At 35.9% G+C, this 72089-nt stretch overlaps 4 protein-coding genes across 5 annotated transcripts in view; 2 read left to right on the forward strand and 2 right to left on the reverse strand.

Annotated features, from left to right (window-relative positions):
• The first annotated feature begins 5757 nt into the window (after positions 1 to 5757).
• On the forward strand, positions 5758 to 14836 carry LOC113230891. The gene is made up of 8 exons (XM_026464999.1): positions 5758 to 6013; positions 6588 to 6860; positions 9462 to 9803; positions 9889 to 10226; positions 10446 to 11949; positions 12166 to 13121; positions 13497 to 13608; positions 14312 to 14836. The coding sequence occupies exons 1-8, from the start codon at positions 5876 to 5878 to the stop codon at positions 14834 to 14836; spliced, it is 4188 nt and encodes a 1395-aa protein (XP_026320784.1). The 5' UTR covers positions 5758 to 5875.
• A 2437-nt stretch (positions 14837 to 17273) lies between these two features.
• LOC113230675 (cAMP-dependent protein kinase type II regulatory subunit) lies at positions 17274 to 41270 on the forward strand. The gene is made up of 7 exons (XM_026464707.1): positions 17274 to 17723; positions 20734 to 20927; positions 27776 to 27913; positions 30843 to 31055; positions 35035 to 35206; positions 36508 to 36597; positions 36949 to 41270. The coding sequence occupies exons 1-7, from the start codon at positions 17510 to 17512 to the stop codon at positions 37077 to 37079; spliced, it is 1152 nt and encodes a 383-aa protein (XP_026320492.1). The 5' UTR covers positions 17274 to 17509; the 3' UTR covers positions 37080 to 41270.
• A 1223-nt stretch (positions 41271 to 42493) lies between these two features.
• LOC113231056 (cyclin-Q) lies at positions 42494 to 45674 on the reverse strand. The gene is made up of 2 exons (XM_026465218.1): positions 44968 to 45674; positions 42494 to 42662 (listed from the first exon to the last, which is right to left on the reverse strand). Exons 1-2 carry the CDS (start codon positions 45631 to 45633, stop codon positions 42573 to 42575), a joined length of 756 nt encoding a protein of 251 aa, XP_026321003.1. The 5' UTR covers positions 45634 to 45674; the 3' UTR covers positions 42494 to 42572.
• A 12983-nt stretch (positions 45675 to 58657) lies between these two features.
• LOC113230957 (guanine nucleotide-binding protein G(o) subunit alpha) overlaps positions 58658 to 72089 on the reverse strand; it is a 68605-nt gene continuing 55173 nt past the window's right edge. For both annotated transcript variants that reach the window (XM_026465069.1, XM_026465068.1), the window contains exons 5-8: positions 62387 to 62515; positions 61659 to 61788; positions 60644 to 60797; positions 58658 to 59459 (exon numbers count right to left, since the gene is read on the reverse strand). In XM_026465069.1, coding sequence (XP_026320854.1) covers positions 59272 to 59459; positions 60644 to 60797; positions 61659 to 61788; positions 62387 to 62515 — 601 coding nt within the window. In that variant the 3' untranslated portion in view covers positions 58658 to 59271. The remainder of the gene's footprint in view (positions 59460 to 60643; positions 60798 to 61658; positions 61789 to 62386; positions 62516 to 72089) is intronic.

The raw sequence follows: 72089 nt of genomic DNA on the forward strand, positions 1-72089 counted from the left end.
TATTTATACGGCCTTGGAATTACCTGTTTAACATGCATGTATTATTATGTAAACCGTCAGATTTGTGGTGAAGAAAATATTTGCATTTCACGCTTTCCAGTGTGAATGAGAAAGAAGCACATATTGCTTTTCTGAACGACACTTAATTATCATACGTAGTGAATAGATACATCTAAAGATATAATTATTTATTGAGTGCTTCTTGTTACAATGTAAACCGCAGGGATATGTTACAACTTGCGGGTTTTTAATAATAAGTACAAATGCTAGTTCACGTATTGACTGACACAAATTTCCTGCAATATCGAGAGTTATATAGAAAGTATCGTATGTAGATTTATTATAGACAGCTTAATTTTGTTTGAGACTCGAAGCCTTAGTGTTAGAAATTGAAGACTTTTATTAAAATAAAGAAATAACTGTAATTACAGAGGGATATAATGATCCACAAACTTTATTAATAATGTTAAGATATAGCGTTCACGTTACTCTCAAACTATCCATCACGTACCTTTAACTATAGCATGTAAATATATTGGGTTGAGTTCTATACGAGTTAGTTTCTATGCGTGTGCAATATTTTTCTACTTAGAATCGGATTTTAAATATTCTAAACTCTTGACTATATAACAGAGACAATTCTTGCTACAATGGTTGGAAATTAATATTCATAAACAATGCCAAAGAAGAGCACTTAGCGTCGTATTCCAGAACTCTACTCAATGCTCAAGTCAGGACTTAAGTATGATTTCAAGCACTGGAAAAAGGACCCTTATGGCAAGGACTTGAGTATGATTTCAAGCACTGGAAATAGGACCCTTATGGCAAGGAATTGAGTATGATTTCTAGTGCTTTAAATCATACTCAAGTCCTGACTTGAGTATTGAGTAGATTTCTGGAATACGACCCCTAGAGATTTAATTAAAAATTGTACAATGTCATCGCCACCGCCAATCCTATGGCAGAAAACCAATCGATTTATAAATCAATAATGGACAGACACTGTCTCTGTTATAGGTTTTCTATTGCCTGACGCATCCCATCCCACCCATCTTGCACAATGTACAGAAGGAAATCACCGAGTATGGGAAGTGCCTAACTTATTTAAATTGCAGTACTATAGAATTTAACGGCATGCTGACTACCGTAAATTGGACCTGGCCGTAGTTTCTTTAGCGTGCCTTTAGAACGGAGTACCCATTAAGCTCTCTGGAAGTGAAATAGGAATAGTCATTGTAAATACCAGTAGTGACGAGTACCTAATGTTTTCACTTCTCAGAATTCGTTGTCAAGGACAATACTAGAAATTCTGTAGGAACTATTTTAATAATAATCACAAACCTGTTTAATATTGTTACGCATTTTATAGTCCCTTAAGCTTTAAATTACGAACATTTAGGAAAAGTGGCTATTCCATTTCCCTTCCATTCTGTCCCTCTGATGATAGTTTTGGGGAATCTATCTACCAATTAATATCATAAGTTACCTCTCATCTTTGTCATAGTTTAATAAGAAAAGTATGGTAACTCCATAAAAAACGTAACAGCGTAGCGTGTATGTGTGCGCGCGTGTCGCGCGCCGTGTACGGACACTCGCAATGGCATAATCTCGCGATGCACTTGCGTTGCATAACACTGGTTGTTCCAAAGGCGCCTTTCATTATTATTCGAAACAAGCCGGGCGGCTGTTACTTTTTACGAAGTTACCATACTTCTCTTATTTTACTTCGTCTTCGTACTCGACTTTGAATACTATCTCGGTTAAAACTGCATTATTTTTGCTTTATATAGACACTCCATAGGATTAAGTAGGAGTTTTATAAATAAAAGAAATACAAACCGCAGTGATAGTACTGTTACACCTTATACGCTGCCAGTATCTATAGAATGCAATTTTTTTATAACTAGATACAAATAGATTGAACATTGATTTGCAAAATATGAAATAGGTATGCCAAAGGGCACGGTTTTATATTTTACACAGCATTGTTTCAAAAGTTATGATCATTTTCTCATTAAAATATTATTAATATTATGCTAAATATTTTAGCAAAGGATAAAATGTATTCCTTTTCTTTAGTAAATAAAATTATTGAAACTTGATTACGTGTTTTTTTTAAAGCCAATCTACTTATGTAGTTGAAGTTTAATAGGTGACCTATTTCTTTTAAACATTCGGTAGGGAATGTTTTGTGATGTAGGTACAGCATATAATAACAAAATAATAATATTAATAATAATAATGCACACACTTACATCCCCGCACTAGGGACAACATGTATGTCGGGGGCCATGGGCACACATATACATAGATAACCACAAAATACACTCAAATTCACACATTCCCGTTATTACAAAAAGATCTACGGAGACTAACCTTGAATTTTCCCAGATGGTGGGTGAAGCCATGGAAAGGGGTTATCAAAAAGACGTCATTTACACCGATTACTCCAAGGCTTTTGATAAAGTATCACACACACTCTCATTCGCAAGCTTGGGGAGGTCGGCATAAATGGCGAACTGCTAAGGTAGTTAGAGCCATATTTAAGAAACCGATCCCAAGCAGTAACTATAAACAGATATTGTTCCACTTTCATTCCTATTAGTTCTGGAGTTCCACAAGTCTCGCATCTCGGACCTCTTTTGTTCAACAGTTTGCATAACGATATTGATAAAAGTATTAGGAATTCTAATTTTCTTTTATGTGGGGTTGTGAAAAAATCTGCAAACTTATTAAAAGTATATAATGATTGTGAAAATTACAACTTGACCTCAATAACTATTGTAAATTTAGTTCTCTACACCTTAATATTAGCAAATGTCACGTAATTATTTTCTCAAGTAAAGGAAACAATTTAAATAATACTATTTTATTATTATATAAAGCTACTGTTAGCAAAAACTATTGTTTAATCTATTATTTACTTTAAAAAGCTTATCACGACTTACAATAATTACGATTTCGTTAGAATGGGGAATTTGGAAAAAAAATTACACTGGGGGTGACGGCGAAAGCCATCAGACGGGTTCATGTTATTAATAATTGAAAATAAAAGGAATATGTTAATTAAGAGCCTGCAGTGATTATTCCTTGGTTCTTTCCTATAGCCTATAGCGAATCATTGCTTTCTGACTCACTACTAGAAATAGAACTCGTACTTCCCCATATGGTGAAAAAGAATAAAAACGGTATATTTATCTAAAAAAGATAAATATGCCGTTGTACGCGATTTGGTTCCAAAGCAAAGGGAAAAATACGAGATAACTTGAATGTGGAAAATATAAAAGTCTGATCAACGGCCTACTAAAATTATAATACATGAAGGAAACGTTTGTGCTCTTTTATGAGGTACACCCTGGACAATTGCCGGAAGTAAAAAATGTTCGAATTTCAAAAAAACAAGACGGCCGACGGCCGACATATATATGTCAAAGCCTTCGGTCATGGAAACTATAAGAGACAGGTAGGAGCTGCTGGAAGGAATGTCACAGAGAGTAATAGTGGTCAACCACAGATATATATCTAGATAGACACCGCAAGTGTGTGAAATTCACTTACTTGCCGCTGCTACACTTCAGAACGCGCTCGACCGTTATCGTAGATCAGGGGTTCCCAAACTTATTTTGTCTACTACCCACTTTGAGAATAAAAATAATTTTTAGCGCCCCCATTTTTTCGCCTACTTAAAAAACCACTATAACTTCAAATTAAATTAATTATCGTGAGCTATATTAGCGGAGATTAAATATTCATTTTAAACCAGACTTTTTCTATAACCCGCAATAGTTAACTTGAGACCTGAGCGCTGTAGATAGTACACAACGGGGCTCAGGTCTCAAGTTAACTCTTACGGGCTACACGTGCCAATGAGAATGATTATTGAAACGCAACTTTTAGTAATAGTATTCAGACAGAGTATCTATTATTCGAAATAAAACAAACATAATCGATTCTATATAAAAATATTCTCTAATATAAAAACTAATGTGAAGTATGAATCTGATGCTGTTTAATAAGTTTGTTGATTTCAGGTTCCAATTTACTCAAGAACAGCCGCAAGTCACCACGTTCGTTCGGTAACATGCAAACGATTTCTCTTTCTAATAAGCAGCGTCGTCACAGCACTAAAACCACGTTCACACAAATATGACGATGGGAATGCTATCAAGAATCGTTGAACGATTGACCACAATCCAGGGTACAATTGCGGGATCGGTTTTTGTAGCCTTATATTCTTGGTAGTCATTTTTGAACTTGATTTTTATTCCTCGTTCGTTGTCAATTCTATAAGTTCTTCTTCCAGCTTAGGTGATATTGCTGTGTTGATATTCTGGTATGACAGTCTGGTATTTCCAAGTTCAAAATGTCCTGGTATCGTTCGGTGACGTCAATGTGGAGGTTTTCCAAATGTTGGCAGTAGGCAAACAAGTCGTCGTTACTGCAGGATACTGATAAATTCGGAACATTGTGAAACTCACGTCTGCCCATATTCTTTTTGTGTAGAAGCAGTTTGGCTGCGAAAGCAGCAACGACATTTTTTGTTTTAATTAAATTTAGTTCATCGCCTTAAAGTTGGAGATTCATGTCGTTGAACAATTTATACAGGTCTGTCATGTAAGCTATACATTCATTGATGTTGAAAGAATGTATAATGTAATGTAGAATATTTCCAGTGCTTGAAATCACTGGAAATACGACCTCTACTCAATGCTCAAGTCAGGATTGCACTGGAAATACGACCCTAATGGCAGAGACTTGAGTATGATTTCGAGTGCTTTAAACCATACTCAAATCCTGACTTGAGCATTGAGTAGAGTTCTAGAATACGACCCTTCGACTGATATTAACCAGCGAGAAAAAACGTTCAGATGTCACAGAATGTGCCATGATAGTTAGATGTAGCCAAACTATTTTTCTTACAGACCAATCTAAAATAGGATTAACCTTACGATTCAGTAGGAGTTCAGAAACTGTTTTGCGTAAATTATGGGTACAATCTCGACAATTTGTTTAAAAATCGCATTGAAATGAATCGATACAAAACATCAAAAGATCGTGTACACTTGAATCGATCCTCATAAAAATCGAATCGTAATGTGCATCCCTAGTGAAAATTGTATGTCAAGCAAGTTAGCATCTAACAGTCTGTGCAAGCAAGTCAATTGAAAAATGGCGGGCTTTTCATATTACAAGTAGCTTTTACAAAGATTATTTTTATTTTAAGTATATTACGAAGAAAAAACAAATAAAGAAATAGTGATAAAGAAAATTAGAACTATATTGCATATTTTAAACCAAACACAAAAAACTTTATCTTAAAAATTCCAATAATTACGCATTCAAAGTTTTTGTTCAAAGTGATAGAAGATAATGTGATTTAAATGAAAGTGGAAACATAAATATTGACTCCCGTCGCTTAAGACTATTAAAAAACTCCAAATATGTGAACTAAGTTATTTAAGAGAAAGTGAAAGCATAATGTATTAGAACCGCAATGGAAAATATGATTGAGGAAGTCAATGGAGGATCCCGATAATTAAACGAAGACTTGGCTCATAGGACTTGTATCCAAGCCAAAACTCTTAATAAAAAAAAAGCAAGTCAACTAAAACTTTTGACTCTGACCATCGCCTGTTCCAAACGGAACGAAGGAAAAAAAATATCATTTTGCGACGTGCGGTGTGCGTTAAGCGATTGATCAAATTTTCTATTAGATATCAAATTTAAAATGGAAAATTGTGCCGCAAAAGCATTTTGTTTTAATTTTAAACAAGTACTGATAGATGAAATTGCTCTTAATGGGCTTGAAGGCGTAGGGACTGAACAATTATGGAGGTACCATGAGAAGCGTACGTCTTCGTCTCTTACGGAAAAAATGAAAGAACGATTTTGGTCTTTTCTTGTTAATTGTGAAGGTTTAACGTTTTATGAATTACCTGAGCCAATAGAACCTCTAGATATAGTAGATAGATTCACGATAATCAATGAAGAAAGTGGTCACTTGGATGATCCTGTAAGTTAATATTTTCTTTTCAGCCTACAACATTTAACGCTTAGTGACCGCTTAACATCTTTTAAGCAACTTATATCGACTTACAATCACGTATAATTAGGTTTGCTTACGTAAACACGTGTTATATTTATTTATTGAAAGATTCACCATCAACGTCACACAAAGCAATCTTAGAAAATAATACTTTCATCATACAAGGTGCTAAGACGCTACATGTGTATACAACACTAAAAATTTTGAGTTAACTAATGAAATACAAAAAAAAAATAATTAAAAATGTAAAATTACGTCAATAATTCATTATACCCATTGACTTACAATTATACCCTTATAAACTTATAAACGTAAATTTAAAAAAAATGAGTTGGGTATACAAATAAACTGCTTAATGTGAGATGTCACTGTCTCTGGTCACAATCAAGTCATGTACGAATGCATGAGTGTGCAAGGGGCCATACTTTCCTAGATTAGTTCAACTACTAAACAAAACAAATGTTTTGGTAATGGGTAACCTAGATATGGAACGAGGAACATTTTAATTGATAGTCTGTATAAATTGACATTTATATTCCAGATTGAATGTCCAGATGGCCCATATGAATACCATCCAATATCAAATGCTTATGGGTCTTGTAAACATTATGAAACCAGAAAAGAAATTTCTAAAAATGAATTGCAAGTACTGTACAAAGATATTACGTCTAGGTATGGTAACAAATTGGTTATAGTGGCATCCATAGAACTACGGTGGCAAGCTTTAGCTCCACACAAGCCAATTACTATAATGAAGGAACTGACTACCATACAGTATTGTATATTGGAGCTTATTGGAAAAGGCAGAGAGAATGTAAGTTTTTATTCTATTTTTCTATTTATTTGACCAAGTTTTTATTTAAGCCTGTAATAATAATAATTAATGTGTCAGACAAATTCACCAATCATATTATAATCTGCAACTAGGGAATTTCCTATACTACAAACTAGGAAGTTCGACGATCCGGCAATCAAACCCAGGGTCTGCTCATCTAGCATGCATGCACATTGCAAACTGTTTGGTCACCATGGTTGTTAAAACTGAGGTGATAGTATAAAGCCTTGTAATGTCAATGATTGCAGATTGTTCTATCTGTATAAGACACTCCAATGAGAAGTATTGCTTTTTAAGGGGCAGCAACAATTTTTAAACTCTGTAGCACTTTTATTAGAAAGCAAAGTATATTTCATTTTTTTATTTGTTTAAAACAGTACAAATTATTATTGAAGTCTTTATTGCAAAAGGAAAATACATGTTAAAAACGACATGTGCAAAGGTGAGCATATCTCTAGAAGCAATCTCAATATTTATGTTATATTTTGGTCTGTAAAAATGCACCATGTTAGTGGTTTTGATTGGGAGGCAATTCGCAATCGCTCCACCAGCACAGGCAGCAGAGGCTTGCTTTTGTGGGTGCTGTATTACCATAAAAGCTCTAGCTCAGGTCAGGCGATTTAGGCCTTGATTTAGAGATTAATGTGATTGATTGTGTGAATTAGGTTCCAATCCTCCTGAGATATCTGATTACAAATTCATTGTAGACTACAGATTTTGTCACGAAGCAGATGAGATGCCTGGCTGTGCAGTCCTAAATAAGACTGATCAAATAATATTTTTGTTTTGGAAGAAAAGGAAATAATTATTTTAATCATGATGTACTTTTTTAAAGTTTATAATTTATGTTTAAGTTTATTGAATGTCAAGATGTTTGACCACCATGATTATCAATTATGTTTGTGAAATTACTCCAATTATTAAACAGACGTGTCTAGTCAGCTGCTGGTAGCTGTAAAGGTTATGTGCCTGAGTGAAGAAATAGATTTCTCACATGGCGCTACGGCAAAAAAGTTGTTAAAAATCAAAAAGAAAAACTGCAACAAACACATAGAAAATTCGTAAGGTCCGCAAGTTCGTTCCGGGGGTTAGTTGGCATAGCGTCTGACACGGTTAGCTAGAAGACGTTTGTTGGAATTCAGCCCGATCAAAGGAATTGACCTTCTTTTGTATAACATTATAATGTATTGATAAAAGTACAAAATATTGTTTGGGTGGTTTATTACTACATTTTTGAAACTCTTACTACTGTCAAGTAGGCTGTTCAGGTGTGTTATGAGTAGATAAAAAAAATGTTGTAAAATCTGACAATTAATCTCCGTCTTTTAATTGAAGTAAATTGTAGGGAAAGTACATAATTATAGGAACAAACTAAATTAAAAATCCAACATTGTAGTTAGTGTACCTACACTAAGTTTCTTTTTTCAATATTGTTTTTTTAAACCTCAACCCAAAAAATCTGGGGTTATTTGTTTGGCTAATTTAATTGCGATGATTCTTAGTGCTGTTTAAAGATCAGCTCTTTGCGAGCGAAACTACGGATCTCAGTAATAAAATTAATATATATTTCACCTCCAGATGTCTCAATGAGTAATTGGCTTACTGATCAGGGATTTATAAATTGTTATTTTATTAGTCATTAATCTATAGGTTGTATTTAATTGAAGAATGGTTTTTTCGGTTTGCATGGGTGATGCATTAACATTATGTGAAATCTCTTTGTCACCAAAGTGAAGTGCAATAAACACTTGCATGCATACCAATATGCATGCAAGTGTTTATTGCACTTCACTTTGGTGATTCATTTTGGATTTGTATGTCATTGTAGCATAAACAATGTTTTGTAAATTTATTTGTTGTTTGTTTTGAAAATATTCAACTGTCAAATATTTACAATATGTTACTAAAGAAAGCAATGTTGTTTGATCTGGTAAAATGGCGAATAGAGCTTTGTTTATAGTCTCAATGTATTTTTTAATTTATAATATTTGTAATTTATATTATATCCGACATATAATTACTAATATTTCCCTGCTATGTAAGGCCGGGGCCGCACTAGTTCGGCGACAGCGACGCGGCGGCGACGCGAAATCAAGGTGGCCGCATTGCAAAAGCGAGAAGCCAGCGAAACGCCCCTATTGTGTTTACGTCGTGCTGTGGCTCCTTCGCAACTTTTCGCTCGAATATGTCGCGCTCTTTCGCACGAACGCCGCGAGGCAGTGCGGCCGCTCAGGTACATCACCGCATATTTCATCGCAAATCGCCGTGTCGCACCGCTGCTTGTCGTACGAAATTCAAGTGTCAAATTCAAGTACGAATTTTATTTAAAGCGGTCACCCTCATTACTTGTAGAACATTTGAAATTTCTTTACGACATGAACAAATAAATTTCGCTTGTCGTTTCTGCAGTGCAGCCACCGAAATATGTTTATATGAGTTTGTTCTCACGAAATCGCTGTCCCGTGTCGCAGTCGCCTTAGTAGTGCGGCTGCAGCCTAAGAGTAAGTATTGAACAAATGTACTGTGTATACTACAACCACCTATTCAAGGCAAATAACATTTACTATTATTCTTCTACAGGGTCAAATGACACTTGGCAATACAAACCTATCAAAAATATTAAAAGACTCAAAATTACTATTTTATAACAGAAATCATCTGTACAAAATGGATTTAATATGTGTACAACACACAACGCAGCTAGTTTCTAACAAAGCGATCAAAGTACTATTGTTACAATTGAAACGATTCTACCAACCAAAACTACTAACTGCACCAAAAAGGGGTGTGCTACATGATCTTATGGTACATTTGTCAGAACAACCTAATCACTGTGATCGGACTGATATGATTATCAAGAAAGGCATTGTGACTGGCAACCGATTGAAGAAATTACGAAAGACCAACAATATGTTTAAATTTGTAAGTTTTATTTTTTGCCATAACAAAGGCCGACTGGTATTAATTATCAATTATGAACACTAACCATCGTTCATTTTTTAAACAGATTGAGAAACCATACTTAGAAGAACATAAAAGTAAGAAACCGAGGAAACAACCTCCAACAAGAAAGTATGTAATGCTAGAAACATCAAGCGACGAATCCTCACCGTCGGAAGGGGAAATTGAAGAACCACGAAAATGCCAATACAAAGTTGGCGTAAATCTTTACAGACAAGCTTATGAAAGGTTTATCGACGCTGGGCTTAATGGTCTTACACAAATTGAACTGGCACAATTATTGGGTGTGGAGTTCTACACAACAAGGACCATCTGTAGGATTTTTAAAACAAAAAAAATTGTTAGAGAATTTTTGGAGGATAGAGGGAGACAAAGGACTGCTAAGTAAGAACAATTTTGATTTAGTAGACACAAGATAGATTATTAAATATGCAACAAGCTTATACCATGTATATAGTTAAAATTTGCTGAATCTTTAAACTTATTTTACATAAATGACCATCTGTAAAAGCAGACGGCTAAGAAGCACGAACAAAAATATGGTCGAAAAACAACAACAATAACTTTTAATTTAACTTAAAAAAAATCTGCAACTTTTTTCAGATACATAGCTGTGCATGCTACTCAAGATATGGATGTCAAATACGAAGCAGAAAAAAAGAAGTTCCTCAAATATTTACATGAATCCAAAAATTTAGAAAACACAATGGATGAATCTTTTGCACTCACCGAATCGGAAATTGAAACTGATAGCGAGGTCCCAAAGAAAAAAATCAAGCTCGAAGAAGCACATAAAAGTGCACATGAAATTGTTATAGACGCACACGACCCAGATCCGGAAACATTGGCGAAACATGTTGTCGAAGTCAAAGTTTTGAATGGGCTGGAAAATAGCAATGCAACTTCTCTTTTTGGTTCTAAGAGAACTCCGACATTGCGACAGTTAAGATTTGCAAATGCGTTACTGAAAGTCATTAGAGAAAAACACGTAGTACAGGGATATCAAAAAGCAAGTTTTCTTGCATCCAGGGAAGTAGGTGAACCACCCATGGATACAAAGGGTCTTAAACTGATCATACAAAAACTTATTAACGATGGCCAAATTAAAGTATATAAAATAAACTTCGGCAACATGAGTCCTCAAATACGTCTCCTTATTTGCGCTCCACATGTGAAACCTGCTGATTCAATAATTAGATCGAAATTCAGGGAAGTGAAGATGAGAGCAATCGTAAAAGAGACGCAAGTGCCTACTAAACCAGTCAGCGAAACAGCAAATAAGTTTTTATCGCTTTATGTCTATCCTCGGTACATGAAAATCCAAAAGGTTCATGAATGTCTTTACGATTTAGTGTATAGTGGTGATGAAGACACTAATCAATTCGGATTCTCAAAGGGTTTCTCCTCATTAATCCATATAATGCCAGAACTTACATTAGCTTTTGCAGTGGGCAACTTAACCCAAGGCACATTGAGCGAATTATCGAACATAAAAATCACTAAAGACATGATGGATATGAAACTGAAACAAGTACCGAAAGACTTGTTTGCTATATTTCTAGCATCGAAATCTTTCCGGCAATGTTTTCGATGTAATATGAAGATTCTGGCCATGCTAGGTCTTGTCCAATTGATTCGAAACCCTACTCAATCCGAGGATAACAAACTTTACAACAACATGTTCTACGTAAATCGCAACGCCAAGATCATTGACACGACAGGAACCTGGCCTAGAACAGCAGCTAATATAGAAGACTTAACAAAGTCGTATCGCTTTAATACATTTGAAGACGTTGAAAACTATTGGCATGATGTGTATAATATCAGCATCAAAACTAAGATAGTAGCAGAACAATCTGCCCGCAAAAGAAAGAGGCTACTGCCGCCATTAAGAACTAAAGAAGAGGTTTTCGAAAATGATACCAGACAAATATTTGGAGATGGTCAAGGGCCTTGTGGATTCGACGCTTCGTTTTACATGGAGCAGGCACGATCTTGGACTACTTTCTATTCTAACATCAGGAAAAAGCCTGTTCCAAGCCGCTTAAAAGCTCTTGTTATCCCCAAGAAAGAAAAGCGAAAGGTGACGAAAAGCGCAGTGCCAAAAGTAACAAAGAAGATTGTTCCGAAGCCGGTGGTCATTGCGCCGAAAATTAAAAAAAGGTTAAAGAACAATGCTTTCCCAAAGTGGACAAAAGAAGAAGATAAAGTACTAATGATATGCAAAGTGGCAGTAACAATTTTGAGTCCAATGTCACAGCCGGGTTGTCTACGACTAAGGAATTTAATAGCAAAGGAAATACTTATAACAAAGGACCCAAAAAAGATTGCGACTATTTGTCATAAGAGATTTGTTATGCTGGAATCAGACACTTCTCAATCACATCAAAAAGACTGCATAATAAACGAATTGAGACATCGAAGGCATCTCATACAGAAATACGATGGGCTTTTCAAAACTTTAAAACTCCGTTTTGCTCGAAACATGACCAAATTCCTTTCCGAAGCGCGTATACCAATGTTAGAGCTCGTGTATTTGATTTTGCAGCTCATTAAAAGTAAATCCTTTAATCAAAAACTACCATGCGTTGCCATGAACCTCGAAGAGTTTCATGCAAAGTTCGCGATATCTGCCACCTCAGCTGACAAACCATACAACTTGTATAGAACCCCTAGGGATGAACCCGTAATGTCTTCTCTAAAGGAAGGGATAATTATGACTGTCATGATGAGCTACAAACGCGAGCACTCCATCGATATGGCCCAAAAGATACTGACTATGTTCAACAAATTCTCTGAACAAACTCTACGCTTTGCCATCGAACAGTTGCGAAAAAGTGGGACAGTTTCTGCGAAGGAAAAGTTACTAAACAACCAAATAAATAGACATCACATGCAAGATATACTGCAAGAGTCTTTTAAAATTTCAGCAATGTACCAGAGAAAATGGATATGCCGTTTGAATGCGGAGTTTGTCGATAAACTCATGGATTCCGTCTACCTTCCGCTGCCTCAGAAAGGTATAAAGGGGTGCCCTGAGATGAATTGCTTGCTTTTCGAATTAAAAGCCTGCAATGTCCTGGATATAGTTTCTGAAAATATTCCCGCGGTAACAAGTGCCTCGGGGTCATTGTTACCAGAAGACCTGTCTGGAGAACATAGTATAAAATTGAACCTGAATTCGGGATCATGTAGATGGATCAACAAGACGAATGTAAAGATGTTATCTGAGCTCTATGAGGATATGGAAGTACAAGAACATTTGGCTGCACTGAGCAGGTAATAATAATAATAAGTTTAATCATAATAATAGATAGACTAAGCTAGTACAACGAGTCTTGTATTCTCCTTGACTCAGTGCCTGTAGTTCAGTATAATAAAGATAATACTCGAAAACACGAAAGATATAATATTATAGCATATTTAAGTCTCATGTTGACGGCACGTGGCTCAACAGTAATGTCACGAGAAAGACGTTACAGAGAAATCGCGAATTAATTTCCTCTAGAACCAAAAAAAAATGCGCACTTTTTTTTTGTTCGAATCCAGCTAATTCCCATTCAACTAAGTTCGTTGTTCTGTTTCTTATATTTTACTGATTTGAAAACAGGTAGGTTAAATGTAATAATTTGGTATTTTTTTTATAATTTACAGAAATTCAACAGTAGCACTGTGCGAAAATGAAGCAAACTATAATGAAGAAGATGCGATTGTGTCTTACTTGGAAACAAAAAAGGAAGTTGGGGCGACGTTTCCTGAATTACAGGTATCTTTATACTTGTATGTTTGTGGTACAGTAAGCATTTTTAGCTTGTAACCACTTTTTATTGTCTTAGTGCTTCAATTAACACGCTATTATTATTAAACGCACTTTCTTCAATACTAAGTTGTTGCAAACTCTACGTATAATATGATCTAAACTGTACGTATAAGTTGCAAGATATAACTGCCTCAAGAAATGATAAATTAGATCATAAGTGGATGAGGTTATTTGGAGGGAAGTTGCCTATATACATAACGTGATTATTATTTTTTTCCCTCAGAGCGGGACACCTGTAAATTTATTATTGTTTTATAAATAAAGCATAATGACATGTTTGTGATAATTACGAAATGTTAAACGACTAAAAAAATTTTTTTTTAATTTAAAATGTTTAATGATCAAAAATTTTAGGAGGAACTAATTTTGTGTAGTTTGATGTGCTGACTTTATATTTATCGCGTGTGTCCTGTTTTGTCAAAGCGGGACATTTGTAGTACTTTGGGGACAGCGGGACACGGAAGCCAAAAGCGGGACTGTCCCGCTCAAAACGGGATGTCTCGTCATCTCTTTATTACAAATTTGACCAGTATGGGAATGGCATAGGGCACAATTTCAACAAAGATTTTTGATATGGTCCAAACTTTTAATTTTACAACATACCTTCCTGTATTAATTAATTAATATTACATGTTTTTTTCAATCACAGGACCACACTAGTTACGACCCAGAAACCTTAACAAAAAAACTACAACAACTGGAAACAGCGCAAATTATAAAAAGAGTCGGCTACTTCGAAAACTTAACGGTGCTTATGAAATATGCCAAATATTGGACTCTAACCATTGACGACGGGCATGTTATACCAGTGCCGTATCTGACACTGAATAAAGAAGTTAGAAAAGATATACTTTTAAAATGGGCTGGTGTGATATTAAATAAAGTCTTTGAAAATCCCGGTTGTTCAATATGGTATATAGCAGATTGCGATTTAGTTAGCACGAGGACTACGCAAGAGATTTGCATGTTTCTAGAAAAATGTAAATGTTTAACTCTGCACGTAATGAAAGCTACAAAACCGAATTTGTTTTCAGAAGACGATGAATTACCTGAATTACTAGAATTCAATCTTTATGAATCAATGGAAAATATTGTAGTTTTTCCTGTAAGAGACTCGTTTACAAGATTTGCTACTTTAAAACAAAAAATAATAGATTTAGAGATGCCTTGTTAATTACAGAAATGCTGTTGTTAAAATAATGTAAGCTTCTTATATTGTTAAAAATCTATAATATGGATAATGGAATAAATGTTATTTAAAATAATGTTTCGTTTTTATTTTATTTATTTCGGTTCCTGCGCTCGCGTATCTTCGCGCTCTACAAAGACGTAGTTACAATCGTTATAATAGTTTTTTTGTCTGGGCATTTTAAGGTAATGTTTGTACTGTTGCAAAACGGAAAAACGTGAAGCGGAAAAAAAATGTAGATAAGTCTGATAAGGTAGGATAAGCTAGACCACTATTGGAAATGAAACCTAAATAAAGGACGCAAAATACATATATGTATAGAAGACAACATGGTATTTTACTACAAGATATGTATTATAATAATAATAACGCACACACTCAACATTACCCCGCACTAGGGAAACCCTGTGTCGCAGGTGCCATGGACACACACATAGACAACCACAAATTACACCCAAACTCAAGAGATAAATAAATGTAGGCCATACAAATATTTCTCCCGGCCCGGGAATCGACCTGGGACCTCTGCGTGGCAGTCCGGCATGGTAGCCGTTCGGCCACGGAGGCAGTTATATTCGAACCTTACTTAAGTCTTGTGTTTTAATTTCAGTATTCTCCGCACACTGCAGCATCGACGTTATGCTAACAGGGCTACACGGCTCAACGCCATATGCCTTATTCCACCGGCCTCGCAATTAAATGTTTGAAATTCTGACCGATTGGCGTCAAAACAATAATCACGTAGGTAGACTACATTGACTCTGCACTACATTTGTAATTATGATAATACATACATACTACATAGGCATGTTTATTTGAGGCGAGTGCTAATGCGATACGGCGCGGAAACGTGTAAGTATGTGTGGAGGTTTAACTCAAAATCATTTATATTTTACTTTGGTTCCAAGACAAGGTAATACACAAAATTAAATGATCTCGTTTGACATAACTTCACGAGCATGAGTTTATGCTGGCCCTGTTTAATATTACATGTAATTTTCTTCGAACATTGTTAAAATAAAAAACGGTGGCTAACCGCGCCGATTTACAGGCGAGCTCGCGTCACAAACAAGTCCGATCATACGCCGGTGGTGGCGCGTACTCGGGTGTGTGTCAAGAGCTATATTGTAAAAGAAAGGTAAGATATTGTAATACTGTGGCTATAGTCTGGTTTGAGCTGCCATTCGAAAATATCGTGTGAAGAGCGCATAGCTATTTCTACAGCCACTTTTGTATTATGGCCGCCATTCAGTTTACGGTCTACCGGAGAGGTCTACCTGTGCAGGTACACTAAACTGCACAAGTATTTTCCAACACACGTTCTGCGCAGGTAGACCGCAACGTGTGTGGCCGCCATTTACAGTAAATACAACTTGTGTAACAAAAAGAAACAGAAGAAAAGACGCTAGTGGGTATTATCAATTAGAGCAGGTCAAGATAAGGTCTTAAAATTGTATTGAATTGAACATACGTAAAATTGTTTTCTTTACCGATTTATACCAATCATTTAAATTAACGTTGTCAAACAAGAAGTGTTCGACAAACGGGACGATAGCGCGGGGCTTGGTGCACGCGGTCTCGAGACACGCTAGCACAGGCGGCATTCCACTCTTCCCGCGACCTGATAAGACAATCTAAAATGGTTTGAACATTTAAAAAACTAATTTCAGGGAACTAAACAGCATGGGCCGCCACAAACGAGACTGTCAAGCATTTATTGATTACTAGTTCAGTTTATTTCGAGGATAGCCTGCAGGATTATATTAATGTAGTATAAATATTAGACAACATTACATACGTTGCTTCGATCCCAAAGCTAGTACTTCACAGTTATTCAATGTACTCTGTGGTGAGGAGGTAACTAAAGCACTTGGTTAAAGAAATCGGAAACAACGACGGTACAACAAACACCCAGACCCGAGAGAATATAGAAAAGTTCGATTTCTACATTGATCCGGCTGGGGTTCGAATCCGGTACCTCAGAAATGGCGACACTTTCAAAACCGGTGTGTGAGCTACTCGACCACGGAGGTCTTCGATTCGATTTACAAAAGTGATCAAAGTTTCGAATTTGCTATAATTTTATTATGTAAAGCGCCATCTATTACTGAGTAGAAGTACACCTCAGTAATTAAAAAGTAAGCGCGCTTGCGAGAGAGATACCGCATATATTCTATCATACTTCATGTAAGACGGACAAGTCTTCCAATTCACTAAGAAAAAAGCGCACTTCCCAACACGATCGATTGTCAGCTATTTTAGTCTATGGTTAATATTTTTTTATGGCAAGACCTTTTACAAAAATGATTGAAGTGAAGTGAGTGGAAGAAGTAGGGCAATCCAAAATTCGCCATTTTTACTTTTAGTGAAGGGAGATTTTATATTTTATCAGGCTGGAGGACGAGAATAATTTTCTAAGTGTGTCATTGTATTTAATTTCACGTAGCAGAGACTATTATTTGAGAAAGTCTTAGTATAATAGTGTGGTTTTATTTATTACTAACGTTTTGTATGTAGTGCTACTTCCCATCGTAAGATTGCTCGTTGGTGTGTCGCTTTAGCTAATTCGATGGCTATGATATTGGAGTTGTAATCTAACGTGCCGCTTCGACGTTCTCCACGGGATACTATTGAGAAAGCGAGGCGACGCCTGTAGAAATGAGCAGGCCTCAGGGCGGACGCATACAAGTCCCGGATGACCTTAGAGAGATCTTATTGGAGTTCACCATAAGTTATCTGCTGGAGCAGCCCGGGGACGTGATCAACTACGCGGTCGAGTTCTTCACACGGTTACAAAACAACAGGACCACGACCATAGTTCGGGGCCCGACCGCCGGCACGCCGGATGAGTCCATAATATCAGATGAAGAAGGTACCAATCCTCTCATAATAACTTACACAATCACGTATAGTCTCCGGGCACTTGGATAGGGCGAGGTGAGCTTGTTAGGGCCGCGCTGTAGCCATAGGATCATGTCATTTCCATCTCAATGAACTGAATACATAATTGTACCTAGTTTGCAGTCCATATGTCATTTGTGCATACAGAGTGACTGACATGTTACCTACACAAGGATTTGCCTCTATTGCCAACAATCTGTGATCTAATTCTATTTCATACCAAAATCTGCTTATCTATATGGTACAATTAATAAGTGATTATTGAATAAATCTAATTTATAACACGGACTGCTTTACATTAATTGTAAATGGACATGTGAAAATAAATAGTGCCAGTACCTTGACTTTGATTGACTGTGATGACATATTTGAAATTAGAACATGGTTAAGAAAGTAATGACCTATTTTAAACATAGAATAACTTCAATGATTATATTGTTACTATTCTCTGACATTAGTGTAGTGTAACACTTACTTAGATTGGACCATATTAGAAAAATACTTGTTTGATCACTCAGAGTTAGCTCATATCCTCATTAAATAGCTGCGTTAGATGCTAGCAGTTGCTGAGTAGAATATAGATTTATTAGTTTTTTTTTTAAGTTTTAATAGTTCTAAAACATAGCACAATTGTTTGTTATATACACTTTCAACACTTCTATTTAAAACCTGTTGCTCCTTTTATAAAGAGTGAAATAAAAATATTTATAAATACACTCTTATACTTCTAACAGTTATAATTATTATGCTCAGATTTTGGCACAGTGCCATTACAGTTCCAATGATATAACTTTATTTATGTATAATATGAAATTTTAGGGAATATCACTTGCCAAGTAATAAATAACAGACAGGGCATTATTTGTGGCAACTGGATTTCCTCCCACAATTATAATTCGTATTGGAAATTAATAAAATTTCTAAGGCTACAATTGTGGACTTACAATGATAAACACCGCAATGGAAAATCTAAATCTAAACTCCTGTTATCACCCTCATTTCCCATTGATGAGTTAGGCAGACTCCTAAAACAATTTAATTGATGCAATAAAATTCAGTTACAGCACGCATTAATGGAGATGTACCAATTACCCATGTAATTACCCACTATTTTCTAGAAACAATTGAAGGTATAGCAGCATAATCAATAGTAATTGAATGCATTCAATGAAGAACAAGTTGAAAATCTCTAACATTGCTTCCAAGAGTTTGTAAAACTAATAGTAGTGAAACTGGTGAAGCATAAATTCTCAGTGTTTACTACATGCTGATCCCATTTGTGTGTTTGTTTTTTAACGCTTTGAAGTTTGTGATGATGAGATTGGCTTGTTTTTTCACGTCTGCGGCTGACTTTAACGTCGTGAACTGATCCAGATGGTGGCCTTTTTACATGCGTGTTACATAAAATTAGCTGAGCCCATGTAATGACAAGTAACATGTATTTTCACAATGAAACATACAGGTGCTAACTGGGCCTTGAGTTTATTTGCGTAAGAGAGATATTCTGCTTCATTGTTGGCATAAGTATGTGGAGTAAGAAACATGACCATTATAAAACACATTAACTGTAGTAATGACTCACTTTGAAAAATAATGGTTTTTTCGTAAAAGTGTCGAGGCACGGTTACAGGTAATTAGTGTGTAGACGAGAGTTAAGTTGTTTGTATCAGTTAATTAATAGTGATGTCATGTTCTCTATAATTAACTTACAAAATGCGCTCGTAAATACGTCGCTTAACCCTCTAGATTATTACGTGAAGATAGTGTTGACGGCTATTCGATCCCAGGTGACATCATGTCTCAATTTCGGCGAAAATGTATATACAAAATCGGTTCGATCACGAACTTGCTTTTATCGGGGTTTTAGAATTTAGTCTAGTGACTTTGCAGCTCACATAGTGGCGCAATTTAAAAAGAAATCCAAGTTATGCATAATTTATTGTATATTTCCTAATGCAAAGAGAATTAACTAAGAACTCTTGCTATTTGAAAGTTTGACTTTGTACCAAACATGCATTATCACGTATCGTCTTCAGAAATAGACGTAAAAAATCCAGGTGCGATCATTTCTATGTATCGACGGGAACGTAATTTCCCAATACAAATCGTAGCCTTACAGGGAACCAGTTCGTTGCAAGGTCAACAGCATTTGCCATACTTATTACAGATTAATGTTGTCCTAGTTAGAGACCGGCGCGCGAGTACCATGACGTCTAACTGCCGTGCATTACAACTACAGCACAGTTTGATACTTTGTATGCGTGATAAAACTTATAACTACTTAGCCTCGACAGTATTCACTAACGAGGAAATAATACGTTGTAATTACAGTTTTTTTTACCGCTTTGACGTAGAACATCTCGGGAATATCTCTATTATTTATAATGTTAGTGTATTGTGTGTTGAAAACCGCAATATCTTATCCGATGCGTAGCGCCTGCGTTACGCTAGACCACAAGATCTATCTACGACGAGAGTTTAACTTTCACATAACGTATATGTATGTATAACAAGCACTTTAGTGAGTAAATTACATAAGTTTTGGAGCTTCAGTTAAACATTTTGATGATAGCATATACATATATTGTCTGTTCATGATTGTTCACTGAGTTTCGTCTTAGCGTTTTACAGTTAAAATTCTTGTGCGGGTCAACACATATAGGTATAACGATTAACACATGTCATAGGCGTGTTTAGATCAAACTACATGTGGTTTTACTTGCCACATGTTGCAGACACTGGAGAAACATAGTGTGAAATAGGTCACCTTATTTATTATTGGCCAGTTCTATTAAATTACGAAAAGTGTTAACAAATTTAAAAAAATTTAGTTATTACTCATGTCAAAAGGGTCAAATTAATTAGTATAATTCGGCTATATCATTATGATAAAATACACATTACACTCCTTCTTTTGCACTTTTATGGAATTAAAATTGTTTGCTTAAAAACTTAAGTAACATAAAGGCCTGTCCACACAGAGCCGCCGGTAGCGGCGCGCTTCAACAACCGGCGCAAGTCGGTGTTCGCGGAGACGTACGACCCCGAGGAGGATGACTCGGACGAGGGTGCGCCCGTGGTGTTCCCCAAATCGGATGCGCAGCGCACGCGGCTCGCCGAAGCTGTACGCGGCATCTTGCTCTTCCGCTCGCTTGATGCCCAGCAGATGCAGCAGGTAGGTTACTGTAATAATCTACACATACAATCAACTGGACCCAAACCAGCTCCTGTCGCCTCAACAGGGCTACAGAGGTCACAGTCAGGTCGAACTATATGTATAATAGTTTGTCTCTATTGTATTCTTAGATTTTATACTGTGCATACCAATACATATTACGTCATATTATTACTGATTAAACTTTCTATATATTGAATTTACGAACGTGATTAAAATATACAGGGTTATTTGTAAAATACTAACGACCTCGCAAGACAAAATATTCAACAACTTTTGTTCCATGACTTTTTACAAAACGTAATAAGTTTACTAAAAACAAACTTTTTAGGTTTTTGTTGTACATACAAGCATCGTCGTCCTCCCCAGCGACTCCCACTCCCGCTTACACGCTATCACACATTGTACCTATCATCATTTAGAGCGGTCTATTTTAATATATGTATGTCTACGAAAATAAAATCTGATGAATTATGAAAAATAATGGAATAAAAGTTGTTAGTATTTTACAAAAAACCCTGTATACATTCTGCAAAAACTTATGTGATTAAAGTATTACGTACAATCGCCAGAAAAGGATTACGGTTATCGCCACAGACGAGCCACGCTGCCCGTATCTTGATTTAATCCACAGTTACACATGGAAAATTGATGCCTCTTTGTAACAGTAAACAACACGGCCATGATCAAAGGACCATTTTGATCATAAATACCGTAATCTTTTTATTTAATCAGATAGGCCTCTTTTATTATACGCTACACTTACTGTGACATGTTTACGTCACGTCACTTGCTATATTATAGGAGCGATAAGAACTTATAGAAAACTCGAGTAAGTGAGCCCGTTTGTTATAATTCTTCTTTTTAACATAAATCAGGAGGTTCTCAATTCGACTGTAATAGTATTCGTCTCCTTACTTTCTCAAACTCGTATCTCAAAGCACAAAGTTAATGAAATGCAAAAAATTAATTGTATGTACAAATTTTGCTGGCTGATTTCACATCATATTTTCTTCATATTCACACACTGGCTTTTACCTATTCTTAAAGGATGCATTATTCAAATTAACCCCCTTGATAGGAAATTTGAAATAAATAGTAAATTTTGCCATCTCCTGAATAATCACTCTTTGTAAGATACGTGTTTGAGAAATTAAGCCATCGATTTCCTTTTTTTTTTGTGTGTATGTTACGTGATTACTCCGGCATTTGTGGACCGATTTGGATGATTCTTTTTTTTTTTGGAAAGAGATTACCTCAGTTTAAAGAATATTCCACCTCTAAGGGTTACAAACTAGGAGATAAATCCGGTTTCGCGCAATTTCCGGTAACCGATTTCAAAAAAACTTAGCAAATAAATGTAATTCCACGTACTTTTGAGGTCGGGCTTTTTATTATAAAAAAGTTATCGAGTTACAATATTTTCTAGTCTTTCAAACTGATATTATAAATGAACTCGAAATTAACTCTGTTTGTTACGTTTTCACGCCTAATCTGCTGAATTAAATTTCATGAATTTGGTATAAAGATAGATGGTACCTACAAGAAGGAAAAGGGCTAACTTTTGTCACAAAAATAAATCTTAAAGTAGGTGAAATAGGAGATGAAAGTTTGTATGGATGACCTATCCTTGCCCAAGTTAGTAGTCAACCCGAAGTACTTGTTCTATGCAGACGAAGTCACGGGCACCAGCTGGTCTTGTATATGTATAAAAGTTGTCCAGTATGCGTTCCATTATTATTCATTCGATTGTGATAAAACTATTGTGCCCACGCCTGGCAATTGCGTGTATCGCTTGAGTTTTTAATCATATTGAGTTCCGTTACATTGTTATTATTATTGTATTTCTTTTTAACCGACTTCCAAAAACAAGGAGGAGGTTCTCAATATATTTTATATAATATATTTTTTTGAATGTTAAGCAATTACTCGATTTGTAAACCGATTTCGATAATTATATTTTTTGTTACAATGAGGGTACTTCAGTATTGGTCCCATTTAAATTTTAAGAAAATATTCCACTTCCAAGAGTGGCAAACTAGGGGATGAATCCGGTTTCGCTTGGCAAATAGATGTAATTTCAAGAACTTTTGAGGTCGATTTTTTTTTTATAAAAAAAGTTATCCTGTAACTGTTTAAACGAATCACTTTGTAAAATTCTTTGCACATTTTTGTTTTCTTGTCGTTTTTAATTTGAAGAATGTAGTTTTGCACTAAATTATTATTACTAAGACTAATCTATTGTGCTATGTACACTAAGTAAATATAAATATTAGACAACATCACATACAACGAAAGCACGTGTGTTATGCAAAAAAATCCATGATATAAACGTGACATTATAAGTTTTGAAAATAAAACAAGACTGAGAAACATTTTTAAACTTCAAACTGCCATATCTCTAAAGTGACTGAATGTGCATTGGATCCTTTATGTTTAACTATGTCCAATCTAGCGGCGGCAGCGCATCTCTATTTGGAACTAACGTGTGGTACTATTTGATTTCCATCACCCCTTTTAAATAGCATTATGATAAGAAAATACTAGCCTACAACAAATTAACCTGAATTCATTCGCATTGCGCAATGCACAATCTTGTGGAACTAAATTATTTGGATACGGATAATCATTCACATATTATACAAGAACCGTATTACGAAAACCATACCCTATTGAGACAAACGTAACTTGACCCTTAAATTTTTTTCTCGAAGCGGGACACCTGTAGGGCGCATTTATTCGATACGAATTTCATTGCGCTCACCGCGGCCGCCGAGCGGAGTCCACGTTGCCGCCGCGCAACGATCGCGTGCGTCTAACTGTCATAGCAAAATACGCCCTATTTGTTTAGGTTTTACGTTTTAACTTAAATGAGCGTGCCGGCCACGCGGGCGAGCCTGGCTTGAATTTGGTCTACGCGGCGACCGCGCGGTTGTATTATTCAGAGGAATTTAAATGTTGTTGCCTAGTAAATAGAATTCAGATTCGCCATTAATGTACATGAAGGCGTGGTAACTGGGCGGTCGCCGCGCGGCGGCCGCACGAAAACTTTCGCCTCGGGCGCTTAAAGGTCCTGTGAAATATGGAGGCATGCCTTAAACTGGCATGTCAATTAACTACACAAGGCGCATTTTAAAGCACATAAGACCAAGATTCGAAATCTAATCCTCGATTATTATCCTTCAGAAGGGTAACTACATAACATTTTTTTTTTTCATTCAAAATATAAACTGCTGCTTTGATGAGTTCGAGACTATTATCAAAAATGTAGTTTTTATGTAGTTTTAATAATAAAACACATGTTTATGATAGTTGTGAAATGTTTAATCATTAAATTTAACAAAAATAACTAAAAATGTTTAATGACCCAAAAAAGAACTAATATTGTGTAGTCTGGTGGACTGGTTTTATATATATTTCGCTTACGCGCTATTTAAAAAAAAATTAATGTAACGTGTATCTTGTTTTATCAAAACGAGACATTATTAAGTATTTTGGTGATAGCGGAACAAGAAGCCTAAAAGCGTATTTTACTTAACTGCCTCCGTGGCCGAACGGTTACCATGCCGGACTGCCACGCAGAGGTCCCAGGTTCGATTCCCGGGCCGGGAGAAATGTTTGTATGGCTTACATTTATTTCTCTCGTGAGTTTGGGTGTAATTTGTGGTTGTCCATGCCACCCGCGACACAGGGTTTCCCTAGTGCGGGGCTATGTTGAGTGTGTGCGTTATTTATTTTATTTACGTTATACAAAGATAGAACAAACACAAAGAAAAATTCCTCAGACGCTGGTTCGAGTTTTAAATAAGGAATTTATCTTTGTTTGTTCGATCTTTGTATCAAAAATAATTGGTAACAAAGTAGTGGGATATATGATTATGGGAAAAGAAATTATGTCATGATAGCAAAAACATAATATTTAATTATTTTTTTTGTATAATCTGTCACAACCATTTGCCTATCTGAAAGTAGGTCAATTTCTCCTGTACTATGAGTAGGTACTAGGGTAGGGAGAATAGGCGGGCGTATATCTATATGACGTATTCAACTAGTGACAATCTCGAAGCCCACACGTATGCATATCGTCTTAACTTCTACAAAACAGTGTCTAACTAAAAAGCACTGTTTTGAAATGATGTGGAATCTTCGAAACTTAGTTTAGAGCTCTTCATTTTTGTAGTAAGAGTAACTATTGTAAACATGAAATAATTTGCAGGGAACTTTGTGCAATAAGCAGTCATCCTACCGTCAATTCACCACACTAAAACTTTTTTTACTGTATATTTTTTTCATAAATGGAAGCTAGAAACTAGCCAAAGTACATATACGTAACTTTGTAATTCCATAGAAAAGCACAAATGATGATGGTGTGCTCATCACAACCACACAGCACACCATCATCACAGTCATCAAAATGACTGACTCTTAGGCTTAATATAGATTGCAGCGGATCGGCATAAAAGCTAATTTTTGTAACGAAATTGTACATGGCATAATGAAATGTCAATTGCGCAACGTACAAATTGTAGCGACTGTAACAACACTTTAGCTTCGTGAATTCCCGAGAATGCGTGAGAATTCTCCGGAAGATGCGCGACTTTCCTTTGGCTTGTGGTAGTTGTATGTATAGTTTGTACTTTATACAGTTGACATGAAGTTCATTGTACTATGGTTACAAAAATTCGCTTCCGTTCCATTCCGCGGCAATTTAAATTGGGCCAGTTACCTACAAAGCTAACGATTGTTCAAATTACTTGTAGTTAGCTCGTTTTTTAAAATTGAACACCATGTCTTGGGGTCTACTCCCATTCTCAGTCCGACATCTGGATACGAAACGTGCAAGGTCTGGTGACTTAGAAATAATTTCTAAGTAAGGAAATCACCACTGAATTATTTGTGAGTGTATTTATAAAAATACTTCCTTAATACAACTTTTATAATTCATTCGATTTGGATATTTATAAGAACAAACGATTATGAACCAACACAATTATTATTAACGCCGGAATTATAAAAGAATTCTCATACATAAAGGATTTCCCACGGTCGTTCGTCTTTCCCATCTTTGTGTGAAGACACAAAGAAAAGTCAGAAGACGGTATTCAAGAAAAGTGTCGTATACAATAAGTGTTGGTCCCGAAATGTGTCGTTATTGTACTCAGTTAAAAAATCAAGTCAAAACAAGACGAATTATGAGCTTTAACAGCTTGTAAAGGGGTCCAGGGGGCCTACCACAACCTTTTATTATAATATTGAAACTATGATGTTTTATAGGCAACTTTGTGAATATTAATTCACTGAATTCATACTATGACGCGACTTCGACATTAAGGCAATAGGTAATAAAGGTAAAGGTAATATCTTCTGTCTCAAATTTAGCAATCTTAAAATAAGATTGGTAAAAAGTTAAGTTTAACGTATAAGTATTTTTATTATTATTTATTTATATATTATTATATTATTTATACATGAGAAAGAATTTGTCGTAAATTAAAAAGACCCGATGTTAATTTCGTAACTTCACGCGCTTTCACTGACAACGTTTGGAAAGATGACAAAGACACTAAACTAAAAATAATGTAGGATGATCCCTGTGACATAAAATGTACACAATATAACTTTGTAACGACGTGCACTAATTTACATATTTTATAAACTTATTTTTATAAGCCTCGCTTTTAAATGAATTTTGTTTAAGTAAATTTAAATTTACATTAAATTAAAGTAAAAATGACACCAAACCAATGTTTATTTCTAAGAAATGAGCGGAAAAACTTTCTTTTTTTTTTCTTTTTTTTTTTTTCAAAATTCATTATATTTTTACGACAACTTGCAAAGGTTACTTCATTACACTACATTTACTAGAGATGATGCATATCGATAAAAAGTTTTCGATAATTTAATATAAAGTATATATTTTAGTCATAGGCAATGGCAATGAATGTCATGTCAGTGTTATAACTTTTTTGAAACCTACAAATTAATGATATGATTATTTTTTTATTTATTAACTATACGATTAATGACAGAAAAATAAAACTGTAAGAGAGAAATTTTGCTTCAAAAATCAAATACACTAAAAATCTATCCACTTTACCTTATCCCTACGACTAACGTCAAATGAAGTGTCACAGGGATCAGCCTAGTTTGCGTTGAGTTTAACTGCTGACACTAGACTAATTCCGGATTCACAATGTGACAATCAAGGCTGTTTTATTAATTTTTCTTGTGAAAATGAAGACAAAATATTTTAAAACAACGCAATCTTAATAGTTTTTATTATTACATACCTTTCCTTTTTTTGGCAATTAAAATTCTCTGCATATAAATAAAATAATGAATAAAAGTACTTTAACATTATACTACCAATTGGACGATTCGAACCTTAAAAAAAAGATGATGGCATTATGCAATTCATATAACGTTTTAGCATGGAATAGACAATCTTTTTGAAATCGTTAGTTTTTTCCATCACTTTAACACAATAATACATTACTTGGATGACAGGTTTGTCATGGTACGAATTTGAGTAATATTATTGTAATGTTACAATATACTTTTTTTTATCAAGTGACGGGACGAATAAATCGTGCGCCTGATGGTAAGGTACACGCCTGTCCATAACAGTTGCAGTGCCACTCAGAGCTTTTACTGCTACTCGAAAGAAAATCTAAGCCCTCAAAATTTAATCCTATAGTTACAAACATAAATACGAAATTGGAACGATACAACATTATCTAATTTTAACATTAATGTCCTAGGCTTCCGTTCCTTTTTTCCTCAGTTTGCAGTACAATTTTCTGCATCAGTTTCACGTAATGGCAATCCCATGATGTTATCTTGTTCAGGTGCTGGACGCGATGTTCGAGAAACGCGTGGAGCCCAGCGAGTACGTGATTCGGCAGGGCGACGACGGCGACAACTTCTACGTCATCGAGAACGGCATCTTCGACGTGCTCGTCACAGGAGATGATGGCATCGAGAAGGTAATTGAAACTTCTAGAATGTTTCCTACATAATGGTCTAAAGATGGCGACGACTTCTAAGCAAACAAAAATGTCAACTTCGACGTGCTCATTAGTGGGGATGGTGACAAATATTCTATCCTTAATACTTTTATTGATTTGTGATTTGAGAACTAAGTCTCTGCATCGTATTATCATCGTGTTATAATTGTGCCAGATCTGACACGGCATGCTTGAAGGCGCTGGTTCGAATCAGCCGGTTCGAAGGATTTTTTAAAATGTTCTATCTTTATATTAATTATGATTATGACAAACTAATGGAGTCATTACACAAAAAATAATTGAGTATCATGGTATTAAAACGTAGTGATATTCAAAAATACTTCAAAATAGTGCCATTTTCTAATTTTGCGACCTATTTTCGCATTGCAATCGATTCACCATATCTTCTTATAGGTAGACATGGTCGACTATAATCACGAAATTAGTTATAAAAGTTATAAAAGTAAAGTTAAAACGTTTCTTATTACTACTATTATAACAATCGTACTTGAATCTAAATTTTTCAATAGTATTAACTCTATTCATGATTACATTTGCAAATAGGAAACAAGTAAAAAGTAAACCGATTTTAATCCAACAGAAAACTGCATTGTAAACTGGATTTTATGGAACAGGAATATAATATAATATAATATTATGGAGATAAATTTTCTTCAGTTCTTGCCTTATATAAGCTACATTGTTGCAAGCTTTTAGTTGTAAAGAAGCCGTATAGACGCGCTTCTGTTTTATAGAACCATACTGGCAGAATGTTATTGACCTAAAAAGTTACCCCCGGGAGCACATGTCACGTCTTCCAAATTGTCTGTAGTAGGAAGGAAGAGTTTGAGACCTATTTTGAAAAATAAGGATAGAGTATTATTAATATCGAAATTGTTGAGTTTTCACATTCGATCTTTGAAATTGTTTCGCGTTATAGTGCAATTACGCGTAACTAGCATTTGATTATGACTTTCCATTACGGTCATTTAGTGGTCAAATCAAATCCGCGTAAATGTCATGTCAACCAAATTAGCTTGAATTACAGGAATCTATTGTTATCAGTCCGTAGACAACAAATTAATGCTTACTGTGCAAAAATAAAGTCATAGCCATTGAAATAACAAGGTAATAACGTTAAATCCCTGTCCTGTGAAATCTGGTTTGGTGCAGATACGCGCCTTTTACATTTACTACGTACGCGGATTTGCACAATCCCCGACGATATGTCCCTTTTATTATTTGTAAGTCGAATGCTATACAAGTACACTGTATGTTTTTGTAGTTTATAGGAAAATGATTATACTTATTGAATTATTTACGTATATATTGTGGTTTTTTCATACCTAATTTAAGCGGATAATCACATTACTGTATTGGCTTTGGCTGTATTATATCAAACTTAACACAAAGTGACATGATGCCATAGCAAGACGGTAGTCTTTGAATGGTCTAAAGAGAACAATTCTATCTATGCATGTTCTTGTGAAGAAAACCCATACAGTTTTGCATATAATAATAACCCTGTATCGCGGGTGCCACCGACACACACATAGACAACCACAAATTATACCCAAACTCACGAGAGAAATAAATGTAGGCCATACAAATATTTCTCCCTGAATTGAACCCGGGACCTCTGCCACGCATGTTAGCATGGCATGGTAATCACTCGGCCTCGGAGGCAGTTAATGGTTATAAGCTCGTATATTGTTCTTTAGTAATAATAATAATGTGCCAAATAACCACACCAATGATCTGTATTCAAAGGGAAAAGAAACTAAAGAGTAGCCATAACTTCATTAAAGAAATATACCTTCTGGACGGGGAAACTAACCAAGACCGAATAAGTCTCTGAAAGGAGAGACGCCTCACGGCATCACTCATTCCGCTGTCGCAGCACCGTCCTGGGCATGATCTACCTTGGCAAACTTGGAAGTCTCTAAATACCCAAGACAGCTGAAGCAAGGAGAGCACGCTCGCGCGGGGTTATAGCTCGAAGAGCGCATGTGTGGTGTCTCTCCCCAGGCTATGGCACATCTTGTGTCCTGCTCTGCTTGTCCCTGCACACGCGAGGACCTGTACAACGCCACTGATAATGCTGTGTATGCCACACAATTAATATAAACTTCAAAGTCGACACGCCCAGAAGACTAGGGAAGTCCTTGTACCATGTAATATTTGAACAACGGAATTCACTCCGGAGCACTATCCGGGATCTCTTCCATCGCCCACAGTACACCCTGTTGGGCCACCGCGGTCATCATCTTTAAAACAATATTGAGCATTTTTTCTAGGTTTTCACTTTTATACACCATTTGTATAAGCCAAGTTAGTATTTACGGAGTACGGTGCGCCCATAGTAGACTAGTTTTATATATATTAAATATAGAAAAAAAAAACAATTTCGCACTTTCAACCGTTTCTGTCTGCAGTTTCGTCTGAAACTGCTGAAAATTGGTTTTCAAATTTACGGGATTTGACATTTCATTTTGAACTTAAATCATTCAAATTGGATTGTAAAGCATCTGAAGTAAAAAAGACAAGATGCTTACTCATCATCAACCCATTTATACATCCCACTGCTGGGCATGAGTCTCCTCTCATGCGAGTGTTTTACCACACTGGCCCAATGGGGGTTGGCGACTCCATATGTATTCCGAGGGTTGTGAACCCTCGGAACCCTGACGTGCAGGTTTCCTCACGATGTTTTCCTTCACCGAAAAGTTTATGGTAAATTTCAAGTTAAATTTCGCACATAAATTCCGAAAAACTCGAGGTATGAGCTCGGATTCGGACCCACGGCCTGTGTTTGAAAGGCGGTAGGTGAAACCGTTAGGCTACCTACGACTCTTTAGATGGTGATGATTTAAGACAGTTACTATTTTGACGTTATTATTATGACCAGGTGGTGCACACATACGAAGGCACTGGTTCATTCGGCGAACTGGCCCTGATGTACAACATGCCGCGTGCAGCGAGTGTGCGCGCGCAGACGCCGGGCGCTCTCTGGGCCATGGACCGCCACACCTTCCGCCGCATCCTGCTCAAGAGCGCCTTCAAGAAGCGTAAGCTGTACGAAGAGCTGCTGGACAAAGTGCCCATGCTGAAGGCCCTTCAGGTAACAACAATACTTTATTTTTACTTTAACGTTAAAACAATATGATGAAACAATAATTTCCAACTACTTCTTTCTATCCTGCCCTCCTTATCATTGTAGTAACATTTTATTTATCGTTGGACAACTGTCGCGTATAGCCTGTTCCCATATCACGACTATCTGTCGTGACTATGTCATGGATGTTTAATTTATCGTTAAACGACTGTCGTGTCTAGCTGTTTCCACTAGATCGTAACGACAATTTATCGGTTCACCGCAGCCGCCTTGTCGTTTGAGTCGACAGAATCGTTTGAAGCTGCGATTATCTGTCGTTACATTTTTATCGTGACGTTTTATTTATCGTCAGACGATTGACGTTCTTGCTCTTCCCTGGATAACGGACAGTACCAATGTGATTACAAATTAAAGGACCTACCAAGAAAGACAACTACCTGTAACAATTCACTTTTAGTAACTGAGAAGCTACGGGTTCAAGTTGGCTAAATCAATGAATGCATCCTCCGCCTAAAACGGGGTAATTAAGCGCGAATTTTGAAAATCGCGTTATCACAAAATCGCGCAAAACGGGGTATTACTGTACAAGCCACGATACTTTAAACTGCCCGACTATCTGTCGTCACGACATAATGGGAACTGGCCCTCACTGTAACTTTCGAGATATTGGCAATATAATTTTTATTGTCATCTAAAAATACGCTGTAATTACGCTGATTTTGCTTAACAATAAAACTAAATAGATCTCATCTCACTGATCACAAATATGTTAATAACTCAATGTTGCTAAAAATGTTGGTTATGATAAGGAGGGCAGTGTTATATCTTTGTTGCGTACGGTTTATGGATAACTACAATACAAGGTCGATGACATCGGGTAAATTTGTTATCCCAAGAGTCATTAACTACTATGGAGATAGGACCTTAAAGAAACGTTATCCATTTCTATTAAACAGCTTACCAGAGGTTATTAGTATAATGAAAGTAAAAGAATTAAATTTTTATAAAATGTTGATAGAATATTTCACAAATTTTTGTTAAATTGTAATATAATTATTTTATTTAAGAATTTTTAACCACACTAAGGCTCAATTTATATAGCGGCGGAACTGAATGGAAGCGAATTTTGTAACGATATTGTACATAGCATAAAGAACTTTATGGTCAATTGTGTAACGTACAGAACAGAGTTTAGATCGTACCTATCTAGTTTGTACTTTGTTGTAGGATTCTAGAATCCTCTGCGGAATTATCGCGCATGCTCGAGATAGCTCGCGCATTCCGCGGAAGATTTTGGCTCCTATTTAGTTTGTACGTTACACAATTGACCATGAAGTTCATTAAGCTATGTACAATATCGTTATAAAAATTCGCTTCCATTTCGTTCCGCCGTAATATAAATTGAGCGTAAGTGTCAGTTTGTAACCTTTTGTTCATTCGAGACTCGTTTGTCTGCAGTCAAACTGTTTTGTAGGACAAGGTTTAGCTAAGAAAATTGTAACCTTTTTAAATTCTAAAATAAAATAAACTCTTCGAAGATACTTTGAGCCAACACGATAGATTGCGACTTTGACTTTACGTAACGGAGTCCTGTATCCAACAGCGGGTCGTCTAACTTTACACAATATTGTCTAAATACTGTAAAGAACACTAAAAACTTTCATATGATATTGATGGCATACACAATAATGCTTGCCATGGTGGTGAAAGGGTTTGTTTGCCAATCGGCGTAAGGTCCTCGCCAATTATTGCCCAGGGTGCGTCAGTCGTACAGGAAAGCATTAGTAGGGAGGCTCATTTCATGCACCCCTCTAAACTAAACTAAACACTAACACATCGTTAGGGATAGTGCAATTCCGCGTGTGTAGTATTGGTAAAAGACGCGTATCTGCACTAAATCAAATTTTACAGGGCAGGGATTTAACGTTAATTACTTTGTTATTTAAATGGTTACGACATTCATTTTTGCACAGTAAGCATTAATTAATGTTGTCTACGGACTGATAACAATAGATTCCTGTAATTCACGCTAATTTGGTTGCCACAACATTTACGCGGATTTGATTTGACCACTAAATTACCAAAATGGAAGCTCATAATCCAATGCTAGTTATGCGTAATTGTACTATACCCGACGATATACATTTTGGAATATCTCGATGAAAGACGGAAGAAGGCAGCGCAGAAAGTAATTTCGACAGAAAACATTGTTGCTGATAAGTTCATTGAAGTGTCTACAGTTCAAAGTGCTTATCAATACTGAGAATAATAGATAGAGCTATAAGTGTCATTTTAACACAATAAGCACGCTTTGATAACGATCTCACATCACTTAAGCGATGTTTGATTGTTTACATTCATGTGATAACTGGACATAGTTATGCAAACAAGAACCAACCCACATCTCGTGAAATTGAGTTGTGTTTAAGTAGAACACCAGACATATCCTTTACTCGCTCACAAAAGATTCTGGCAATATACCAAGCCAAAACGGAGAAAATAAAAGTCCGTCAGGGTACCAATCCTAAATAAGTAACTTTTTAATAGCTAAAAAGAACCATGCTACTTAACTTCATATAATGTATTTTTTAAATATGCTAAATGTATCTATGTCACATATACGAAAACTAGAACAACATACATACATACATACGTAGAACATGGTTCTCGTTAACGAAATAAAAATATACGTAATGTTTTCTATGTATTGCTATATAATATAATAGTTTCCCTATATCATTCTCAATTCTACACATAACCCACGTTGTTTGTCTTAAATAACTTACCTATTTATTTCTTCACACTTTTTACAAAAATGTAATTATCTCGAAAGTGACATTTTGCGGGTTGGTTGTAGTTTGCATAACTATGTCCAACTGTAGCCAAGTAGACTACTTCAGAATTAAGAACCTTTTGTATGGAAATATTATGTACGTTATTTCTATGGTCATCATCATCATCAACCCTTTTGTACATCCTACTGCTGGGCACGGGTCTCCTTTCAAACGAGGGTTTAGGCCATAATCCGCCACCCTGGCCCAATGCGGGTTGGGGACTTCACACGTTTTCCGAGAGTTGTACACCTTCAACGTGCAGGTTTCATTACGATGTTCTCCTTCACCGAAAAGCTCATAATACATTTCAAATTAAATTTCGCACGTAAATTCCGAGAAATTCAGAGATGCGAGTCCGGATTCGAACCCACGACACTCTGCTTGGGAGGCAGTAGGTCAAACCATTAGGCTACCACGGCTCATTTCCATGGTATTTGTGACGGTTACCTATCAGTAGTCCGAAATGACATTTTCCAGAAATAACGTTCGGTCGAAATTTCATAACCTCGAAAGTAATTTTGAGAGGAAAATGTTTTTTCTTTTAAACCTAACCTAACTTAATTTAACCGAACCTAATCGTGTCTTTGCGATAAACATTCAACATATCCTGAAAGAACAACTGTTTCGTTATAATTCGGTTTTCGATGTAATGAAAATTCGAACAAACGTTATTTCAGACAAAAAAAATTTCGAGTTTGTGATAGGTTACCATTTGTGACTAATTAAATTTTAGCCAGGGTCCTAATGCAAATTAATAAAAATAAAAGACAACAAGTCAAGTATGAAGCTTCATTCGCATCATACGTCTTTTAATTAGGTCGGAAATGACTTATTTGACAGTAAATCTTTCGGACGATGTCGTACAGTCAACGAGAGTACAGGGCCAGTTTGCGATAAAATTCGCGATAAACAACACTAGTTTTATTCGAGTACCATGTAACATGTGTGACTAATAATATGATCCTTATTTCATTGACATAAGGTACTCCTTACATCATTAAAATAACGGGTATATTTACCGCGATAACCAAAGTGTATTTGATCAGTCTTATTCAACGTCTAGCGACATCTAACCGAATGTGCATGTATTCGCGTTGTATTTAATAATTAATTTGTGTCATTTATTATCAAGCCATACTGTTTGTCTTCAGCCGTACGAGCGTGCAAATCTTGCTGACGCTCTGGTGCCCCGCTCCCTGATTGATGGCGAGCTGATTATCCGACAGGGCGACACGGCTGACGGCATGTATTTCGTTGAAGACGGCAACGTCTCCATCCGTATAACACGTGACGACGGCAACGAGCACGAGATCAAGCGCCTTGGTATGTATTACTTTTAATCCCACACGATTGTGTAGATGAGCTAGAACAAATGGGTGTATTATGGCACCAATATGGTGTGATTGATACAAAAAATATTAGTTCATACCTTTTTAACCGACTTCAAAAAAAGGAGGAGGTTCTTAAGTCGTCTGTTTTTTTTTGTATGTATGTTAGGCGATAACTCCGGATGAACCGATTTTGATGATTCTTTTTTTTGCTGGAAAGAGGGTACCTCAATAATGGTCCCGTTTAAATTTGAAGAAAATAGCCCACCTCAAGAGTAAATTAGGGGATGAATCCGATGTCGCGCACTTTCCGGTAACCGATTTCAATAAAACTTTTGAGATCGGTTTTTTTAGTATCTGTACTGAGATTACATTGTACAACAAAAATTATACAGGACATGGTGCTAGCACTTTGGAGCTGGAGCCAAGGTAGAAAAAGGTGTTTCGTAAAGTTCACATCCGAACTGCGTTTCAAAAAACATCACTGTCAAACTGACGTAACGTTTGGCAACGGTATCTTTTAAGTTATGCTCTCATCAACACTAGAGCTGTCTGTCAAGATGCACTGATTACGGTTTTGCTTCTATGATTTCCAGTCGATCACTTGCTACTCTTACTTTATTAACTTATAGACAAACCACAACACTAACGGGCCCTCAAAACCGATGCATAAATTACAGTTTTCAATGACAAATTCAATTTATAATTGACAAATCGCTAAGTTCATTGTCTAATTTTTACATTTGCATATTTATTTTGACATTATTCAAATTATTATTATTTACACACATCACACATCTAGTTACATTTCACAAATCAACTTCATCATCCACAGCCCGACTTCACCCATTACTGGGTAGCAGTTTATAATTTTACAAATACTATATTATAATATATAATATTAAAATTGATCCAAATAACTATCACCACATTTAAATTACCGACTGTCTTATTATACAAATTTTGCAGGCTGATTTCACATCACATTTCTTTCATATTCACACACTGGCCTTTTTTACCTATTCTTAAAGTAATGCATCCAAATTAAAGCCCTTGATAAGAAATTTAAAATAAATAGAAAGTTTGGCCATTTCCTGAACAATCACTCTTTATAAGATACTAGTTTGAGAAAGTAAGGCATCAGTATGTTTTGCTGGACACAATACTTCTATACTACCTATAGTTTCACTCTCTTATATCATGGAAAATAACGTGTTCAAGTTCACAAGCTATCTATAAAGGTATCACGTGTTTTTATATACTACGATATTTATAGTGTGTAATGTTTGTTTACAGACAAGGGCGGCTACTTCGGAGAGCTGGCCCTCGTGACCCACAAGCCACGCGCCGCATCGGCCTACGCCGTTGGCCCCACCAAGGTAGCATGTAAGTATCATTACTGTTTATTATGAGCTACTTCAACATGTTCAATATTGTTTACAAATTTTGACCATTTGCTGTTGAGCCTTATGAAATCGTATAACATTGTAGCTATACAATAAAACACATTATGAGATATATGTATGATATAAAAGTAAACATGTAAATAACAGTAAAGAATATTTATTTTCCACGTTCAGTGTTACGTGATTACTAATCAAATGTTTTTTATTATCAAATTTTATATGTATAAAACAAATACATATAAGATTTAATATTGTATATCTACTTCCCATTGTCTTTCTTTAGTCAATATAGAAACTAATTAAAAAAAATAAAATATACTTTGTTATTCAGTCCTCGACGTGGAGACATTCGAACGACTGCTGGGTCCTTGCATGGAGATCATGAAGCGTAATATCGACGACTACGAGGAACAATTAGTCAAATTGTTCGGAGACAAGAGCAACCTGACCGATGTGCGATGAACGCTCCATAGACAGCAAGCAACGCGGGCCGTTGTTTCCCTTCCACTCACCGTAATCTATACTCTATAGTTTTTTTTTTATTTCGAGTTCCTTTTTGACTGGCTCAAGAGTTGAGGTTATGCTGGATTAACATTTTGTTTAATTTATGTTGAATTTTCGTAGACTTTCGCTGGCGAATCTGAGTAACGAATGTTTAATTTAACGTTCTATTGGAGATCTCACAAACTGAAAGTATTGGTTTTTATTTTAGTATAGAATGTGATGTAATAAATTTTATTGTACAAGTTAAATTACCAAAGAGACCAGCCTAATCTCGAAATCTAACGCCGCAGTCAGTTTTTATGCTCATGATAAAGCGATCATTACAATCGCTTCTACAAATTATATGTATTCATCGCTTAACTTACCGCTTACTAATGACAGTCGGGACGGAGAATAAATTTAATTTATAAAGAATTTAATGAATATTCTACGTATACTGTGCCATGTTAATTCCTTTGTAGGTTAGGGATTACGAGTTGGAAGGGGAAAGGGACGTGAAGAGACGAGAGCTCAATAATATTGCATTGGTACAAATATACGCTTATTTTAGATAGTGGATTGCCTTAGTAGCTATGTAAATATAAGGTACACTCTGAATGAAGGGTAGTATAATCGATTGTCGTAGAAAACAAAATTTTCTGATTTTTGTATGACATATACTGTGTCTATGGTAAAAGACAATTGAGTTTCTATAGGCAGTGTGGTCTTTACCTATAGCCTGTCCGTTTTGGACGAAAAGAAAAATGTTTCTATAAATTGAAAAACAATCTATGCTCACAAAATGTGCCATAATTATTTATTTGATTAAAAGTTCGCGTGTTGTTTATTGGAAACATTATACGTTACCAAATATAAGAAAGAGTGTTTGTGTATATATGTGCAATAATATTCGTTAACGTGATAGTGCTTATTGGTTGCCCTTTTCACCAGAAGCGTTAAACAGAACATTGTTGGATATATTTATTTTAAATTTGATCTGAAATCGCCATCAATTTGCGTACCTGCTTCAAATTGTAAAATTTGCTTTCTACGACTGTCGGTATAATGTGAAGGGAACACCTAAGAATAGAAGAATATATTAAGTATTACTGAGCAAAGGTATAAAATTATACCATTAAAAGATTTTTAGTCGAGGAGTTTAAAAAGTGACAATGCAATGCTATTCGGCGCTCGAACTGACGTCGTAAGCTAAAACGCCCTGATGTCACATTCGTTATTTCGGGGGTAATGAAAACAAACACCCACAAATCGCATCAGTCCTTTGTGAATACTTTTGACCTGACTCTTTTACTAAACACTTAAACATTCACAATCTGGTCCTGTGGACAATTATTTTAACTTACATTAACAGCATTGTTATGGAATTGTAGAAAACATTTATTTTTTCTATTCTTTCCCATTTTCTCCGAGGTAATTAATGTGCTTTACCGGCCCTTTCGCTTATGGCGGCAGCTAACTTGTCTTATTTTGGATCCTTCACTATCGCCGTTTCTACAGACGGCAAGAATTACACTGACACGCTTTCCAAGCGATACAGAATTTATATACCTGTAGGTAAAGTATGTAGTTTTTATTTTTATTTGTGACTAGATGAAATCTATGTCACTATTTTTATTATTTATTTAAATAACGCGTTTAATGGATTTGCGATATATGTATATGGAGATGTAACAATGCGCGGAACAGATTATGTTGAATGCCAAATTAAATTATAGTTCCATTACTGCAGGGGAATACAGGCAATAATGGCATATTCAACATAAGAAAAGGAATAACATTCAGATTAAATTCAGAAATATTTACTGTATAGATTATGGATTATTATATTGCATAGGCATTTTCGTTAAGCACAGGAATTGTTGTTTGTGTTAATTAATTTATGTTTTAAAAGCTTTTTCTGTTGTAGAGAGTTCCTATTGTTTCTCTAACAATCCTACTTAGATCTGAGGTGTGCTGTGTGCTTACTCTAATAATTTGTAGCGAACACATTTTCATTCGTAGATTGTTTTTTGGGTGAGGCCCTTTTGTATGGTAATAGTATATTGGTGTATATTTATTATTTGAGCAAATCACTGGTGTGATAGTATCGTAGCACCGCTGGTGGTTTGCCCGCGGCGCTGACGCGGGCGCCAAACGTGAGACCCTCAGGTAGATATTTCCAGTATTATTTAAATTAGAAAAATCTACAACCTTATTTGTGAGTCCAGCCAAAGTAGGTGAATGCATAAAGATCATGTGTAGCACTAAATATTTAAGTCTATATTTACTATGTAGTAGTTAGTTTTTGTCACTTCTTATTGTAATTTAAATATTAGTAGATTAGGAAATTGAATGGAGCATAGTCAAATCCTGAGGGGAGTGGTGTATTGTTTTTGACGCAATATGTACAAATTATTTCAGCTGCCATAGATTTTTTTATTGTATTGAATTTATTAACTAATTGATATGAATGTTAGTATATTTATTTTGTTAAATGTGCCGTGTTGCGGTTTTAGAGTTTCAAAGGTATATATTTTCAGCCATAATAGTTTTCTCTGTGAGGTTTCCGCTTCTAGTTGCGATCTGTATCGCATTTGTTTTAGCTATTACATTCCCGTTGTTCGTTGGAATATATTTTTTTATAATTTTATTTTTGTTACCACAATAGATTTTATTTTTGTCTGATAATGTCTCACTTCAAGTGCCTATTTCATACTGAGCATCAATCAGGATACCAATTAGTGTTTTCTCACTAACCACCTTCTCGTGTTTTATCTTCTTGAACTGCCTTTTCTAAGTGAAATTGTGAAATGTGTTGTGAGGTATGTGTATTTATAGTGCATTCGGGTAACATTTGATCAAATTATATATAAAGTAAACATAAAATAATTTTCGTGTCCATTTTATAATCAAACGTACAGTCGAATGTGTTTACATTTCCGGATGTCGTAAATTACTTTGTACTAAAATCGGTATGCAAAACCAAGCAACACATAATATTCTTGACTGTACGTTATTACACTATTGATATAATTGATAATATTTTGCATAGTATCTAATGGTATGCGGTCTTTGAAATGATGTCAATCTAAGAACTTCCAATTTGGATTGCTTTTAAGTGTGTGGGATGTCATTCCGAAGTTTTCCCTTCTATGATACATATTATTAGCTACGGTAAAACGTAACTGCCAGAGTTATATACCAGTGCTTTCTCTTAAAGCAAAGATATGTAAAGTTACCAGTGAAAAAAGTATCTATCTATCTATCTATCTATATAGACATTTGTCTACAAACACGGCATCACAAGAGAAAAATCGAATGTATCATCGGTGGTTACGTCGAAGCCCACAAGTTTGATATTCCCGTGTATAACACTGTGTTTGTTACATTGTACAGGTGAGGTCCGTAGCGTGTCCATTCTACCGCATATTATGTGTCTGTGTGTCTCCCGGTGTTTCAACCAAGTAGTTGTTTATAGTATCGTGCAATAATTTACTGTCATCTACGTCGTTTACATCAATATTATGTGTTAAATTTTGTCAGTGTGGAATTTATTTATAGATTTTAAATAAATAATAGTATTAAGGTATATATTTCTCTTTATACTGATGTTAACTCGAGCATTCTAAGTAATCGCATCGGTAATAAATAAGGCTCATTAATCTACAATTGGGAGAATCGTTTGAGTCACGTTTACGTACGGAAGCACAAATTAACGTGTGAATTGTGGCATTTTGATTCTGTTGTCTTCCAATGGGACGCACAGAAGTTTGCTACTGTTCACAGTGGCCGTGCTTCTGGGGCGCTCGCGTTGTCTGGCATTCTGATGTAAAATTTAAAATTCGATACGCTTAAACGTAGCGTAAATTTTTATAAATTACTAGTCATTGGTGTCTTAAAGTAGATTTGTAACCTGACGGCACTTTGGAACAAACTCCATATCTTCACATTCACATTAGATGTAAGTTGTCATACAGTTCCATGAAGTGAAGCATATCAAGCGGGAAGCCGCCACCATGTCTAATATTAATTGCACCGTGTATACATCCGGTAGCCAGTTGAGAACTAGTACCGCTTTACCCACGTCATGAGCTTACCCTGTACATTTATAAAAATTATGTATCGTAAAATGTTAGAAAACTGAATTATATTTGTTTGTAGAACTAATTTGTGTTGATTATTTAACCTCCTCACACACCCACCCTCACCTATTTTCCTACAATCATTTTGAAATTTAGCAATTTAGCTTGTTTCTATTTTTTTTAATTAGATTCAACTACACTAGAGTAGCTACATGAACTGAGCAGAAAAAACTTTGCAATCAAACACTTGGCACACCATTTTTTAATCTCGAGAACCACAGCTCCGGCAAATGTATTTTCTGACTTCCGATAGGTAATCCCATGCCGTAAAACGAGTACAACAATATTTTGTTAGTTATCGCTAACGTTTAATAAAAAAATCATTTTAAAAATAGGATTAAAATCAAAGCAACTCTACAGTTTGTTCTAAATATTTCAATCGCTTGTGGTTCGAACAATTGAAAATGACCAAGAAGTTTATATAAGCTTCTTGAAACTGACGTAATGGGTCTCTTTCCATCTTTTGCGCATGCAATGAGTAGAAAAAGGAGAGTTGGCTATTTCATTATTTCGTGTGCTTTAAAACTACAAAATAACACTTTGAAATAATAACACAATATATTTGTTTAGTGAAAATATGATACAAAATCCTGTTTTCACACTTTACTGCACTAATTTTTACAAGTTATTATTTGTACTGCATATATTGGTCCTGCATGATTGACAACCGCACTGTCACTTGAACAAACTAAGACTTGCGCGATTGACGCTCTGCATGCGATTTTAACGCCCTACAGGTGCGGACACTTTTTAGCGCGAACCCGACGTCCATTTATTGGTATTGCTTTCGTTTTTACTCTTAATACCAATGATCCATGGTTTGGTTTGGTTCCATTGAGTTCCATGGACTTCAGTATGATTTCGAGTGCTTTAAACCATACTCAAATTCTTGAGCAGACTTGAGTATGATTTCAAGCACTGGAAATACGACCCTAATGGCAAGGACTTGAGTATGATTTCTAGTGCTTTGAATCATACTCAAGTTGTAGAATACGACCCTAAGGATCGTATTCTAGAACTCTACTCAATGCTCAAGTCAGGACTTGAGTATGATTCAAAGCACTAGAAATCATGCTCAAGTCCTTGCCATTAGGGTCATATTTCCAGTGCTTGAAATAATACTCAAGTCTGCTCAAATCCTGTCTTGAGCATTGAGTAGAGTTCTGGAATATGACCCTTAATGTCTTAAAAATTAAACAAATTGTAATAAAACCGAATGTCATTTATTTGTATAGCAATACAATACTTTTTGGAACACATTTAAAACCAAATCATAATCCTAAATCTTACATTAAGTGCAACACTATTATACTTATATTAAATTAAATTATTATATAGGTTCAGGTTCTCTGCTGTAGACTTGCATAATCTTCTCCATTATCTCCCAGTTCTTCTCTTTTTGAAGATCTTTTGTAAATACCTGAAAATCATAAATACAAATTGTTGGATTATTTATTGCAAGAAGTCATTAATTGCCGTATAATTTATATAGCAATTAATGACTTCTTGCAATAACCTGACGAAATTAGTTTTTATTTATATTTTTTCCTTTTGTGAAACAGTTCTATCAACAACAAAATATACTCAGGTTTTAATCATTAGTATAGAAGGCTGTCTCATACTAAATAATTAAAGCACTTGATAATTTGTAGGGGGGGGGGGGGTCTATCTAGCAGCACATCCCTAGCTTTATTACATTAAAAATCCAGCCAGAGTAAATATGATCTGGACAAGTTGACTTTACCTGGGCGTGCAATATGATGCAAATAAAATTTTTACTTTGTATTGCATTGACCTACCAACATATGGACATCGGGTCTAATACAAAAACCACAAAAAAAATGTCCGAGGTTAACCTATACAAATGTAGTCACACGTAACGAAATATAAAAAAACTAAAACATTTAATTTAAATTGTAACGTCATTGCAGTACTGCCTAAATTTGCTTACAACAATTTAAGGGCCCAAAATCATCATATTCAGCTTCTACTGGAAACTTTACAAAATGCACCACATTTAGCTTCAACTGAAAATTACTTGAACACAAGAGTAATGGAATAAATAGCCTTTCTCGTAAATGTTAATTAATTTCTTTATATATATTATTATGTCGAATTTTGTACAACTTTCACTTAAAGGTATAATAAAGAGTTGGGCAGATACATACATAGAATTATTACTACAAATGTGAAAATAAGCATGTACTATAAAAAATGTACCAATATTCTAACTAAACATAAACTCAAATATCCGTAATTCTGATTTATAACAAATCCGTTACGCTTTCGAGTAGTTTTGATGCCTTTTTACATAGACAAAATTAGCTTTTGTTTTGTAATCTTCGTAAAAACACTATGAAAATTCAAGGTAATGTTATTTCGGGCAAATGTATTTTCTGACTTCCGATAGGTAATCCCATGCCGTAAAACGAGTACAACAATATTTTGTTAGTTATTGCTAATGTTTAATAAAAAAATCATTTTAAAAATACGATTAAAATCAAAGCAACTCTACAGTTTGTTTGTTCTAAATATTTCAATTGCTTGTGGTTCGAACAATTGAAAATGACCAAGAAGTTTATATAAGCTTCTTGAAACTGACGTAATGGGTCTCTTTCCATCTTTTGCACATGCAATGAGTAGAAAAAGGAGAGTTGGCTATTTCATTATTTCGTGTGCTTTAAAACTGTACAAAATAACACTTTTAAATGACAACTATGATAACACAATATATTTGTTTAGTGAAAATATGATACAAAATCCTGTTTTCACACTTTACTGCAGTAATGTTTACAAGTTATTATTTGTACTGCATGACTGGCAACCGCACTGTCACTCGAACAATTTAAGACTATTGCGCGATTGACGCTCTGTATGCGATTTTAACGCCCTACAGGTGCGGACACTTTTTAGCGCGAACCTGACGTCCATTTATTGGTAGGTCAATGTTGCATTGCTTTCGTTTTTACTCTTAATACCAATGATCCAGATTGGTTTGTCATAGCTCAAAACTGTGTAACTTAAAAAACACATTTGAAATTAAAAAAAAGAAGGATACCAATATATATTGTCTGCTTAAAGATAAAACTACACAAGTGACATTTTCTACAAAAAAATCTCCAAATTATGTACCAGTTGTAAGAAATTTAACATATTTCTGCAAATAAAACTCCAAGTTTATAAGCTTTTTTGTTATTGAGATTCACATGCAGAAAGATAGTGATTTTCTTACCTTAGCTATATAAATTAACGACTTTTTGTCGAAAATGTCACATGGTTATTTATAAATGGATAATTAATATCTAATTTTTTTTTGTTATTCGCAGTAAGATATATTCAGGTATTTTTTTTATTTTCAAATTGTCTATTCTCAATTGCAATTTTGAGTTCCAACAGTATTTGGTTCCATGTGTGAGATATAGATGGTGATTATCTTACACCATTTTTGAGATAAAGACATATTCAAGAGCATCATATCAACCGGAAGATGTCCACTGCTGGGAGGCCTATGCTTCCCCCAAAGATTGCTATAGACAGACATATTGGTTAGAGATAACGGAAACCTATTAGTAAAAAGTCTGAAATTAGCATTACCATAAAAGTAACGAAATTGGCTATTTTTTATTGAGATATTATTACAATTTAAAAGGCATAACGCTTTTGGAGGCCATAGCAGTGTAACAAAATAGGTTAATAAGAAGATAGTGGTAATTAAGCGAACTTACCGAATACCAAGCTGCATCGTCATCTAGGGTAGACGCTAAAGGCACTGATACACCCAGAACCAATAGGCCCAAAGTCAGACATGCCACAGCAATATGAGGAGCCTTATAATCTAAAACTGCCGGCGAGTGGTGAAAGTCTTGCAGGAACGCCATCGCCGTGCGAGCTATAGGCGCTGCTCGCCATTGTGAAGTCGGAAACCACTCTTGAAGAGAACGCAAATAGTGCAGCAAGTACTTATGAGGGGATGGCGTGTCAAGATTAAATCCCAATACTCTAAGGACTAATAATTCAGCCTGAGCGATCGCTCCTCGCCACGACCAGTACTCTTCTCCGAGCTCCAAAGGCCCTGCTCCACGGTTTATGGAATTATGTGCGACATTTACCGCGTCTCTCAACCTCACCGGCTCATCTCGAGACTTCCCGGCCGCACACAAACATGCGGTACAAATCACATAACAATCATAGTCATTCTTCTCTGCTTCCTTGAAGAATTTATGGTAAAATATTGCAGCTGTAGCCACAGTAGCCGGTTGCAACCCAAGTTTGATGCCGCATTCAAATATAAAATTTGTGGCCAAACTGTGACCGGCAGCGCTCCGGTATTCTGCCAAACGCCTCTCACGTCTTGAACTTTGCAAAGCCATTACGTCTATGACGTCTTTCATAGTAACAATTTAAAATTTTATCAATTTACAAACAAATAAGAGGTTAACCACAAATCCAGTTTTTTTTTTTTTTTTAATTTATTAAGGCTTTGGCAAAGCCATCAGCCTAAACATGAATTATTATAATTATTACAGAGTTTTAAATGTCATAAAAAAAAACTAACTACTACAGTATGAAAGTTAAAAAAATAAATTAAATATAGACAACTTACACTATTTTAAAGGTGCTATTTACAAATTCAAATATTACGTTATATAAACTTGTGTGCTTTAAAAACTCCTGTACAGTACTGGGAATTGTTTTATATTGGAGAAGGTCTTGAGTTAAAGAAATAAGTAACAGACGTTGTAAAGAAAATTGTGGGCAGTCAAAAAACAAATGATTAAGGTCACAGTAATTATGGGAACAATATGTACATAACGAGTTACTATTTAACTTTAACCTAAATAAATGTGCAGGGATCTTACAATGACCTATGCGAAGTCTGCTTAGAGTCGTTATAAAATCTCTACCTATATATGTGGGATATCTTTCAAACCAAGCCTTGGTTGAAGGCACCGGGACTATCTCGGCAAGCCACTTTCCTTTAACTTCTCTTGTAAAATTTAGAGTGAGACACCATCTTTTGATCATATTTTCCTTAAGGCATAAAACCAAGTCTGAATGAGGAACTTTAAAATCACAGTAGTCTACATTTTCTGTCGATTTTGCTAGGGTGTCGACTAGTTCATTTCCAAATATACCGGAGTGTCCCGGAACCCAACAGAACTCTATAGTGAAACCTTTATTGCACATTTCGTTAACTAGATTTCTTAAGTAGTAAATTAAGTAATTAACACGGCTATCAATGATCTTATTTTTCAATAACAACAGTGCACTCAAAGAATCGGACAAAATCAAATATTTAGAAATACTAAAGTTAGAATTTAAAATATAGTTTATAGCATAAATCATTGCCAAAACCTCAGCAGAAAAAATAGAAAATAAATTATTACAAATAAAAACTCTTCCGCATTTTAAATAAGAATTATAAAAAGCAAAACTTGTCCTATCCTTAGTTTTAGAACCATCTGTATACACTTTAATGTAATCCTTCTTAGCATCTATAAACTCATAAAATTCAAATTTGTTCCTAAACTTTGATGTATTTACTAATATATCCATAATTAAACAGTGAAAGTCGAAGTTAAAACAAGGCAATTTTGGAGACCAATAAATTGCATTCTGAAATTCAAAATTTAGATATGCAATAGATTGGCTCAGCGTCGTAGTAGCAGTTAAAGGAGCTGTATTAAAGTCAGGAATATCATAGTCTTCTAAAAAACTACAAATTACAGGATTGTCGCAGCTAACTAATCTAAGACAAAACTTCTCAGTTAAAAAGCTCCTCCTGACAATAAGAGGAACTACACCTGTTTCTACCTCAAGGGAATTAATAGGGGAAGACATCATAGCTCCTGAAATTATTCGCAAAGCTCTATTTTGAATTATTTCTAGCTTTCTGAGTAAATGGTTAGCAGCATCGGCAAAAAACATACATCCATAGTCAAAGTGGCTGCGAATGGCAGCAATATACAAGACTTTTAAAATCTTGGGATCAGCTCCCCATTTCAACCCCACTAGAGATTTAAGGATATTTAAGCCTAACTCAGTCTTTTTGCAGATATGTAGAATATGTGGTTCCCAAGTTAATTGAGGATCCAATATAATACCCAAATACCTTTCTTTAGATTGGACTGGAAGCAAACAGTCATTGTAATAAATTTTGGGCGTAAATGAGCATTTTGCCGCAAAAAGCATGACTGAACTTTTACTTGTATTAACTTCTAACATTAATTGGGTCGACAATAGATTATGTAATGTAAAAAGGCAATTGTTCATATTTTTTTGTCCAACGTATATATTGTCGCATTCGAGATAAATTACTAAGTCATCTGCATAAAATGAATATCTCACAGACATTGGAATTTGATTCATGAGATTAACAAGGCTCAATATAAAAATCAAAGGTGATAGAACGGAACCCTGAGGAGTACCTTTATTTGTGGTTCTACAGCCAAAAAGATTATTTTTAATTTTTAAAGAAATATTTCTACCATTTAAGAATGAAAATATCCACAATAGAATGGGGCCTGGAATGCCCAGATAAGAGAGACTCTTGATAAGATATGCATGATTTATATTGTCAAATGCGCCTTTGATGTCCAAAAAAACAGCAAGAGTGTATTTGTTACGCCTCATATTCCTTTTTATATCACCTATTAAACACCCCAAGTTATACATGGTGGATTTCCCTTTGCGGAAACCAAATTGGAACTCCGGAATCAAACTGTTGCTTTCAATATACCATTCTAACCTATTTTTGATCATAGTTTCAAAACATTTAGAAAAACACGATGTCAACGAGATGGGTCTATATGCATCTAAGCTATGAATATCCTTGTACGGTTTAAGAATTGGAACAACATGTTGATCTTTCCAAACAGGGGGAATAGAATTATTAAGCCATAATTGATTAAAAATTTTAAGAAGAATGATTTTAGCTTGGGATGGTAATTTTTTTATCACTAAATAAGGAATGAAATCGGGACCCGGGGAAGTATTTTTTTTATACATGAGAGCAGCATCAAATTCATGCATTTGAAAATTAGAGGTGAGCCATTGTGCTGAGTCAGCACCAGGAGATAAGAAATAAATTTGTAATTCACGCATATCAATGGCGATGCTGTCGCGAGAAGCAATTTTGTTGAGAAAGTTTAAAGCATTAACTGGATCTTCCAAAAAAAGTGTATTAGTATTAGCGGTTGAATTTAGTTTAGAGAATTTGAATCGCCTAATATAGTCCCAAATAACTTTAGTGGGAGTCATTCGATTAAAAGAGGAGCATAAGTTAGTCCATGCTAATATTTTTTGTTCTGTTAGGATTTTTTTTTTATTAGCATCAAAGTTCTTGTATAAAATGAAATTTTCCATAGTGGGATACTTTTTAAACGAGTTCAATGCCAATTTGGCTCTAAGCACAACTTGGTTACATATGTCATTCCACCACAGTAAAGGTTTACGTTTTCTGTGGCAAGGATATACTTTTTTACGGAATGTCAATAAAATGTCAACTAATTTAGAAACAAAGTTGTTATAATTTTGTAATGGATCTGTATTGGGATTAAAAGAAAATCTTTCATTGCACAATTCAGTAAATTTAGACCAATCAATCTTTTTAAAATTAATTTCAGATAAAGAATTTATCGGAGGCGATACATAATTGGGTTGAGTTCGTGTGACAGCACCCGTGGAGCCGGTGTTGTAAATAACATTCAATAAAAGCGGGAAGTGATTACTACTGAGAGGGTCATCAAGAACCGATAATGAACAACTGGAACTTATCGACTGCGAAGCAATTACCAAATCCAAGACATTACCTTGCTGTCCAAAAGGAGCCAAGGTAGTGGTGGTGTGGTCATTTAAGCAGACTAGGTTTTGGGTCTCTGTTAGTGAGTGTAAGCTATTACCTCTGCGATCATTATTTCTAGAACCCCATGAAGTATGATGAGCATTAAAGTCTCCTATAACTAAATAATGTCTGTTAGCGATTTTCGTCAATGCACTTGATAACTGTTGAATTCTAAATTTCCCGTTGGGAGGAGGAGGCATATACACACATAATATGTCTACAGAAAATACATGAAGTTTGAGGGAGATTAATATGTTTTGAAAATGATAATCTGAAGATGTTGCAATAGTGGAGAAACTATACTTGTCCTTAACTGCCACTGCAACTCCTCCATGTGGATGGTCAGAGTCACGTCTCACTATATTAAAACCAGGTAGTCTAAAAATTTTATTAAGATTCAGCCAAGTCTCATTGAGGAGGATCAAATCTATATCTACATCACTGCTATAAACAAAATTTTTGAGTTGGTCTAATTTGGGTAAGATGCTACGAGAATTCCATTGTAGTATATTTAATTGTCCAACACCAATAGTGCTATCCATTATTTATGTGCAGCAAAATTGGTAATCAACAACTCTTTTATAGATTTTGCAGAGATAGGATCTGGACTACTAGTATCTTTCGTATTATGTAATTTAACAACATCTATTACAGTTTTAATCATAACACCCAATATGTCAACGGAGTTAATTACATCACTAAATAAAGCCCTTTTGTTTGGAATTTGATTAGAATACAAATCGGAAGTAGTTTTAACTTTTGCAGCAACTGTGGCGTAAGTTACATTACCTTTTATTTTCCCTTTTATTTCAGCAACTTTTGCAGCTTTTTGCGGACAAAGTGTTGAAACTGCTGTATGTGAGCCATTGCAGTTTACACATTTGACAGTGTCTTTGTTGTCACAGTCTTTGAAGAAGTGATTTCCTGTACAAATTGAACAGATTTGCTTACTTTTGCAGGACCCTCTGCTGTGGCCAAATTTGTAGCATGTGAAACATTGAAGTAACGGCTTGATATACTGCTTCACATCAAACCAAATATGATCGAACGTGACGTGATCAGGCGCTGTTGAACTTAAAAAAGTTATTAAGACTGTCGGTGTTGGAACCCAGGAGTCATCTGCGATCTTACGGTTGAAACGTTTGACTCCGATGATATCAGTTGCAGCCTTCAAGTTTTCTAATAAATCCTCTTCAGAAATATCAACAGGTGCTCGTATTATGCCCTGGCTTTCGAGATTATTGTATGGAATTCTTGCTAACCATTCAAATTTTTCCAGTGCCTTTTTGTTAAGCAAAAAGTTATTAGCGTCCTTCTTGTTGTTAAAAAATACTTTAACAAGTGCAGGTCCGACCTGTTTGACGTAGATAACTCCAGATGTAGTTTTCAAAACATTATTAACTTTGAGTAAATCCATTTTGTTATTTTGGCCATTGTTCGATGAAAGTAGGATTGTATACTCTTTCTTATCATTATCGGTGTAAATGTGGTTATAATCTCTGAAAAGTCCTCTACGGGTTCGAGAAAAGTTTGCCGCCATTTTCGTGGGAGGAGATTCTACGAAGTCACTCTTCTCATCGTTTTTCCTTTTTCCAGGACGGACGATGCCGTCACTGGAGACACTCATTTACCCAATTAATAGTAACGGATATGCAAGTAAATTCGACAGTAATTTGTAATCAAAAAGGGCTTAAAAGTAATTTTTCAAAATTAATTAAAATAAAGCAAACTACTTTGAAGCTTGGCGCCCTTTTTTTTTTTTTTTTTTTTTTTTTTTTTTTTTTTTGCCACAAATCCAGTTAACAAACAATAGACACAACATAATAACAGGTAACTTTTTTTCAGCTTAGAAGAGTGGATGAAATATACGATAACATTGACGGTTCGATCGTCGATCGGTGCGAGTCCAAGTTGTTGTACGATACATGCAACACACACAGACTAAGCTACTCTATGGTTGTAAATGGCGCGTATTTTTAATTTTTAGGTGAGGGGACATTGCATCGTGTGGTCGCGGATTATCCAAATCTTAGAGGATGGCAAAAATATTTAATCCAAATCATCAAATTATTTATTAATGTTTTGGCCTGTTACAAAAATTTGACATTGGCGTCGTTCGCCTTAATTTTTATTTACTATTTTTACAAACTTGACGCTGCGAAACTTAGATGATCTCCGAAATCATCAGGAAATCGACAACCAATAGGCAAAATAAGAAGATTAATGTTTTCATTGTGCCAACGAACTTTTAGAATTTGATTAGCAACATATTAGCATTAGCATTATTTAGTTCGCTTAGTAGTTCGCTGTGGTTCACTGTTTCAAAATTACAAAGACGTTTTATTATCCACACTGGAATAAGCTTGTTTATAAACTACTCAAAACAATTTAGGGCCCACTCGAATATTACTGAGAATTCGACTGTATTTTCTTTTTGCTTGATGCTTTGTAAATTTAAGTGGATAATCTTCAATTGCATAATGTTTACAGATTGTTTAATGTTCGGAATGTTAAGTTTGAGGTGGTTCTTAAGTGGGTAGACGAAAAAAATAAAAATGAGTAAATTCTGCATATTACGCACTTTTCTAATCACTTGTGTTCTGCATCCCATAGCAAACACAGGTTGAAATCGGATCGGTGTTTATCATTTGTTTCGGTGTTTGCGCTTTGTCTACAATAACAATGTCTGGAATTTGACGCCATATGGACCCGGAAACCGCTTACAGAGCAGTAGTATTGCTTCAACAAGGCAATTCACAGAGATCAGTAGCTTTAAGCCTCGGTGTGTCTCGGCATGCGATTCGAAATGTTTGGAAGCGTTATCAGGAGATCGGTAGTGTTACTAGACGACAAGGTGGAGGCAGAACTCGGTCCACCACCTCCCATGAAGATCGGTACATTCGACTTACTGCACGTAGAGAGCGCACCGTGACTGCGCGTACCTTACAAAATCGCTTACATTTTTACGTGAAGCTACTGGCACCCGAGTGAGTGATCAAACGATACGAAACAGGCTCCATGAAATGAAGACCAACAACGCTCCAGAATGCGTGCTGTTCGACAGAAATTGAGCAGGGCACATCGTGCAGCGCGTTTAAGATTTGCACGTGAACATCTCGAATGGACCATGGACAACTGAAGGACAGTGCTCTTTACAGATGAACGTAAAGTTAAGTTTTTACAGTGATGACAGACGGGTACGTGTCTGGAGGAAACCAGGAGAACGTTTTTTGGATCCCTGCATTCGAGAAACTGACCGCTTTGGTGGGCCCAGTATTATGGTGTGGGGTGGAATTTGGTAAAACGGAGCTGGTATTCCTGGATGAGGGCAACGTGAACGCTGCCAATTACGTCCAACAGGTCATCCAGCCTCATGTGATCCCATATTCACAACGAATTGACCGAGACTTCGTCTTGATGCATGATAATGCACGTCCTCATACGGCCCGTATGACCCAAAGCGCACTTTCGGAAGCCAACATCAATGTTTTGCCGTGGCCCGCCTTGAGTCCCGACTTAAACCCAATTGAGCACTTATGGGATCAGCTGAAACGAAGCCTCAAAGAACAGTTTACTGCCATCCACAGTCGTCAGGAACTAACCAATGCACTAAAACACTGCTGGGAACAAATTCCTGTCGAAAATGTAACTCACCTTATAGAGAGTGTCCCAAATAGGCTCAGGGAATGTGTAAGGAACAGAGGAGGGCCTACACGTTACTAAACACCACTGGTATTTAACTCCTGCCATCGTGTTATAAAATTAAATGTTTTTGTGCCACAAAAATGCAGGTTCAAGTTCAGTGATTTTTTTCTAAATTGTGCAACTTATGTTTTTTTACGGTAACAGTACCGATATGTACTGATATTGCGGCTTTGCAAACGTATAATTAGTTTTTTAAATAAAAAAAAAAACGTAAATTATACATAAGTATTTTTTAATGTCGCCTTGTGCCGAAACTTCGTTTTCCAGCGACTTTGCCGTAGGTGATAAGCTGGAGTCATTTGTACTTATTGTGTTGGCCGAAGTAGATTTTCCTGCGTTTTATGGTGTTCATGAGTTCCGCTTTTTTCTTTTGCTTATTGACTTCGACGTTTGTAACCCGGTCATGCTACGGTGCTAAACCCACATCTTGAAAAGCCAGCTTCCTTGTCACAGAAGTGTGAGGGTCCAAGTTTCTAAATGAAATAATAAAAATTATAAAAAACAAAATTCTAATTATCTATAATTTTATGATTATTATTTCTTATGATTGGTGGCTTAAAAATTCAAATTGCATTACTTAAAATAATAAAATAAGAGATTTATTTTTCCATACAAACACCTAGCAGCTGGGGTTCTCGAGATTGAAAAGGTGCAGCCGGAATCAGCTTATTCCAGGGTGGACAGTAAAAGACCTTAGGACTAGAACCGACTATATAAATGACAACTGTTACTTAACTAGTCGATTTTAATATAAATAAAAGTAAGGGACGCCTCAGAAATCACAATAATGGCAGACTCACGGAAGAAAGAAAAGAATGGAAATGGCATTAAGCAACATTTGTATCAAAACCAGTGTCGCCACACGTACACATTTGAAAACGTAATCTTACGTTAGTATTAAGGGTCGTTATTCCAGAACTCTACTCAATGCTCAAGTCAGGATTTGAGCAGACTTGAGTATGATTTCAAGCACTGGTAATACGACCCTAATGGCAAAGACTTGAGTATGATTTCTAGTGCTTTGAATCATACTCAAGACCTGACTTGAGCATTGAGTAGAGTTCTAGAATTGGTTATATCAAATCAGATCAAACGAAAATAGACAATAATAAAAAACTTGGTAAAAAAAATTGAAACTTATTTGGATCTAATAAGGTTTTATTATTACTAGTCACATAAAAGCTAGAATCCTATGGGCATAAACTTCTTAGAACAAAGGCGAAAAGTTGACAATCTACAGATAGGGACGTGACATTTAATTGATATCGACATTAAGTTTCATAACTTGCGGAATATTGAACTAGGCATTGCTTTATACTTGCTATAATTAGAGTTAACCACGGAGTATATGGAAACGGCATTTAAAATTATTACTTTCTTCGAGATCTAGCGTAGATGAATTATTATACTGTCGTCGTACTTTTATTAACCTACTAGATTTCAAGTCAATCCGATCACTGGAAGGGTTGAAATATTAAAACAGTCATCATAAAAATTTTTATTCTCTCTGAAATATGATATATTTGTTCAACAATTACCTCTTTCTTACCTTGCTGAACACGACTACACCTATAGCGTCGACGAGCTTGTCAAGAAAATGAAGATACTTATTTCCGAAGGCGAAGAAGCGAATCATTTGTTTCATGAAAACTTGACTAAAAATAACTGACAATGAAATGAAATGAAAACTGAAATGAAATGTTTTGACATTTAGATGTGGTCTATAATTTGTGAATGGGACTCTGAGTTTCATGTCATATTAACCATATAATTTATTTCTTAATGAATTTTTCGGTTGTTATATGACATTAAATTATATACATTCATATGTATATAATTTAATGTGATGTCACGAAATGCCTATAGCAAATGGTGCTACATTTAGTAGGTACCCAGCTTTTGCTGCCTGTTGCTTCAGCCCATTTCTCCTTTAAAAAGGATCCGGCGGGAAACTAAAAAAATCAATACAAAAACTGCAAATGTAAATCATGCCTGTGATAAAACTAAGAACTCAAGCAGACTAAGGTAACGTATAATAAGCAAGTAGGGAGATAGGAATCATGTCGATAAGGGAAAGAAAATCTTCAATCTTATAAAGTCTTCATTTGATACTCCACGAACTTACGTGCATTGTAAAATTATCGACACTGTACCTCTTCTACCTATATTTCCTTTTTTTCCATTAATATATCGTTTTTACTTAAATTTTAAAAAAACTATTACCACACATTTCAGTAATCAAAATTGTTAGCTTTTAAATACCTGTAAACAATTTATATTTACACATTGGTACCTACCGCTATAAAAAAATGTTGAACTAAACCAAAACCGGGTTTCTAAATAGTTTCTACATATCGATAATTTGATTACATCACGCGGACCCAATACCAAGTGTAATTATACGACACTAGTGCAAGCAATTCATATTGAGCGTCATTCGAATTGTTCTTTTGACGGCGACGATGGCTAGCAACCAATGTATGTTGTTATTACCGAGTTGCAAGAAAATAGTTTTGTTTCGAAATTATAATATTGTATTTAAGATTGTATTGTTCAAAATATTAGAAAATACAGAGTTTTAGTACTTACCGATGAAATGAAATCACTCCCGGAGAATTTTTAAACTTTGGCTTCTTATGCGACATGATATAATGGCACAGTATTTCTATTATTTCCACAAAATAATCAAGTATCACATTTGAACGACTGACGCGCTGTTGACACTTGTCTGGTGATAAGCTAGGTAACGCGGACCCCGCTCACTAACCAGTCTATTACTAGTATTTATGTGGTCTGTGGGCAGACTAGTATAACATTAAAATAACTGATATGGACATAACGACATTGCTGATTTTTAGTATTCTGCCCTCAGAAGGAAAAAAAGGCACAACTGCTGTGCAGTGTACGCATAGTTGTGCCTTTTTTCGTTAGGGGGGCAGTCTTCAGCTGTACAAATTCACTTTCTGTACCTAGTATGCAGAGTGAAACATCAACTATACCTACATTACGTAAAATAAGTGTCTATGTTACTTTTTTTAATTAACCTAGATTTTGTGCTGCTGATGGTAGTCAGGGACCAGTTGTTACAGGCTTGTGATGATTTTTTTCTGTGAAAATTATAAATTATACAATATAAGTAAATTATTAGTAAGCTTAATTTTGTGTCTATATTTTTTTTGTTTCTTAGGGAAGGGACACTTTAGGGGTATAATAAATAAAACCCACATGATTATTTGAACATAAAAATAAGAATATAATCATTTTCAGTAATTATTTAAATTATACACTTAAAAGTACATTTATAGTAAATTCAATAAAAAATACCAGTGCAGACGAGATACAAAAAAGAGAAAATATTGTTTAATTAAATCGTTGGTTAAATATATCGCTCTCAATAAATGCAATACAAAACACAAGTTGGAACATAAGGAAATAAAAGTTAAAAAGTCACTTGATATAGAAAAATAAAGATAAGATTGAATCACATTCAAAAATTACCCACTAGTGACTAAAAATTTTACTTTCTTAAACGTTTGTTCAATAGGGGACCGCTCGGCGACCGATCGGTCCGGGGCGGGCTGGGGCGCGGCGCGCGGCCTGGTCTTACCGAGCGGTCCCTGCACGCGCTAGAAATAAATGTTACATGTCATCAATTCTAAATAAGATAACTTCAACATTGTACTCTGATCAGTACCAATAAGACTAATTCGCCACCGGGGCCGCGATGCGTGCGCCGCGCCTTCGCCCTTCCCGCGAATTCACACATAATTTAGTCATCAAAGAACATACAGTAGGTATATAAATAGTGAGGTTAGTATTAACTTTGGCAAATATGAATGAAGCATGGTGATATTGTTAAATCGACAACATTGTGACAAAGTTTCAGCGTTTAATATTAAAAATTACAACTGAATGTCGCTCAATTCGCATATTTCTTGATCCGCGTAGTCTTCGAATTACCTTATGTCACATCGTTAATGCTTTCTTAAGACATCTAGTTTGACCCAACCACTAAACGCTATCTTTTAAAAAAAACTGCATTATCCTCCCCGTCGTGGATCTAATAAAGCGCGAGAATATTTGAGCGGCAACATTTCAGTCTTCAAATAAGAAGCTTACGCACATACCACGAGGCGTACATACGTAACGTTTGGCTGAAGGTCCGATTGAGCGTCGAGACGAGTTTGTTGATTGTGCGCACGTTATGTTCCAAACAATGTCGCGTGTGGCCTGTGCGTTTCGGTCACTGTCCCAAATCTTATAAACTAAATGTGATTCGAGCGAATAAACAATGCGGCAGTGTACAAAATTTACATCACATTCACTCGAAATATTAAAGCATACAAGTTAATGTTTAGCGGCGGAGGAACACATTAAAATGCGAAACTGACAATTTCGTACGCTACGACATTCGAGTGTGTGCGAGAAGCGTCGAGGAGTGGCGAGGCAGCCGTTGTCTGCGCGACGCTCAAAGCTGCGTTGTGTTGATGGTACTACCCATGGCCGCTGCCCGCCGCTGACTCACCCGCGTCGCACCAACACACCGTTCCGTTTCATAGAATGTAGTCTCAATAAAAATGGGGCAAATATTGTGCGTTGCACAAATTGTCGTGTTCTACAAACAGACGCATTGGTGCATCTCCGTCACTTATGAAACGGAACTATCCCTAAGCCCACCACAGAGGTGCGATTACAAATCGATTTCGAAACACGCGCACCCAGTTTATACTTTAAAAAACTTTAAATGTAATGTGAAGCTTACTTAAATGTAGGTTCTGGGCTGAATGTAGAACTGCGCTAATATTATTTTTTATTAGTTTACGTACACATATTGTTAACAGTAAAAAACCTACCTAGTAACAAGCGAGCGGCGGGCGCTCTTGCCGCGGGCCACTCCTACGCAACAACCAAACGGGATTAACATTCATCCGACTGACACTGATCTAGAGAAAACAAAGCAGGAGCACATCACCTACAAATGCACATCACCGCTGAGCTTTCTTACATTTAATTTCGAAAGTCGAGTCATTAGAGTATTGAATATAACAAATCTTTGGTTCTGCAGCCGCAGGCGGCTGTGGCTTCGCGGGAGAATGGCCCGCGCGGTCACAGTGTAGGCGTTACATTTTCATATAATCACTTTTTACATACTCCATAAACGTAAAATGAAAACAAATCACCTAACTATGACAATAGTAAAGGTTACTGTCTAATTGCATTAATAATTAATGTTTATTGATACAGTTACTGCCCTAATGCTTAAAAGTAAGATTTTTTTATTTTATTATTAATAATAAATTATGTTATATAGTATATATATGTATAAGGTTTGATTACGCCAATTCGCGAGTGTATACAAAGTTTATATACTCACATATCTTACAAATGCTGCGAACAGAAGGCTAGTGGAGGTGCGTCGCCACTTGCGCCGCGGCGGCCTCTCCGTTCACGCTCCGCGCGCCTCACGAAATCAACATACTTACTTGTAAAGTTGGTTAATCACTTAAACGTAAAATTAAACATGACAAGTATACATATACCACCTTTAATACAAATACGCTAGATAAAATAAATACCTAACATGATCTTTATAATTGAATACAAGAGTAGATCTTAAATCGCTAACACCTTAAGGTTTACTGTAAAGTGATATAGAAAAAATATTAACACAAAAAGAATATTTCGAATCGTATATGGCATAACAGAAATAAATAGTTTGTGCGCATACAAACGCCTAACTAATAATCAAATTGCAGCACTCTCAGAATGACACAGGACTTAGCTTAAAAGACTCAAGGTACGTAAAATAAACTCATCTTCCTTAGTGGTCACAGTTTGTGCATTCAAAAGTTTACAAAAATAATTTCTCATCGTAAGCAAATACTTAATAATGGAATGATGTTTTGTATCAGTTAAAATAGGCCTGTGAAAGTATTCATGCATCTCACTACCGAGTTCAGTACTAAATATTGGTTCCTTTCTGGTTTTTGGTCCGTAAGAGAGTGAGTATATAAGCACGTTTGTTTCCAGAGCTCCGCCTGTGCCGCAACTAGACCGCAAATGCTCAGTGCTCACTGCACAAACCAAACGCTATACTAGCACCAAAATTTAGAATTGAACACTAGACACCTAATTGTTCATCAAAGAGGATTGAGCTAACGGAGGGCGGCGCCACGTCGAGTCGGAATGCCGCGCCGCCAACTGAGGACGACTCGGTTTATTTTACAGGGGAAACTACTCCGCGGTCTAGTCGCGACGGCGGCCCGAGCGAACGTAAAACAGACACAATGCTCCAAGCCATGTGACACACGATACTGCACATCGGCGGTACATCCGGTAAGCTTACTTCCCATAAAAATATATAATATAGAACGCGTAGCTGCGAGTGGCCGTGGCCGTCGCTGCGCCGAGGCCGCCCGATGACGTCACTGATATGCTGTCCGGGCGAGGCGAGGCGAGGGGGGACAGCGCAGACAGACGCCTAGTAGAGGCCGCAGCCGCGCAGGTTGTTGGCGATGATCACGTCGGTCACGGCGTCGAACACGAACTGGATGTTGTTGGTGTCGGTGGCGCACGTCATGTGGCAGTAGATCTCCTTGGTGGTGGATTTGTTCTTGGCTTCGAACTGAGCTTGGATGTACGCTGCCGCTTCGCCGTATTCTTGCGCACCTGAAACGGGAGAAATATTTTTTTTTACGATACCAAGTGACAGAACGACCGAGTCGTGCGTCTGGTGGTAAGCGAGGTGCAGTGCCACTCCAAGCTTTAAATTGCAAAGATATCACGTGCACTGGCACTGCACCCTAGCGATGCGCGACTTTGAATGTTACTAATGCTACTTAACATCCCTGCCATTCGGTTGCGCGCACGAGTCGAATGATATTATGTTAGAACTACTCGGAATTCCACCAGATCATTCACTATTTGTACAAATAAAATGCAAGTTGAATTTACAATTGACTATATTTAAAATATAGTTTAAATTTAGACCTGTCGTTACAAGGGAGTTTTCGAGAAGAGAGAGAAAAAACAGTGTTGCCTGACCAAAATAAAAATGGAACATTGCCATATTCTTAATCCATTAATTCTACTAAATTATTCTATTACTATTTATTTATTTATTTCAATTATATGTTTAAGTATATCTTAAACACCATGTCCATATCAAAATATCCCTGTCCCCGTCACAATTACGATATTTACCATATGTCAGAGAGGGTCAGGTGATCACGAGCAGAAATGCTCTATGGAATCTATGGATTAATAATACTAATTAGTATTTTTTAGGATTTTTAGGATCATTCGGATCGTTCGAATACGACAATTGTTGATTACTAATTCGTTATTCGAATGACAGGATTGGTAATTACTAACGAATCGAATATCGAAATCATATACAATCGAGCATCGTATGGCATAAGTTGACAAGTACCATGTGCCCGGTTTTTCTCCAGCACCCTTACCCTTCAAACCGGAACGCAGTAATGCTTGGCGGTAGAAATATGTAAGGTACTTCCCTGGATGTATTCTTTCACAGCGAACTCTACTGCTATTCAAAATATTGAGTAGACATTTTTCTATGCAGGAGACAAACTAGTACACCTTAATTACAAAGGGATTCGTTGTGTCGCCAAGAGTTTCACTCAGGTGGCACAATAGCAAGCACCATTAAATGGACCAGTTTTGCGTTAGTTAAATTGGCGGCTTTACAAAATCTCCGAGACACAGGTTGTCTCATTGAATACAAGAATGAGCTGGCCATTTTTCGCAGGGAAACATTAATGAATTTTTTCCATCAATCCATTATGAAATCTAAAAACAGAAAACTGGTTTAAACCAGAAATAATACGCACCAGTGTATTCAGGGAAGCAGATGGTGAGCGGCGACTTGCGGATTTTCTCCTCGAACAAGTCCTTCTTGTTGAGGAAGAGGATGATGCTGGTGTCGGTGAACCACTTGTTGTTGCAAATCGAGTCGAACAGCTTCAAGCTCTCTTGCATGCGGTTCTGGAAGTTTAACATGATATCTTTTTAGTACGAATTGAGAGGGTGCAGAATCTTGTAACACTAGTAACCATTTGTGCAAGAGACGCGTGATGGACAGAGCGGAGGAAATTAATTGTCCCCTAAAGTAAATATATATTTTATACTAAAAATAATCTAGGCTAATCCACAATATGAACGAAAAATACACACTATGACCTTGTAACTACGTGTATTACGTAAATTACTACGTAAATTATTACGTATTTCATGAACTATTTTAAGTAAATACATTAAATTAAAATAACACCAAAACAAAGCTTATTTGTGAGAAATGAGCGGAAAAGCTTTTTTTTCTCATTAATTTTTACGATTACGTATTTCTTATTCTCTAATTACGTGCAAAGGTTACTTCATAACACTGCATTTTAGATAATTTAATGTATAAATTTATAGCGTAATTTAAGAATGAATACCTATTCATTCTTAAAATATGAATTTTAATCATAGGCATGTCAGTGTTATTACTTATTTGAAACCTGTAAGCTAAATGACATGATAAATGTTTTTTAAAATTTTCTTATATATCTATTGAAATTGCATTTGAATTACTGTTGTGTGTTTTATGTCTTCAATATAATACAAAAGACTTCACACATATATACAACAAAACGATGAGAGAGAAGTTTTGCATCAAAAATCAAATACACTATAAATCTATCGACTTTACCCCATCTCTATGACTAACGTCAAATGAAATCATCATCCTAGTTTGCATTGATGTTAAAAAACTCAACGAAATGAAGGTCCTAATACCGAGGATCCAATGTGGCTCTCGTTCTTGTAATGGTCTAATACAAATTAAGACAATCTGGAACATCATACCGTTGTCTCGTCTTCGTGCAACACTTGGTCGTACTCGGACATAGCGACGCAAAAGATGATCGCCGTCACGTCCTCGAAGCAATGGATCCATTTCTTTCTCTCCGACCTCTGGCCGCCCACGTCGAACAATCTGCAATTTGCACATCAAAATCCGCATTAGTACTACAGGAATAACAGTTTCTTTTCCACGACAAAGGGAATTAGACACCTAAGAACATAAGGTTATATTTTAAATATCAAATATTGTAACTTTCGATTTAAAGTAAAGAAAATAATTAAGTATTTAAGGTTCACCATTTCCTTAGAATTTAGTCATATTATTACGTAGAGTAAAACCAGGTAAAGTGGTGATAAATATCAGTGGATCGAAATTAACTGTTACACTGAGTCCGCCATTTTTAACCGACTTCAAAAAAAGGAGGAGGTTCTCAATTCGACTGTATGTATTTATTTTGTATGTATGTTAGGCGATGATGATGATGTTCCAGTTATGGCATTTGTGGACCGATTTTGATGATTTTTTTTTTGTTGGAAAGGGGGTACCACCGATGTGGTCCAATTTAAATTTGAAGAAAATATTCCACCTCTAAGGGCGGCAAAATAGGGGATGAATGACTTTTGAGGTCGGTTGTTTTAGTACTCTGCACTGTTTTATTATGTTCAACACACTGAATTCTAGCCACCAAACTTTGTTCATCTGAAATCGAGAATCAGTGGAGGATACTTACTTGAAATTAAGGTTTTTGAAAGAGAAGTGAACTTCGACTATGCCGGTAGTTTTGACCCTTGTTCTTAGAATATCCTGTTCGGTGGGCTGGTAATCTCTCGCGCCTAACCGGTCGAGGTCGTCCAAGAAACTAGAAATAGACAGAAAAATATAATTTACCAAAAGTGCTTTAATAATAACTAGAAACGTAACAGGACATGAAAAATAAACGATACATCATTTACAACATGGCATTTTTTTCTGGGATTTTGTAAATTTACATACGTAAAGTTGTTGTAAATATACATCGCCTGTAGTTTATTGCACTACTGCTTCCTGTACAGCGACCACCTGAAGTTCATATTTTAGTCATGCTCTGATAGCAAACAAAAACATTTTTTGTCAGCTATTGTAGCGTGCCTATTTAGAAAAGGTGGACGTGACAGCTTGCACACATTTTGCAAATCATTGTCCATTTAGCGTGGCTCTATTGCTTTTGTAATCGCAAATAAGAATATATGTAGAATGCTTTTAGGACGAAAGAAAGAAATTATTATTTATATGGTCTCATTTTATATCGAGTTCTTAGGTTTTCGCGATTGTTACACATAGGAAATGAAACTATTTTTGAAAAATTTTGTTTGAAAAAACAAATATACGCGATTTAAATCCGGAAAAATAGTTTCATTTCCTATGGTCTCATTTTGTCATGACTAATGTAAAATTTTTCTTATATACTATAAAACATTAAGATCTAAAATGGTCTCCACTCAGTATTCGTTGTGTTTTGCAAGCAAAACAGCCCAACACTGCTATTCTGTGGCGACCGAGGTACGGAGTGGATACCACCGACAATTAACAACAAAATATAATTATTTATTATTTATAAAATATAAAATTTAACATCTATAATCTAAAATAAATAATAAATTAATGATTAATCATCAGTAAAGACTTATTGTCATCGTTAATAACCGTCTGCAAAAAAGGAGGAGGTTCTCAATTTAACTGCATTTTTTTGTAACGCGATAACTTTGTGAACCGATTTTGATGATTATTTTTTTTGTTGGAAAGAGAGTAACCTCAGTATTGGTCCCACTTAAATTGATGACAAAAATATTCCATTTGTAAGGGTAACTAGGCGATGAATCCGCTTTCGTGCACTTTCCGGTAACCGATTCCAATAAAACTTGGCTAATAGATGTAATTCCACGAATTTTTGACGTCCGTTTTTTTTAATATTCTGTACTGATATTATGTATAATTAAATTTAACACAAGTACTTTACCAATTTTCAAAATGTGCGTTCCTGAACTATGCTTTAGCCATCTTTTATATATATTTATGGTTTTCAACAGGACCCATGACATGCTGACTACACTACAGCAGTATAGTTACAAGAAACATGTCTTAAACGGTAACACTGAGTCGCAACAGAATATTAATGCCACCATGTTTTGCCACGAGCGGTTTGCCGGATGAGCCTTTTCTAAATCGATACTACTGGGAGTTGAGCCTAGGACTCTAGGTTATTAGCCAATGGGGCACCGAAGTCGTAAAAGGAGGAACTGTATTTGACGATACTATGATCAGCTTATACTTGACCGTTTTCTATGAAACGTAAAAGAGGTCAGTAAAACTTTCTAACACATAAAGCAATAGACAATACAACAAGGCCCTTGTCTTTTCCACGTCAATATTCCCGGTTGCTATTCATCTAATGATGTCATATTTACGTATTTGATAACCCAGAACTTTCACTCAAAAACTGTGACCTCGCCTATTTCTTTTCGCCCACGGAGTTTTCTTAATATAACTTCACTTAATTTTCTTTTTAAAATTGAAAAGGTAATCTTTGTTTGTTGTCTTAGTTTTTTACAAACACGACCAAATCTGTTTCTTTTACATCTCTTTTTACAACTTCCAAATTGTACCACTGCACTAGTTTGTAATGGCTGAATTTATTATTACAAACTATTCTAGTTCGTGTCAATCCATTTTTCATGAGAAGTAAACAAACAGTCAATAAGTGGAATAACTAACACATATATATTCGAAGGTTTCAACTTCACCTTATCACTCTTTCATTTGAATTACATCTTGAAATCGTATTTGAAACATGTTATATAGGTTATCTTTTATGCAAAATGGATTGAAACGAACTATAATACGTTAATTGTTGAAATTGAGCTTTTACTAATTTATCATTACACTATTTGATGTGATCATTGGCGACTTTCAAATCTTGAAATGATGGATGGATGGATGTGACTGACTTCTGTAAGTCATTATTCCCTTGACCCAATTTCATAAAATTGAAGTTGAATTCGTACAACTGATTTGGCCATCCATTGCTGAACTGACAATTGCTAACAAAAACAAAACGGCGAGTGTGAATACAGCATTAACTATACTGGACGTATATAAAACCACCGGTAACGTCTCCATTACTGCGATACACGAAGCACTCGCGAACGTAAAATATCTATTACCAACGTATAGAGTATGTGGTATATTTCTAGCGTCCGGTTAGCAACTAGTAGGTGGGTTGGTCTGGGGGCGACGCACTGCATACATATTAACGAGGTGGATAGCACGCGAACCTGAGGATGGGGGTAAGGGTAAAAGCCCTTCACACCGCCTCTGACAGCCTGTTAGCCGAATGGCTATAGGTCACGAGATATGACGCAGACCATTGTTTGCTTGTTTTCTTAGAATACGACATTCGATGGCAAAAATAAATCAGACTAGCGTTTGTTTAAGTTTCCCACAATTATGAATGGCTATGGCTTAGAATTTTAATTGATTAGAAGATACGTGAATCATTATTTACCGAATAAACACGTGGAATGAAGTTTAGATATTTTTTGTCATCACGTGCTTCAATGGCGAAGGAAACAGACTGCAAAGAGACGTATATGAATTGGTGATGGTTTTTTAAAAGAACATTCACAAAGAACGTTTGCCGAAGATGTGCGAAAAGGTTCGAATTAAACATGAGGTTTTTTCGTCATGTTTCAAGACAAAATAGGGTGTAAAACAAATTTTTATTAAACTTTAATATGCTTTAAAATATTCATTAATTGAAAATTTTACTATGTGAAGGTACTTTTTGCTTTTTAAATAGCGGTTCTATAATCGAGTATTTTCTTTTGAAATTTAATGAGCGACGGTTCCAAAGAGTTCATATTACTTTATATGCTATTTGATCTGCTTGTATGTATACAAACAATGAGGGTGGTCTAGATAGCGTATGTAAATTCTAAATATAAATGATACACTCGTAAGTAAATGGTGTTTTACCATGAAGAATACAATTACTCTTGCGTGACTCCTAGCATTGAATGTAGTATTGTGGAGAACATTCTATGTTTTAGAGAATATAGGTAAAGTATGTAGTTATTCTACACTAAACTTTTAGTAGCAGTGGAGCTCCTTGTGAAAGAGTTCGTTCAGGGAAGTACTGCTACCTTACCTGTTTCTACCGCAAAGCAGTAAGGGTGCTGGTGAAATTACAGATACATGGGACTTGTCAAACTTATGTCTCCAGGTGACGGCAGTGGCAGCTCTTTGGGATTTCAAGCTCTGAGTGGCACTGCAACTGTTATGGACAGGCGTGTAGCATACCAAGAGGCGCACGACTTGTTCGTCCCGTCACTTGATATTATAAAAAAAAAATAATTAAAATTAATGAAAATTTCAAAGATTTTAATATTCATCACATTTAGGAAATGAAACTATTTTTCCGGATTTAAATCGCGTATATTTGTTTGTAACAATCGCTAAAACCTAAGAACTCGATATTCATCACTTTTTGGTTAAAAATAACTATGTCTTATAGATGGTAATAAAAGTTACCGCAAGTTTTAGGAAATGAAGCCGAGTGTGGACGACCTTACGCATGGCTTTAGCAAAACGATTAAATTATTCTATAAGCCAGTCTTTTATTCCTAAAACGTTAGTTGAACAAAAATATTCATTGCGAAAACATGTAAGCGTCGCGTGTAAAAGGCTCATGCAGGCGCAGCAAGTCCCGGCTATGCGAAAAACTACGAGCATACCTATCCTATGTCACGCGAGCTTTTTTACTCCTGAATGTTTAATTTCGCGCTAAATGGTGAGACCAATTACTCCACTCTGTATTGTACCGCTTCAATTGCTGTTTCGACGAGCTTGTTCCTAAATCGTGCTTTAACAACTTGACTTACAAAGAGCAATTTTGTGTTTGAATACGGTATAATGTTTAAACTTTATGTTGTTAAATGCTTACATAATTACTGTACACGCATGCTTTATTGTCGTTGAGGCGGTACAGAAATGATACATCCAGTGAAAGTCATCAATAGCCGCCTTTACACAGTCACTCCATCGCGCGTGATCAGGAGCGTACAGGATTGCGCGCGGGAAAGACTGCATGCGCAATCGCGCGCGATTACTTGTTTGAAATTTTTTAAAGTATCGTTCTTTCGCGCACGATTGCTGTATTATGCGCGACAGAGTGCCTGTGTAAAACCCGCTAATGAAATAAATCTCAAACAGTAAAAAAAAAGATGTTGTTGGTTGTCCAAATGATCCGCTACACGCACAACATTGTAAAAGTGTAAAAAATTATTTGCGCTTTGTCATTAGCCTAAACAGACGCAAGTTGGTGGTCAGATGTGTAAACAGAATTAAAATTTGTTGAAAAATAAAATCGTTAACAGGCATTCAAAAACAAGGAGTGTGAAAGAAACGATAAGTCTTGTTTGTGCATCACAATCTTAATGGCGCCATAGAAGCTACATTGAAGTCGTTTTTGCTTTAACCTCCTCAGACCAAATGTCCCCATATGGGGACATACAACGTCATTTGGTAAATGCGCGGCAATAAGCTGCACTAACTCGTTAATGTTGATATGTTAGTGATTTATTCGTTCTACGATAGATTGCGCTACCGCTCATTTCGATTTTTATTCATTCGGTGCCGCCATATTTTTTTGTAGGTGTTTGAAAAATGAGCACGCGAAATAAATTCAATTTTGGCGTACTTGCTGACGGTGAGTACTACATTTGTATGTTATTTCAATTTTTTCATAAAAACTAATATATGTGTCATGTTTTTGAACAGTTTTACTATGTTTTTGAATCAAAAAAGTTTTCGCTCGAGTTGTATCTTGCCCAACACACACATTTGAACGTGTTTGTCTCCTTTTGGGGACTATGGGTTTCTGTCTTACAAAAATATAGAATTATTCCATATATTTTCGTAATATATTTTTTGACTACTATTCTGTATTTCAACCTTACTTTCATGTATTTATTAGTACATTTCGCGTGTTTAATAAATATAAACGTAATATTTTTCAGAATCAGCCTTAGCAGATGCCTTACATGAAATCATCAACGGCGATGACTCTGATTTGGAAATAGACATTGGAGATGAAGATGTTGCAGAAGATCCACCGTACGTTCCTACAGGTGATGGCGACGAGGATGAGAGTTCAGAAAATGGTTCAGAAGAGGAAGACGTGCAAGGAAATGATGTGGTTCTAGGATCAAACAGCTGCCAGTCTTCGCAGGTTCAGCCTCCATTGGTTGGTAACATTTCCCAACGACGTGTATATTGGAAAAGTACAAATGTCTTTGAACCATTGCCACCAGCCCCAAACTTCAAAGAGCCAGAGAGAGTGGTAATAAATTTGCCACCGCATGATTATTTTACAAAGTACATACCTAGCGATATTTACGAGCGAATTGCATTCCATAGTAACCAGACTTATCTTGCTAAAACAGGAACCAGTTTGAATACTTCTGAAAAGGAAATCAGAACTTTTTTTGGAATAACTCTCATGATGTCTTATCTTCGATTCCCCAGGATCAGAATGTATTGGGAGAAGAAAAGTAGAATATTTGCTATTGCAGATAGGATGGCTAGAGACAGATATTTCAAGCTAAGGGCATCTTTGAAGGTGTTAACTGATGCTGATGTTCCAGATTCAGAAAAACAAAAGACCAAGTTCTGGAAGGTCCAACCTCTAATATCTTGTATCCGAAACGGCTGTTTGATGAATGTTCCAACATCAAATGTCTGTGTCGATGAACAGATGATTCCTTTTTGGGGGAAACATGCAGCGAGACAAATGATAAGAAGCAAACCCAATCCAGTTGGGCTGAAAAACTTTGTTTTGGCATGTCCCAATGGCTTGCCCCTGGATTTTTTTATTTATGAAGGCAAAGGAGATACAATCTTAGATGACGATAGAGTTCAGGCACTGGACATTGGTGGCAAAGTGGTTTTCCGTCTTTGTAATCGACTGCCTCCAGGTTGCTGCATATTCATGGACAGGTATTTTACCTCAATCAATTTGTTGGAGATGTTACATTTCGTATCCGAGTCCACAGGTACTGGAACCCTACAAAAGAACAGGATACCATCGAACTGTAATTTCAAAACTGATGCCCAGCTTCGTCGCCAAGGCCGAGGAAGCTACTGTCAGCAAGTTCTATCGACAGGACAAGTAGCAGCGGTCAAGTGGTTTGACAACAAGCCAGTACATCTAGCTTCATCGGTTCATGGCGCTGAGCCAACAGATGAATGTCGCCGATGGGATAAGAATCATAAAAGGTACATCAATGTCCCACGTCCAGCTGTTGTAAAAGAATACAACGAGAATATGGGAGGCGTAGACTACTTAGATCGTATGATCAGTTATTACCGAATATCTGCCAGAACAAGGAAATGGACTGTTAGACTAATATTCCATTTGTTTGACTTTGCAATTGTGGCTGCATGGATTGAGTACAAATTAGATCATGAAAAACTAGGCACGCGAAGTCGTAATATTCTAGATTGTTTGGGTTTCCGTGAGCAAATAGCTGAGTATTTACTCGAAAATGACGCCGAAAATGAAGAAGATCCACCTCTTAATGACGCCACTACCATTGCAAGACAAAGCAAGCGAGCTAGGACAGAGCATCCCACTGATTTTGTCAGGACTAAAGGGGTAGATCACCTGCCTCAAATCAAAAAATCAAAATCAAAATAATCTTTATTTCATAGGTAAGCATTATTACACTTGAAATCGTCACAATGGTTAAACTCTACCGCTCATTCGTAAGGCAGATTCCCCTGAGAAGAATGAGCAAGAAACTCTAGGGGGGCCTCTTGTTCTTGGTTCCCAAAACCGATGCAGATTACCAGGATGCAAGTCCACTAAGGCCAGGCATCAATGCCCCACTTGCAAAGTGATACTATGCTTGATGGCTGGAAGAAACTGTTAGAAAGACTATCACGAAAAATAGTGGTAACATGATTCGAAAAATAGATTTAATTTTTGCTCTGAAAACTTAATAAACACAACTTCCTATTACATAGAGTTTAATTTACTTTTCGACACACTGAGACCCAGTGTCCCCTATTGGATACATAATGGAAAACCATTTTCCGGAAAAATTTTGTATTCCTAATAGTCTAACCTTTCTAAAAATATATGCCATGTCCATATTTACTTCCATTTCCAAAGTATTTTCACTAAATATGGCCTGGGACTGAGGAGGTTATAGGGACGGAGCATAACCTACCAACTCATCTAGTGTTTATGCAATGTGTTTACGAAAAACCAATTTCGCATATATTTTGAGCATGTTCATATGAGTTGATTGTAGCAATAATTTCTTTTTAGTCAAATATTCTATTTTAAATTACTTAATAAAATTGTTTGTTTATTATAGATCGCAGACAAAGAAATTCTTCGATCTGACTGGACTCGAACCAGTGTCTGTTGCCATGCCGGGGCTACCGGTCTTAATCATCTGTTGCTTTTTCACAAAAAATATATCAGAATCATCTTTAAAAATTCACTTACGTACGTGCAAGAATAAGAAATTCTTTTCGCATAAAATATTATCAATACTTTCTAACATTTTCTAAAAGTCTAAAGCACTAACAAGGAAATACAACCCCAGATATATGAGGCGCATGCAACTGGTATTAAATCGCGAATGACCAACGGGTGTCAGCGCGAATTGTAATGCAATTCAAGGTCAATCTCACTCGCGGTATGGATCGCTGGCATGGTTGGCAAGGTGCCAGACAGAAAGTTAGACAAGTTCAGTTCATACAAACGCGCGATAGATCCGACTGAATATAGGGGTGACTAGTAATACCATTATTCCTCTAGTATTCGTGCTCATTCTTATCTTAGATCATGATTCCAAAAAAAAAAATAAACTTCCCGATAACGAACTTTCAAGCGGAACCAACACGTATAATATTTGTTCATACGGGTAAAGAGTCTATTCATTTAAGTTAACACAAAGCATCGGGACTCAAATTATAATAATACACAAATGTATTACCCAACATATAAACTTCAATTAATGTGGTAGTAATTTTACTCATTTTCAATTTAATAATTACTTCAACAAAAACATCTCTTTAAATAAATAAAGGATGTACTTGCTTTTGATGATTCAAGTTATATTGTAGTTTTGTACCGAGCTTTTTCATTTTATGGTCACATAATAAGGTTCATTTCAAAGAAATAAACAAAAAGCTGTATATTAAATAACCCATATTAGATATCTAGTAAAAATGTTTACAAATATTGGACTAATTAATAATATCTAAAAATATTGGCCAATTGGCTTTTCGTACGCATTAAAATTATATTTTAGTTTTCCAAATTATTTGTCAGTTTTAAGGTTTGTGGACTGAGAGGCCACAACACAATTAAATGTTAACTGTTCAAAAGTGTGTTATGTTCGCGTAGTACTCTACAAAATTCTTTATATCTTTTAATAAAATACAAAATATAGTATGATTTATTTATTTCATGATTTCCACGCTGTAAACGAATTTCGTATAGGTATGTAGACAGAGGGGCCCACAAAAAACAATTGTGAAATGTTTAAAGCAATGCTGAATGACCCGTGTTATTTGGTAAAAACATTGAATATCTTTGTTAAATGTTCATAGACAAAGCACGCGTTTAAACTTAGTAGTTTATCAGATTCCGTAGGTCCTCTGTGAGGACTGCGGGGCCACACTTAGGTCTGAACGGTTTACTCATTTCTTTACAAAATCCACGGTGCGTTTCATAACTACTACTAAAACTTGGGAGTACTGCATTTGTAAATCCCAATGTTAGTACGCATAACATAATAGGTACCTATCATTAATGGGCCACCATCAACGTCCCTAAATTTTAAGCTACGACGCTACTAGTAAAGTACTAACAACACATTTCAAAGTTACGCGCACAATGTTCACCCCTATCGAGTTGCGTCACAGTAAAGCCTGTGCTGTCTGTGCCGGGACAGTTTCAATGTCGGCAATCCGTAGACCGAATGCTGGCTGCGCGCCAGTCAGAGCTCCACAAGGGCCCTTCAAGATCCTTCTTTACCACTGCATCGTGTGAAAAGACGCGCAATAAATTAACTATGTTTCCCCCGACATATCAAGCACTAGAGACTTATTGGTAACGAGTAGAGTCAAGGGTTTTTCATAAATACGTTTTTATTTCCAAGTAACAAACAAAAGAATACATAGCTCTGAAATACTTTTGCCGAGATTAATCTCCCGTTACCCGATCTATATGAACGTAAATCAGAACCGACTTACGTCACGGGGAGTTACAAGATAAATAAACTCTGAACTCTCGAAATTCTCGAGGGCCTGAACGCTAACCGCTCACCACGCCAAAGTTTACAGTTTCTGACTGGGGTCCTACCGCGATCGGCGCCCTG

The sequence above is a fragment of the Hyposmocoma kahamanoa genome, unplaced genomic scaffold (assembly GCF_003589595.1).
Source record: "Hyposmocoma kahamanoa isolate Upper Pololo Valley unplaced genomic scaffold, ASM358959v1 64, whole genome shotgun sequence".
Lineage (NCBI taxonomy): Eukaryota > Metazoa > Arthropoda > Insecta > Lepidoptera > Cosmopterigidae > Hyposmocoma > Hyposmocoma kahamanoa.

Coding starts and splice junctions, on each gene's coding strand:
- LOC113230891 (XM_026464999.1), top strand. CDS start 5,876: ATGAAAGAACGATTTTGGTCTTTTCTTGTTAATTGTGAAGGTTTAACG. Junction 6,861..9,461: donor TTGGAAAAGGCAGAGAGAAT/GTAAGTTTTTAT, acceptor ATTCTTCTACAG/GGTCAAATGACACTTGGCAA. Junction 10,227..10,445: donor GGGAGACAAAGGACTGCTAA/GTAAGAACAATT, acceptor AACTTTTTTCAG/ATACATAGCTGTGCATGCTA.
- LOC113230675 (XM_026464707.1), top strand. CDS start 17,510: ATGAGCAGGCCTCAGGGCGGACGCATACAAGTCCCGGATGACCTTAGA. Junction 27,914..30,842: donor GAGATGATGGCATCGAGAAG/GTAATTGAAACT, acceptor TATTATGACCAG/GTGGTGCACACATACGAAGG. Junction 35,207..36,507: donor GCACGAGATCAAGCGCCTTG/GTATGTATTACT, acceptor GTTTGTTTACAG/ACAAGGGCGGCTACTTCGGA.
- LOC113231056 (XM_026465218.1), bottom strand. CDS start 45,633: ATGAAAGACGTCATAGACGTAATGGCTTTGCAAAGTTCAAGACGTGAG. Junction 42,663..44,967: donor ACGATGCAGCTTGGTATTCG/GTAAGTTCGCTT, acceptor TATGATTTTCAG/GTATTTACAAAAGATCTTCA.